Source organism: Meles meles, chromosome 17, assembly GCF_922984935.1.
Source record: "Meles meles chromosome 17, mMelMel3.1 paternal haplotype, whole genome shotgun sequence".
Classification (NCBI taxonomy): Eukaryota; Metazoa; Chordata; class Mammalia; order Carnivora; family Mustelidae; genus Meles; species Meles meles.
In genome coordinates this window covers 56,997,957-57,065,071 of record NC_060082.1, presented here as the reverse complement: position 1 = coordinate 57,065,071, position 67,115 = coordinate 56,997,957, and the positions used below count along the sequence as shown (strand labels likewise).

The 67,115-nt window shown below is 47.7% G+C and overlaps 1 protein-coding gene across 7 annotated transcripts; it reads left to right on the top strand.

The window, feature by feature from the left end:
• Window positions 1–6,582: 6,582 nt before the first annotated feature.
• On the top strand, window positions 6,583–52,695 carry TRAF5 (TNF receptor associated factor 5). Of its 7 annotated transcripts, none has more exons than XM_045982090.1 (12): window positions 6,611–6,693; window positions 17,577–17,719; window positions 32,533–32,751; window positions 33,921–33,978; window positions 36,819–36,920; window positions 39,175–39,339; window positions 40,011–40,088; window positions 40,403–40,477; window positions 43,894–43,986; window positions 48,250–48,390; window positions 50,017–50,185; window positions 50,998–52,695. In XM_045982090.1, exons 3-12 carry the CDS (start codon window positions 32,534–32,536, stop codon window positions 51,573–51,575), a joined length of 1,677 nt encoding a protein of 558 aa, XP_045838046.1. In that variant the 5' UTR covers window positions 6,611–6,693; window positions 17,577–17,719; window position 32,533; the 3' UTR covers window positions 51,576–52,695. The 7 variants fall into 7 exon arrangements, with proteins under 7 accessions (XP_045838040.1, XP_045838046.1, XP_045838041.1 ...); XM_045982085.1 differs by having other exon boundaries at window positions 17,577–17,748; XM_045982086.1 differs by having other exon boundaries at window positions 17,577–17,764.
• The last annotated feature ends 14,420 nt before the right edge of the window (window positions 52,696–67,115 follow it).

Sequence of the window (67,115 nt, the reverse complement as noted above, 5' to 3'; positions counted from 1 at the left end):
GGAGCTGGAGAAAGAACAGCAAAGAAAGCCTAAACCCAGCAGAAGAGACATGATAAAGATCAGAGCAGAAATCAATGAAATACAAATCAAAAGAACAGCAGAACAAATCAACAAAACTAGGAGCTGGTTCTTTGAAAGAATTAATAAGACTGATAAACCCCTGGCCAGACTTATCAAAAAGAAAAGAGAAAGGACCTAAATTAATAAAATCATGAATGAAAGAGGAGAAGTCACAACCAACACCAAAGAAATACAAACAATTATAAGAACATATGAACAACTATACGCCAGCAAATTTGACAATCTGGAAGAAACGGATGCATTCCTAGAGACATACAAACTACCAAAACTGAACCAGGAAGAAATAGAAAACCTGAACAGACCTTACTGACCTTACTTAAGGAGATTGAAGCAGTCATCAAAAATCTCCCAACAAACAAGAGCCCAGGGCCAGATGGCTTCCCAGGGGAATTCTACCAAACATTTAAAGAAGAAGTAATACCTGTTCTCCTGAAACTGTTTTAAAAAATAGAAATGGAAGGAAAACTTCCAAACTCATTTTATGAGTCCAGCATTGTCTTGATCCCAAAACCAGACAAAGACCCCATCAAAAAGGAGAATTACAGTCAATATCCTTGATGAACATGGATACAAAAGTTCTCACCAAAATACTAGCCAATAGGATCCAACAGTACATTAAAAAGATTATTCACCACGACCAAGTGAGATTTATTCCTGGGCTGTAAGGGTGGTTCAACATCCACAAATCAATCAATGTGATACAATAAATTAATAAAAGAAAGAACAAGCACCATATGATACTCTCAATAGATGCTGAAAAAACATTTGACAAAGTATAGCATCCTTTCTTGATCAAAACTCTTCAAACTGTAAGGATAGAGGGTACATACCTCAATATCATCAAAGTCATCTCTGAAAAGCCCACAGGGAATATCATTTTCAATGGGGAAAAACTGAGAGCTTTTTCCCTGAGGTCAGGAACATGGCAGGGATGTCCACTATCACCACTGCTATTCAACAGAGTACTAGAAGTCCAAGCCTTGGCAATCAGACAACAAAAAGAAATAAAAGGCCTCTGAATTGGTAAAGAAGTCAAACTGTCACCCTTTGCAGATGATGTGATACTTTATGTGGAAAACCCAAAAGACTCCACTCCCAAACTGCTAGAACTCATACAAGAATTCAGGAAAGTGTCAGTATATAAAATCAGTGCTCAGAAATCCATTGCATTTCTATACAATGAATACTGCTAGAACTCATACAAGAATTCAGGAAAGTGTCAGTATATAAAATCAGTGCTCAGAAATCCATTGCATTTCTATACACCAACAGACAGAAGAAAGAGAAATTAAGAAGTTGATCCAATTTACAGTTGCACCCAAAACCATAAGATACCTAGGAATAAAACTAGCCAAAGAGGCAGAGAATCTGTACTCAGAAAACTATGAAGTACTCATGAAAGAAATTGAGGAAGACACAAAGAAATGGAAAAACGCTCCATGTTCATGGATTGGAAGAACAAATATTGTGAAAATGTCTATGCTACCTAAAGCAATCTACACATTTAATGCAAAATCCCTATCAAAATCCCATCCTTTTTTTTCAAAGAAATGGAACAAATAATCCTAAAATTTATATGGAACCAGAAAAGACCCCAAATAGCCAGATGAATGTTGAAAAAGAAAGCCAAAGTTGGTGGCATCACAATTTCAGACTTCAAGCTCTTTAACAAAAATTTAATAATCAAGAGAGTATGGTACTTTCACAAAAACAGACACATAGATCAATGAAACAGAATAGAGAGCCCAGAAATAGACCCTCAACACCAATCTTTGACAAAGCAGGAAAGAATCTTCAATGGAAAAAAGACAGTCTCTTCAACAAATGGTGTTGGGAAAACTGGACAGCCACATGCAGAAAAATTAAACTGGACAATTTCCTTATACCACACACAAAAATAGACTCAAATGAATGAAAGACCTCAATGTGATACAGGAATCCATCAAAATCCTTGAGGAGAACACAGGCAGCAACCTCTTCGACCTCAGCCATAGGAACTTCTTCCTAGAAACATTGCCAAAGGCAAGGGAAGCAAGGACAAAAATGAACTATTGCGACTCCATCAAGATCAAAAGCTTTTGCACAGCAAAGGGAAGAGTCCACAAAACCAAAAGACAACTGACAGAATGGGAGAAGATATTTGCAAATGACATATCAGATGAAGGGCAGTATTCAAAATACATAAAGAACTTATCAAACTCAACATCCAAAGAACAAATAATCTAATCAAGAAGTGGGCAGAAGACATGAACAGACATTTCTGCAAAGAAGACATCCACATGGCCAACAGACACATGATGAAAAAGTGCTCAACATCACTTGGCATCAGGGAAATACAAATCAAAACCCCAATGAGAGACCACCTCACACCAGTCAGAATGGCTAAAATTAACAAGTCAGGAGATGACAGATGCTGGTGTGGATGCAGAGAAAGGGGAACCCTCCTACACTGTTGATGGGAATGCAAGCTGGGTGCAGCCACTCTGGAAAACAGCATGGAGGTTCCTCAAAAGTTGAAAATAGAGCTACCCTACGACCCAGAAATTGCACTACTGGGTATTTATCCTAAAGATACAAATCTAGTGATCCAAAGGAGCACATGCACCCAAATATTTATAGCAGCAATGTCCACAATAGCCAAACTATGGAAAGAACCTAGATGTCCATCAACAGATGAATGGATAAAGAAGATGTAGTATATATACACAATGGAATACTGTGCAGCCATCAAAAGAAATGAAATCTTTCCATTTGCAATGACATGGATGGAGCTAGAGGGTATTATGCTGAGTGAAATAAGTCAATCAGAGAAAGACAATTATCATATGATATGATACGGTGGTTGGGTTATGGATCTTGGGGACGGTATGGGCTATGGTGAGTTCTGTGAAATGTGTAAGCCTGATGATTCACAGACCTGTACCCCTGGGGCAAATAATACATTATATGTTAATAAACATAATTTTTAAAAAGATTTTATAAAGTTGAAAAAAAAATAATGATAAAGGTGTCAAGTCATCAAGAGGATCCCATGAGAACTTCAAGAATAGGCAAAGCCACCATTAAAGTCAATGATTTCAATACCCATGTCTCAAAAGTTAATAGAACGTGAAAACCAAAAATGAATAAGATAGAAGACTTGAACACTATCGATCACCTTTACCTCCAAATGAAATTCATAGATGATGCCACCCAACAAGTGATACACATGAAATGTTTCCAAGATAGACCATATTCTGTGCCATAAACAAACTTTAATAAGTAGAAAAGGATTAAAATCTTCTAGAGTTATGTCCTATGAATACAATGGAATTAGAAATCGGTTAACAGAAATCCGGATTGTGCCAATCAAGCCCATGATCTTATTTCATGGTTCCTAAAACTAAATAATAACCTTAAAAAATATTTTTAATGCCTTAAAGTGACTATGCAGAGTTAACACGTTAAAATGTTTTTTCCAAGCATTGATGGGAATCGCACGTGTGAACCTTAATAAAGAAACTGTCAAACTGGACAAAACCCACATCTAGCTAAGCATACAGTGAAGACAGCAGGCCTAATTTTAAAACAATAAAAATCAAATTTCTCCAACAAAAAGGCTGATGATCACACAAACCATGAACAGAGAAGAGGAGGAAGGAACATGCATATTGAGTGACGGTTCCTCTGGAACAAATACAGACTATATGGAGATGTATATCACTCCAAAACCTGCATTCGGATTAATAGCAGCCTTATTCATAATTGCCAATTAATTCCAATTCATAATTAGAACAAACAACCAAGATGTCCTTCATCCCGTGAATGGACAAATAAACCATGGTACTTCCAGACTATGGATATTCCTTTAGAAAATGAGTCTTTTTTTTTTTTTTAAATTACACCTGTCCTGGGAAAAGCTCCTGCCTCCAGCACTCCCTTCCTCTCTTCTTGTGGTGGTCACCCCACTGACAGGCAGAGCAGGATTAAAGGTTATTCGATGAAAGCAAAGGGACCACATATCCCTGGGTCAGGAATTTTAAATATGGAAAACCCACAGATATTCATTCATTTATTGCAGAAATGCAGGACACACTTAGTGAGCAAGTAAGCATTCTACGTGGTCAGAACCCGGAGGTTTTGTTGCTCTATCATACTTTCCGTGTGTGGCTCCGTTACAGACAAAGACTTTCCATTGTGACTTATAGTGGAAGTTAAAGGTGCCATCTAAGTCCCAAGTAGAATATTTTTGCTTTCTGTGTGATCTCCCTGATCTCTAGGTGATGGAAGCATTGACCTTTTACTGTGCTCTACCTGCCTATAATTGCTCAGTCTTGTCACAGAAGGGCGGCATGGTAATACATCCATCTACTTTTCCAGTAGGTGGCGCCCTCCCTGCTCCATCCGCACAATCTTTCCATTGCCAGCCTGCCTGCAAACTCTTACCCAATTAATTTCTCTGGCAAATGAAACAGCTGAAAACCATGTCTTTTTGAAGTTTGGGGGTAACCTTAGGGTGTCTGTAAGAGAGAGATAAAAAGTTGACCCTGTTTCTTTTGTGTCAAAATTTAGTGTATACTCTAATCTTGCCAATATTTTTTATACATGAATTTAATATGAAGACTGGATTCTGTTCATAACATTGCAAATATTTTCAGAACACTAAAATTGCTAAAGTTTGTCTCCTTCTTAAAATTATTTTATTTGAACTTACACCAACCGTTTCTCTGAGGGGCATGGTGGCGTGATGGCTGATAGTGCTAGAAGCCGACTTCCCAGGGTGAAAATCCCATCCTTCCCAAACTAAGAATTTTGAAATTTGGGGCAAATTGTTCAAGAGACAACTTTTCTCATCTATAAAATAGGGCTGATGATTAAATGGATTAATATGAATAAATGGATTAATATGAATAAAGCACCGAACATAGTACCTGGCATATAATAAGATAATAAAAGTTATTATAAATAACATTAATAATAATAAATAATAACAATAAATGTTAGCTATCATCGGCAAGTATTTAATATTGGTTTTATATGTACATTTACATCCGATCCTTCCCACCCAACTTCAAGATCCACAAGGTAAGGGATCATATCTCTTCCATCAGACTGGCTTATTCCCAGACTGTCTTCTCTATTCTCCCGGACACCTTGCCCAGGATTCTGCAATCGACACGAAGAGCTGGGAACATGTCCTTTCATTCCAACTAATACCTGTCAAAATTCTTCTACCTCCTGACTTAGATTCCTAGCCCTGAAGTCCTACAGCTCCCACTTTCCACAATTAAAGATTCACTATCTGTCCCAGAATCTGATTTCATTATATTTAAAACTCTGACATGATTCTTGGGATAGTTTGCTTTATTCAGTTGATGGGGAGGAAGAGCGGGGAGAAACCATTGAATCACGGTCAGTGACAGTACCAGGAGCCCAGAGCATGTCTGTTTCCTGCCTGGCTCCTTGTGCGTTTCACTAATTGTGCGTTTCACTAATTCTGCCCTTTTACTGATGAGTAATTACAGCTCAGGGTGGTCAAATTAGGCCCAAGTTTGCTTAACTGAAAGTGAGGAATCTAGGACTGGAGCTCTGGTCTATTTCATTCCGAAGTCATGCCCTTCATGCTCCATCAACCTTCACAGAGGAGATTTATATATTTTTTAAAACTATTTTATTTATTTATTTATTTATTTGTCAGAGAGAGAGAGAGAGAGAGACAGCACAAGCAGCAGGCAGAGGGAGAAGCAGGCTCTCGGCTAAGCAAGGAACCCAATGTGGAGTTTCTGGGACTCCATCCCAGAGCCCTGGGATCACGACCTGAGCCAAGGCAGATGCTTAACAGACTGAGCCCCCCAGGCGTCCCCACAGAGGAGGTTTATACAGACTACAAATATCATTCAGAACAGATGCTCGTGGAGAGAGGTATCATAAAAAGTCCCGGGTTTAGGAGTCTGGTGCTAGAGCCCTTGCTGAGGGTCCAGCTGCCCGCATACACTTCAGGTCCCTTTTCTGGACCTCAAATAGCTCATAGGTAAAATGAGGAGGTGCTGGCCTCCTTTGCAAGGTTATTTAGAAGATCCGAAGAGATGTTTGGGAACCCCTTGGTCCTCGACCTCTCTAAGGGATTGCTAGCCCAGCAGCAAGGAAGAGGTCTGGCAAATTTGAGCTACTGCTAAAGGAAGATCAAGAAGGACTAATTGGAACCAGACCTGAGAACTTGAGCTACTGGGGTCAAAGCATGAAGAAGCGTTGGCTGAGCTGGGTCGTCCCAGGTTGAAGGTACGGTGTGCACAGTTCGAAGGCACTTGAGGAAAATCGGAAATGCTTTTTATTTCTAAGTGCTTGGGATTCTAGCGAGGGCTGGTTGGATCTCGCTGCTCGGCGCTCTACCCAGCACCTTCCTGCGCCTCCGCCCTTCCCCCCGGCCTGCGCCCCTAGCCCCGACCGCTCGCGGGCCCCGCCCCAGGCCCCTCCCGTCCCGGGTCCCGGGACCGCCTCCTCCTTCCCCCGGCCGGGCTCGGCGCGCAGGGCTCTGGGGCTGAGAGCCTCGCCCCCGCCTCGCCGCCGGCCGCTGCCCGGGATAGCCGCGCGCCTGCGGACCGGCGCCGGCGGACGCCCCGCGCGGAGCCACACGTGAGTCGCGGCCGGTCGCCGCCCCGGCGGTGGCAGCGGCGACCAGCCCCGCGGCTGTAGGGCTGGGGTGAGGGGGCCGAGGAGCGCTCGTCGGCTCGTCCGGTTTGCTTTGAAACCGAAAGCGCCGCAGCGGCACGAGCCCCGCAGCCTTCTCCCCGCGCCCGACGCCGGACTGCTGGGGCCCCGGGCCCTCCCGCCCCTCCCGCCCCTCCCGCCCCGCTCGCGTTAGCGAGTCCCGCGACCGGCGCTCAGACTCGTGCGGGGAGGGCGCGGGCGGTGGGCGCGAGGCGGACGGGCCGGGGCGGCCCGCGGGGCAGGTGGCCGCCGCCGCGGGCGAGGGGGTGCGGAGGCGGGTGTGGGAGACAGCTGGGCTCGGCGGCTCGGAGCGGGTTTTCTAAGCAGGGGAAGGCTGTGGTGTGGATGCAACTGGGGGCCCCGAGCTGGGGAGCTGCTCCAGGGCGCGGCTGTGGATTGGAGGGACCGGGTTCAGGTTGGGGGACGCAGGGCGGGTTTCAGGTGAGCCCGGGGCGCACGCTCTGCAAATCCCGGGCGCTCCCTGCGTGCCCTTGGGCACCCCCTCCACCTCTGCAGGGCTTCTCCAACCCGAGCCCTCCGGAATGGAACCGGAATATGGGAATGAATGGAAACCTCCGCAGACTGTTGGGTTGGGTGTGCTCAGTTGGGAACACAGCACAGCACGAGACGAGCACGACCCTGCACACGCAGACCCTCGCTGAGCTCGGAGGGGTCTTGGAGGAAACCAAGGTTCGGGAAGGTGAAGTGAGTTGCCCAGGGACACCCAGAGAATTGGTGGAATCTGGGTTTTCCAGATCAGATTGCCTCCGCCTTGGTCCTGCCCTGCAGCGTTTTGGCAGTTGTGAGACTTTTCAGTGAATCCTGGGGCCACAGTCTTGTGGTTCACCCTGCTGCGCAGCTCTGCCGCTGCCTGCTTTCTCGGCGGGTTCTGCCCCTCCTGCAGAGTTTCCATATTTGGCTATTTCAGATTTACTTTCTCCGGACTCAAGTTATCTCGCTGAGGCTGCAGGGCGGCTCTGGGCGAGCGGTGCTGTAGGTGGAGGGAGGCGTGGCTCCCCGCCCAGGCGGTCCCTGCAGCCACACCCTGGGCTCTGACCAGTCTGCTTGTGAGGACGCGGATCTAGTAACCAATTTAATTCAGTAAATATTTATTGGGCACAGGTGCTGTGTGGCTGGGGACCGTGGAATACGGTTTCTTCCTCCAGGGGCGTTTGCATCTGGAAAGGGCTCTGGAAGACAAAATGCAAACACAGTGAAGAGTAGAAAGGGCATGGTCAGTGCCTGTGAGGGAGTTTTAGGCGGGAAAGGCCAGGTCGGACCTCCCAGATCCGCAGTGCTGCTGGCCGCTGTGCCTTTCTCACTTGGCGGATGGGAGGGCGTTAGCGCTGTGGCTGGTTTGGGTGAAAACCACACCTGAACTCTCCTCCCCCAGTTCTCCAGTTTGCACAGGACAGACATTGCGGCAGGAAAGATGGATGTGAGATGCAAGCAGAAAGGAGCCAGCCCCTGTAGACTCTTTCTTGGTTTTGTTGTTGTTTTGTTTTGAACTCTGCGGAATGGGTTGGAACTCATCCTGGAACCTCCCTCCCCTGGTCCTAGACAGAAGCAGAAGAAAGTCTCCTATCTGAGCCAGCCTCTGGGTGTCCTTCCTGCTGGAGGGGTGGTGATGGAGGAGGCGATGTTCTCAAGTCCTCTGGGCTGAGGGCTGAGGCAAGGGGAGTAAGATGGACAGTGTGTCCGTCTGTCAGCAAGCCATCCCCTGAGTGCCCATTGGCCGTGGGTGGCAGGGCAGTGGGAAGAAGAGGGAAAGGAGAGGAGGCCCCGTCCACTGAAAGTAGCAAGTGCAGTAAGTGGGCTATTTCAGTGGGGGGTGGGGGGGTGATGTGCAGAGCGAGGGAGCTGGGTGCCTCTGAGTCAGTCCTGTCAGGCTGGCCGTGGGAAAGGCTCGTCGGCGTTTAGACAAGCAGACCTTCTGTGATTATCTCAGCTTCACTGCAGAGGACCCTGAAGAAAAGTAAGTCCCTTTTTATGAAACTCTTTGCTTTTTAAAGCATTTTCTCATCACTGTTCTCGTTTGTCCTCCATGCTATCCTAGCCAGCCAGGCCAAAGCAGGATTATTGTCTACATCTCCCAGATGGTGAGGATAAAGCACGGCGTGTAGTAGCCCTTGAGGCTCCCGTGTTGGGCCTGGTGTCTGGCTCCAGGCCCCCGCCCCGGTTTCTCAGAGAGCAAGACCTGCCTGCCTCCTCCTCGGCCAGGCTTTGATGATGCACGTCTGGTCTGTTCCCACCGACGTGGAGCAGGTTCTGGAGACTCTGCCCTGGCCAGCGTGTGAACAGACGCCTGCTCTGCCCAGTGGAGTGGACTGGGGGCAAGACCTGTGTCCCTTCTTGTTTGTATTCTGGAGTCTGGCATACGAGAGACCTAAACAGATGTCTGTGTTGAATGCATCTGAGATATGTCTCTCTTGGGCTCGGAGCTGGTAGGGGCTGATGGCTGGGGAGCAGGTGCCAGGTGGGGCCCTAGAGAGGACGCGCTGCCAGCGGCACTCGCTTAGATCCCAGAAATCAGAAGAGCCCTGGGCAATTTGAAAATAGCCTCTCTTACTGGTTAACCTCTTCCTGCTTCCCTGAGAGAAGGGAGAGGCCGGGGCTGTTCCTTCCACTTAGGGGCCTGCAGGCTGGGGTCAGAAGGGACTGGAACGATCTCACAGAATGTAGGCACCAGCCAGGACCCAGCCCAAGTCCTTGAACTCTAAGTGCTGTGCTCTCCGGTTATTTCAGCTAGGGGAAGTCAGGATTCTGGATGGGAGGAGCGGCAGGGAACCTGAAAGGCATTCATCAAAGGCGGCCTGATGCCTTACTCCCTGTACCGCGGTCTTTAAGAGCTACCAGACCAAGGGAAGGGGAAGCAGTGGCAGACGCTGTCTCTCAAGAGCTTTGTCACTGAGGGCTCTCTGGAGCAGAAGTCATCATCGCAGCCAAGGTGTGTGTGTGTGTGTGTGTGTGTGTGTGTTGGGCTCTCTGGGGCAGAAGTCATCATCGCAGCCAAGGTGTGTGTGTGTGTGTGTGTGTGTGTGTGTGTGTGTGTGTGTTGGGGGAGAGAACATGTCCCAGGGGCAGAAGTGATCCCCAGGGTGGGAGGCTTCCTGCCCTGGCTGAGGCCAGGGTTAGGCTCCACAGACTTTGTTGCTTTGCCCCGAGGGAAGCTTTATTTGGAGGGTCAGACAGCCCTGGATCCATGTGGCCCCCGGCAGGCCCTGTCTTGTGAGGAAGTGGACTAGAGGACCAGAGAGGAAATAAAAGTGAAAATACTCATTAGTCCTGACAGAACAATTCAAAATCCATTTGTAGGGACAGCGATGAGTCTGCTCGTTGTTAGCAGGAGGCAGGGGAGGGTGTGTGCCAGGGTAGGGCAGTAGCAAGAGCGGGGGACATGGGTGTGTACCTGCAGGGTCCGTGGGGAGCGCCCCTCCCAGGGGGTGTGAGCAGGAAAGGGGGACCCGTCTCACTTTCAGCAATTCCCTGCGCCTCATGGCTGGACCCGTGCTCCACCAGCTTCTCTGCTCACCAGTTCAGAACATTCCTGGGATTTCCCCCATGACCTGTTTTCTCTCAGGGAAAAGGTACTCTCCTGACCCACGGGAGAACACCTTCTCCACCTACACCGCCGATGCCAGGTTCCCTCCCTTGTTCCCTGACCACTGACTCCTTCCTCTGCCCCACTAGCTTAGCCTCTGTTAAACGGGAAAACCCTGTGTTTCTGCAACCCCTGTTCTCTCCCTTTCACTGAGAAGCTTCTGGAAAGGGCAGCCAGCCTTTGCACTTAGGCTGTATTCCTCACTTAGCGCCATGCACCTGCCGTGCCGCTCAGATTGCTCGAGGGGTTCTGGGGCTGGTAATCCTCAGTCGCCAGCCTGCTCTGCAGCTGTTGCCCATCTTCTCGGAGGGTCCCCCCTGTCCCCACGGATGCCTCTGTCCTTCACTCTGAGCTTCTCATCTTCCTCCGGCCCTGCAGATGCTGGTATGAGTCCCCGGCTGTGCCCTCAGGCTGAGCCTCTATCCTCCTCTCCCTAGAGCCCTCCTGGCCTCCCAAGGCTGAAACCAACACCCTTAAGGAGAGCTTTCTGTCTCTACCCCACCTCTTTTCCTGGCGGTTTGATTTGTGACACACAAAATCTTCACCATGATGTTTCGGGAGCCCCTCTCCCACCTGCTGCGTAGTGGAGATAGTGTGGACTTTCAAAAGCTGGGAACTCTGAGTTCAAATCTGCATTTATGGCTTGCTGGTTGTGGTTGTGTGTGCTGGGCAAGTTGGTGAACTTCCAGGAACCTCCGTGTTTCCACAGAGAGATTGTAGCGTCGCTCGCTTGAGGTTGGTGAAAGGATTAAATGAGCCAATATGTACACAGAGCCTGGTGTCTGGCTGGGTACTCAGTAAAGCTGGTTTTCTACTTCCATGTATGGGATAACAGTAGGGAGTTGTGGGGTCTCTGGGGAAGCGCAAAATGTGTGTCTAGCCTAAAGGCATTCAGATTTAAATTAAAAACAGACAAACAGAAGAACTGCCAAGCACCAGGGCAGACCGTCATTTAAACTAGCCTGGTGCTGTCGCTTTGCAAGTTCTACACCCCGCAGACCTCAGTCTCTGGGGACAGGTGAGCTGGGACAGGGCAGGGCACGGTGGGGAGAAGCCGGGACAAGCCGTTGGCAGGCAGAGGGCAGAGAGGAGGGCAGGTAACAGCAGATAGTGGAGACCCGGCCCCAGGGAGTAGGTTTCAGGGGCAGGGTGCCAGTCTCTAGACTAATCTTCGGGCAGAGCAGCTGCCACCCCGGAGGGAAACTAGTGCTAGGTAGGGAGGTGACTCAAGGACCCAGCAGACGACATAGAAGGGGTTTGGAAAGAAAAAAAAAAAAAAAAGCCACTGGCTTGATTACCAGGAGTAGAGCTGTTCCTGCAGTGGGGTCTAGCTACGCAGTCAGAGCGGCGTGTGGAGTGAAGTTGACGGGGTGCAAGCTGTCAGTCCGAGCCCGCCCCAACCCCCCAATTGGGAGGGGGTTGGAACAATCAATCTGTGTGCTGAGCCTTCCTTTAGAGGAACCCTTGATGCCAAGGTAAAGCCAAACACTCATGAAAGTGCCGCTTCTGCCTTCCTGACATGAAGATTCTGAGGAAGAGGCCGGACAGACACCTGTGATGTGCCCCGGGAAAACTCACCATGCTTCCCTGGGTTCCAGGCAAATAAGTTAACAAAGACGGAAGACGTCAGTGTTACAGAAAGTTGCAGAATCGAAGAAGTGATTCAACAGCTGGGTGGGGTTATGCCAGGAAGCCCTCCAAAGGCGTGAGGAGAAGCGGACAGGAAGGACGGGAGGGGGTATTGGACTGTGGGCAAAGGCATTTCACATGGGAATAGAGGAAGGAGGGAACAGTTGCCCTTCGTGGATGGGAAATAGATTATTCTGGAGCAGACCGACTTCCTCATATTGAGGTTTTATTTGAAAAGCCGATAATTTGGGATGTTGCTTCAACGGCCCAGTGGCGCTTCTGGAGGCCTTTTTGAGAATGTCCGACCCCGTGGGTATTAGCTGTGGACAGCCAGACACTAAATTCTTTCAATCCTTCCTTGACAGTAATTCCAGATGTGTGACTTCAAGCGTTCCCTTCCCTGATGCCGGATCCTTCCAACAAGTGTGACTTCTCTGGCGCCGGTGTCTTCCGCCCTGCAGCCGAAATGCTTGGTCCTCTCAATGTCAGTTCTGCTTGGCTTTGTTAAAGGGCTCGATTTCTATCTGATCTGACGTATCTGTTCCTCTCTTCACCTCCTTTCTTCTGCCTAGAGTGCCTCCTGTTTTACTCTGCTAATTCATGCCCTTCACCCTTTTCAAAGAAAATGCAAATACATCTCTTGGTAGGAATGCTTCCCCAAGACCACACCCAGGTTCCGTGATAGTCTCTGAGGACTCGCAGGAGCCAGCATAGAGTCACACAGCTACGATTCGTTACAGTGGAAGGATGTAAAGCAAAATCGGCAAAGGAAAAAGGCGCATGGGGAGAAGTCCGGAGGAAGCTGGGCGCAGGCTCCAAGAGTCCCTCCCACCAGCGACATCATACAGGATCCCGTAGACTTGTGACCATGCGTCCGATGTTGTCTACCAGAGAGGCTCATTAGACACTCAGTGCCCAGGGTTTTTACTGAGGTCTGGTCATGTAGGCATCCCCTGCCTAACTTATACCAAAATTCCAGACTCCCAGAAGACAAACAGGTGGTCAGCAACAACCACATTGTTTGCAAAAAGAGTGTGGGCACAGTGCACCGCCCGAATCAGTTAGGAGAACCTGCCACAAATCTGCCCTCCAAGATGTTAACCAAGGCCCATCCTTAGAAGCAGAATTTCCTAAGGATGGCAGTCTCAAGCCTGTTATGTTACCTCTTTTCTGCACGGCTTCCCTGCCTGATTCCACGCATCCGTGCCTTGCTGCGGAGAAAACCACTCTAGATACAAGCCAAGAGACCTAGGACCGGCCCAGCACGGCCACCTCCCACTCATGACCCTTTGAACCCCGAGACTCCATTTTCCCCTCATTCGGAAGACGGAAATTATCATTCTTTGTAGGCCTCAAGGGTGACTGTGAGGACCAAAGAGATGCCATGGTGGGTACGCCTCTTGTCCCTCTTGGTTGCGCTCCTACCGTGTGTCAGCCGCTGAGTGGGCCTGTGGGAGCCCAGAGCGAAGCGTGGTGTCATGGCTTTGAGACGAGAGCAGCCCGAGTTAAGCCAGCACTTACCACCCGTGTTGCCTTGAACCCGTTTCTATAACCCTAAGCGGTAGAATGGGAACGTGAATAATAAGACGAGTGCCCACACCTCCCTGGGTTGCTGTGCCAAGTGGGAACATCCCACATAAGCTTCTCGCACGTCGTAGGCACCCGAAGGGGCAGCTCTCCATTCACCCAGATAGCTGAGCGCTTGCTCTGTGCCAGCGCCTTGAGAAACACCCGACCCCAGCCCTGCCTTCCGTTTGCGGGTGCGGATTCATATTGAACCGATAATTACCAAAAAAAACCGAATTGCAGGCGGCGTCAGTGCTGTGAAGGAGAAGCACAGTGTGGTCAATGACACGCGAGGAGGAGGAGGGGACCTAACCTGGCTGGGGAGGCAAGTGAAGGCCTCCCTGAGTCTGAGATGCTTACGCTGGGCCTCAGGCGGGGTCCGCTGTGTGAGAGGGAGGCGAGGGGAGGACAGGCTGTTTCCAGCAGAGACCGCAGCTTGCGCCGAGCGAGGGCAGCCTTGCCGGGTGGAGGCTGTGTGGGGGGCAGGTTTGCGGCTTGTGTGAAGAATGGCAAGGAGGCGGCCAGGGGGGGTGGAGAATGAGGGGTGGGACAGGAAGGGGCTCTCAGGTGACCCTGGGGGTGTGGCAGGACCGCTGCCGCAGGTGTCAGGGCTTGGGGACATGCAGAGGATTGGGAGGCGGTGAAAAGATTGTGCAAGTGACGCACTTGGTGTTCTCAGAAGCTCAGTTAGGCTCGCTGTGAAAAATGCTCTGGAGGGGCGAGTGGGTGAGGGAGAGCGGTTGTAGGAGGCTGTGTGGCGGGCCCAGTCCGCGGGGGCGCCGGCTTGAATCCGGGTGTTGGTCGCGGGGCGGGGGGGGTGCAGAGAAGGAGGTGGCATGTACCCATGTGCCCGTCAGGTGCACCGAGGGGGCGTCCGTGATTGACAGGGTGGGGGGGCGGGGGAAGGCATTGACCGGATGATGCCCGTTGTCTGGCGACAGCAGGAAGATGGAGAGGGGGTCTTCGCAACGAGGGAGCTCTGGAGAGAGAGCAGCTTAGGGGAGGGAAGGCGTTGGTTTCGGAGCCTGCAAGACGGGCGGAAGAAGGCACAGGGTAGGCAGCCTGAGCGCGAGTCTAGACGGCAGGGGAGGTCCAGGGTGGCGAGAGAGACACGGTTGGGAGCTGTTAGTTCATACGTGCTGGACAGTGTGGTTTCAGGGAACGTAAAGGGAGAGTGTGTGTTGGGAGGAGGGCTTGGGGGGTAACAGTGTCAGATGTTGCTGAGAAGCCAGGTAAGATGAAGACTGAAAATGGACCATTGGCCTTAGTGACGCAGCTGTCACTGCTTTGGGTGGCTTGGTGAGGATGTGAGCCGGGTGCGCTGGGGATCCGATTGAAGCGAGGCCAGTGGAGACGTCCCTCCACTGGGTCCGGGTGAGGGTGAATGAAGACGTTTGGCCGTGAGAGGAAGGAGAGAGCGCGAACTTGCGAGAAACATGAGAGTGAGGGGTTTTAGTGTTGCTTTGATCTCTGGAGAGACCTGTGTGAGAGCTGATGGAAGGAGCCCGCTGACAGGGAGAGGTTGGCGATGGAGAAGCCGGGGTGGGAGACAAGTGGATGTCAAGTCCAGTCCCCCCGAGAAGGCAGGAGTTCAGGACCGGTGGAGAGGTTGGCCTAATTCAGAGGTCGCTTCTAATACACCCTGGAAGGGGGAGGGCAGAGCAGGGCACCCCCCCCCCTCCCTTCCCCATGCAGGGAGACGTGCAGGTCTGGTGGCAGGAAGTGGAGGTCGTTCTGGTCGGAAGACTTCTGGTTTTTTCTGTGCAGTAGGAAGTGAAGTTTCTGGGGGGAGGGGGAGGGGTGGGCGGTGGGGGGCATGGTCAAGGTTCGTGGAGAAGAGAAAGGTTTGAAATAGATACTGAAAACAGGAGAATGAGCTGAAAAGGAAGGACTGGCCTCAAACTCTGTTACCTGTCAGCATGGTGAAGCTTCCAGAAAAAGACCCTGGCAGATATGATGTCCGCTCTCTAGCACCTCATGAGGCACTTGGGTGAGGGCCCCATACGTGTCTATTGATCGAGAGGTTGGCCTGCCTACCTTTAAAAATCCTTTCCGGCATCTTCCCCCGCTTGCCTCGGTGCCACCTCCCCAGGGGCTGTGGCTCCTATTACAAGGGGTGAGGAGTGAGGCTCAAACTCGGCTTTTCCGGCCCCATCTGGCGGAACCCTCCCCTCCTGACCCTGACTCCCCCTCCCCAAGTCAGCCAGCACTGGCCCGAGTTGCCCTGTCTAACAGGAACTGGTGGGACGTCAGGACTCAGAGCTGAGATGAGATGGTTCAGGCACCTGAAAGCAGGGTGGGTGGGCCATGAAGCTTTCCGTAAGGCAGCCGTTCCGTCTTTCCGTCAGTGTCTGTGGTGTACCTGTCACTGCACCGTTCCAAGTGTCAGGGCCTCAGCAAACCAAAGAAGCCCCTCCGTCCCCGCGGGGTGTGTGTTCCGGCCGGGGAGGCTCGGCGGTAAAGAAGTGAGCCCATACCACGCCTGACTGGTGAAGGCTTTGGAGAAAAATCCCTCGGGGGAGGGGGTGTGTAGTCAGGGCGGTGGTGTTTCCAGGTGGGGCGCTCTGCGAAGGCCTCCCTTGTGAGGCAGCGTTTGAGCAGACAGCTGAAGTGTGGGAACGAGCCATTGCGGCATCAGGGGGACAGACAGCAAGTCAGGGCTCTCGCGGCAGTCAGGAAGAAGCATGACCAGTGTGGCTAGAAAGTGTGGGCAGGAGGAGAGCGCTAGAAAATGAGGACAGGCCAGATCGGGCGGGCCTCGAGGAACACTGGCTGTGCCCCTGAGGGCAGAGGGGTGGCACATCTGACTTCTGTTTTTCAGCAGATGGTTTGGCTGCTGGCCTGTGACTGGGCTCCACAGGGAAGGGCAGAGGCAGGAGGCCAGCTGAGAGATCCGTGCTGCTTCCGGTGCGGAGATGAGGCCGGCCTGGAGCAGAGGAGTTGTGCCAAAAGGAGGGAGCAGCAGTTTGAGATGTTTGGGAGGAAGAGGAGCTCTGTTGTGGGGTGCAGAAGGAAGAGCCAAGGGTGATCCCAGTGTTGGGTCCAAGCAGTAGGGTGATGGGTGGCGCCCTTTCCCTGGGGTGGAGGAAGGCCGGGGAGGAGCAGGTCGGGGTGGGGCTGGCTGTGTTACCAGTGAGGGGTCTGGTGAGTGAACAGGGAGGTGTGGGCCGGGCGGCTGGCATGGGGAGAGGCCCAGATTGCAGATGGACATCGGGGCGCTACCAGCCTGAGACGGCAGCCAGGGCAGGAGCCAAGATGAGCTCCGCTGGAGAAGGAGTGTGGAGAGAAGAACACCAGCCTGGGTCCTCGGAGCTGTGGGGACATGAGGAGCGGCCAGTGGGGAGGAGGGGAATGGTCTAGAAGCTGGCCCAGCCGTCCAGCTCCGTGCGTCTCACGTGACGACCTGCTGTAGACTGTACCCAGAAACTTGATTCACAAGCCGACTGCTAGCTACTACTGAGAGATCCCATTCTGAAGTACATTACAGGCGAGGCTAAAGTATTGCAACAAGTAGGCTCCCCAAACAGGTCTGTTTCTCTGGGGGAAGGCTTCCAGGCGGGCATCTCTAGCATGTTCTCTTCACTCACACTCTTCAGGCAAACGCTTGTTGGACTTGGTATGGAGGCATGGTCCCCACCGGGACTGACCTGTCTGGGGGACCGGAACTGTCTGGTCACTTGGGGTCCTCCCCCACTGTAGAGTGAGGCAGGGGCCTCTGCACACAGCAGGTGCTATATTAATGCTGACCAGGCGTGAAGCATGGACACGCGTGGATATTAAGTAGCTCCTTTATGCGTGGGGCACTGTGTGCTAGTAATTTACGTGATTCAACACATTTAATCCCAACTCCAAGCCTTAGAGGCAGGTACTATGATTGTCCCATTTGCTAGATGGGGAAGAGAGGACCCAGGTAAGTGGGTGGCAGAAGGCATTGAATCCCACGGTCTGATTCCAGAGCTGGTCTCTAGGCTGTGCTGCCTCTCACCCAGATCTCGCTCCGTCTTGGTGTCAGGTGGAATGGGGTGAATTTCCCTCTGGCCATGACACAGAGCCGAGAGCACTGGACTCGGCGTCAGGGAGCCTAGACTGACATCCTGCTCCGCGGCGTGCTAGCTGTGCGGTGTGCGGCAAGTGGATTGACAGCTTGGGCCCCAGGTTCGGACTCCATCAGCACGGTGACGCTGGTAATGTCGCCACAGGGTTAGTGCAAGGACTGGGTGTGATGTTGTGTGTGAACCTACAAAGTGCTAAGTACTAGTGTGTGTGAGTGTTAGTGTTAGTGTTATTATCTTGAAAAATCAAACCGTGGAACCTCCAAGATTATCCGAAAAAGTTGCCAGAGGGGTATAGATCATAGAAAACCCAAACAGACCTGTTTCCCACCAAAATAATTCCTCGGTACACTTTTTAATTTACTGATTTTTTTTTCTTTTTCTTTTCTAAAAAGATTTTATTTCTTTATTTGACACACAGAAAGAGAGGTTGCAAGCGGGGGTGCGGGGGCACAGAGGGAGGGGGAGAAGCAGGCTCCCAGCCAAGCAGGGAGCCAGATGCGGGGCTCCATCCCAGGACCCTGGGAGCATGACCTGAGCTGAAGGCAGACGCTTAACTGACTGAACCGCAGGCACCCAAATTACTGATGTTTCTGCCTGAGATTTGGTTGATGAGTGTCACGGTGTTTCCAAAGCTGTGACACCTTAGCTTGCTGATCTCTTAAGCCCTTGTACAACTGACTGGGGGGAATCCATTCTTTCACATTCTTTCTCTTTCTCTTGCCCCTCCCCAGCTCCCCACTGGGCTCCCTTCTGTCTCTCCCTCTTCTGCTGTCCTGACCCCAAAAACCCAATGTCCAGGGTTGTGTGAGGGGCTTAGAACGTTCCATGAGCAGGACTCAAGGACGCCTGTCCATGTGCGGGCTGGGCATCTGGGCTACACTTGGAGTAGCGGACCTCAGGAAGCTTCTAGGCTATATTGCCATAGTACAGAGGGGGCATGAGAGGGCCTCCTCTGGTCCCATCCGCTTTCTCCCTGGGCCCGGGCGGGAGCTGGTCTCCCACTGGTTGGAAGGGGGTAGCTCCGTCTGCCCCTTGCAGAACATCGACTCCTGCCCCAGCCCCGGCCTCTCTGGGCTCTGAGGCAGCCAGCAGTGTTTCACACGTCTGTGGTCCGCTTTGGAGATGTGGCCTGGCCCAGAGGAACCTGTGCATGAGCTCGTGTGAGAGATGAGGCATGGCTAGAGTGATGTTGGCCTTTGGTAGCTAAAAGTCGCCAAAAGGTCAAGCCAAGTCTTCTGAATCCACCTTGGCGTGTCTGTTGTGTATCCTGTCTAGGGAGCTCTCGGGTCTCTCCCCTTTCTGCAGAGCACCCATAGCCTATGAATGATGGGGCCGGGCAAAGGCCCAGAATCAGAAAATTACAAGCCGGATCTCAACGTCTCAGACATTGTCTGTTGACTGTGTCTCCAAACTGCCATGCGGCTCTGCTTGCCGGGCCCCTGGAGTCGCATGTATGTGTCCCCCCATGTATGTGAGGAGATAGGATTGTCCCTATCTCCACGACCATGGAGAGAGCGAGAAAATCCCAAGGCTCAGATGACGCCCCAGGCTGTGATGAAGTAGGGATCCTCACCCACATTTGGAAAGAAGTCCGGTTGGGATGAGGCGGCCTTTCCCATGAGGAGAGGTGGGAATTTGGCAAGGATGGGGGACAGATGGCTGACCCAACCTCCGGGGAGTCCCACAGGGAGCCCTGCAGAAGTGTGGCCAGGGGTGGGAGAAGGCCACACAGCACAGTGTCCCCAGGGCCAAGGGATCAGGGGGTTTCAAGGAGGAAGTACCAAATGCCACATAAAGGGCAGCAGGGTGCAATTTAGGACAGATTAATTGGTGAGTCTGATTGTGTGATTACAGTTTAGGTCATTGAATTAATATAATATGCATTTCCCAAGCCCTTGGGCACCCCCCCAGCCACCGCACACCCATCACCCAGATGATTCAGGGCCCCGGCTTGTTCAAGGGCAGGGTTCAGAGACCTGGGAGAACAGGCGGGGCTGCAGGGGAATCCTAGGAGGGACCCAGGTCTGCAGGCCCCGCTCTGGAGCAGGCAATGGAAGGCTGGGGGAGGGGGGAAGTGGCGGGAGCAGGTCTGCTGGGTCGAAGTCCACTGCCCCCGCCAGGGTGGGGTGCGGGTGGTGGTGTGAGGAGTCTGGGCTGTCCATGCTGCCTTCCTGTTTCCCCATCGGTGTCTGCGTACAGTAGGTCCTCAGCAAAGGAACGATTGACAAAAAGTGATTGAAGGAATAAACCTTTAGTGGGAGAGAGTCCCGTGGAACCATGAATTCAGAATAACGCATTGGGTGGAGTGAGGAGGAGACCGTGTGGAGGACGGATAGCGACACGGGAAAGGTGGCTCCGGGCGGAGGAAGAGCACTTCGCTGAGCCAAGGGTCCCCGATGGGGTGGGGGGTGGCACCTGTGCGGGGGAGGTGCGGCTTCTGCACGTGAGTGAGGAGCCGGGCACACCCACAGGGTGTGATGTGACTCGAGCCTTCACGGGGTGCCGGCTGTCGGGGAGGGGACCGTGGGTGGGCTCTCGGGACTCAACTCCGCGATCCGATCTGCCGCTCGTCACTATCACAGGGGCCGGGGGAGGAACATGGGGACGCAGAGAAAGCCAGAGTGTGGGCCGCAGAGCGGTGAGCCAGGGAGCACAGGAGCATGAAGAGACCGGAGGAAAGAAGGGGGAGTATTTAGGCAAGTCGCCCTGGGGTGGGGAGGGGTCTGAGGTCATCGTCTCGGAAGGGAAGGGGTGTCTTCAGGAAAGGGGATGGCTCTCTCCCCTGCTTCCAGATGACTCCTGACCTCCCTCCCTCTGCCTTCATGCTTCCCCATCTCAGCAGGCACCACCTCCTCCCAGGTGTTGAGGCCCAGTCCTGGAGTCGGCCTCCGGTGCTCCCAGCTCCCCGGCCCCCCAGTCTCGCGTAGGGTCACTGGGACAGACAGCTCCATTTCCCCGCCACCACCAGCGTCCAGGTCTGTGCTCTCTGCCCCACCACGGCAGCGTCTCCACTCCATCAGTCTCCTCACCCCTGTCCCCCTGCCCCCTGCCCCCGGCCCTCCCAGGCCGTTCTCCACGAGGCACCCGCCCTGGTCTTCGTAGGCTCCGGAGCAGACACTACCATTAGTTCCTTAAAATACTCCTGCTGTTTCCCGTGGCTTTGTTCTTAGAATGAACCCAGATTCCTTCCTGCGGGCAGCCCGGCCCATGCGATTTGGCCTTGGCCACCGTCTCCTGCTCTTCCTCTGGTCCCCTGCATTAGGCCATGCAGGACTCCTCTGTGTTTCCCAAGCATGGCAAAGCCTTTCCCAGAAGCAGTCGTTATCCTTGCTGTCCCTCCTCCTGCGGGGTCTGTTCCGCGGGTGCTCACACTCGCTCCTTCTCATCCTCCCCGGGCTGTTCCTGTGTTACCTCCTCCAGAAGGCCTTCCTGTCTGCAGTGGCTGCGGTTTCTTTATCTCAACATCCTGTTGTTCTTCAGAGGACTTAGCACAGTTTGTTAACTACCTCCTTTGTTGTTACTCCCTTGTCTCCTCCGTTGTAAGCCCCACTGGAGCTGACTTGGACCCTCTCTCTTGTTCTTCCCTGCCCCGCAGAGCCTGATACAGTGCCCCACCGGTCAGACAGTCAGGGTGTCACCAGAGTGGGGGGACCTTGGTGGAGGGGCTCTAGGCAAATGCTTAGTCATCCTCCTCCTCCTCCTCATTCCTGTGTACCACCATTATAAGCTCTTCATGCATACCGGAGTCAGCAAACTTCTTCTGTAAAGGACCAGAAAGTAAATACTTTAGGCTTTGGGCCATATGGTCTGTGGCACAGCTGCTCAAATCAGCTATGGTAGCAAAAACAACAACCAACAACAACAACAAAACCAACCCTAGAGGATAGGTAAACAAATTAACATGGCTGTGTTCCAATAAAACTTTATTGACAAAAACAAGTGGTGGGCCGGCTGACCCTTGATGTGCAGTATTAACTTAGTCAATCTTCAAAGATTCTCTGAGGTAACAACTATTATCATTATCACTATTTTCTAGATGAAGAAACTGAGACGCATAGAGACTGAATAACTTGCCTGAGATCATACAGCTGTTCAGGGATGAAATGGGGATTTGTGCCCGGGCAGGTCGACTCCAGAGCCCACGCCAGTGGCCAGCATCCCACACTGCCTCTTGGCAGGCTTTGGAGAAACAGAGAGGAAGCCCAGCACCTCTTTATCCCCTAAGGGCCTCCCCTGCTACCTGGCCATGGGAAATCTCCCAAGTTTCCTCATTAAGCAACCTGGGGACGCTAATGAAGTATCCGTCATCCAGTTGCTGTCAGGATTAAAACGAGACCCTGCATGTAAATCAGCTGACTCTGAGCCTAGACAGGCTGGCTGAGTGTAAGCCTGACCCTTATCCACTTCCAACCCTCACTTCCATTCTCATCTTTTCTTTTCTTTTTTCTCCATTTGCATCTTCTCATTTTGCCCCTCGCCGTCTTTCTGCCTCATTCAGATTTGCCCTAGGTTGTCTTCGTGGCCCTCCTTTCAACAGCCCCTTTGCAGGAAGGTCTCGCATTAATCCGAGAGTTCCCCTATTTAGTGAACACTGACTGAGCGCTCTGGACCGGGCATGGGGCTGGCTCTGAGGGTCTGGAGACCAAGAAGGACAGCCCCTCCCTGAGGAGCTCACCAAGGAGCTGAGCCCAGACAGCAGGGAGGACTGGGAAGGGGTTGGACCTGAGGCTGGCGGCTGAGAGACTAGAGTCGAAACTTCCCAAAGAGGAAGCTTTTGTCTGGGAAGATCAGTAGTGTTTTCTCTCTCTTCTTCTCTTTTTTTTCCCCTCTTGGTCTTGAGTTCTGAGAGCCAAGCTAAAAAGTCTGCTCCAGCATCACTTGGAGCCAAGTGGACTTGAGATGGGCTCCGAGGCTTCCTCGTAGGGGAGATTGATGTTAAGGGCACATGGGGGTGGGCACCCCGGGAGGGGCGCAGGGATGCCCATCAGCCCTAGAACCCCCTTCTCTTCACCAGCAGCGCTTTGCTGCACTCCCAGGAAAATGGGGAAACAGGAGTGTCCTGACAGTTCGGAGAGAAATCACACTTCTCTTCAAAGGAATTAAAATCTTACCCACACCATTCATCCTGTATCCAAGAAAACCCCCTCCTGGGAAAGTGTAAGGAAAAGAAAACACACCCGTACCTCTGCAACACTAAAGCCGCCGACCAGTGGACAGGCTGTGGGTCATCCGTAGGCTGTCGTCACACGTTGTCTGGCTGTCACGGAATGACCTGGTCTCTGTATGGTCTCCGTCCCACATTCCGCCTGATGGAAGATGGCCTCATTACTTCTGCATTTCTCCAAGGCCCTTCCTCTTTGTCTGACCTACATGGCTAAAGGTTAATGAAAATAAAACCAGTTTCTCCCACAGTTCACACGGTAGTCGTACCATTGTTGTGTTGAAAGCTATGGAGACGGTAGGCAGGAAGAGAAGGTCGAGGGTTGGAGCAGAGGCCTAGCAGTTGTCTTGAGGGGTTTCGTCTTCCGAGGAAATATCTTCCTACACCGTTGAAGACCGAGGCTTTGGTACCACGTTTAATGCATCTCACTTCTCCCTCATGCCGTGCGGATGACATACGAAATAAAGTGTCGGCTTCCCCTTCTCCTCCCCTGCCCCCTCCTCCTCCTCTCGTTCCCCTTCCCTCCTCCTCCTCCTCCTCCTCCTCCTTCTTCTCCTTCTCCTTCTTCTTTTTCACTTTCCTGGTAGTAACTGTTCTTCCTGGAAGAGCAGAATCTCAGAATTCAAGGGCCAGATGCCTGAGAGTGGGAACTGCTTGTCCTCCCAGACAGGCACAGAGTCCAGAGTCTCCTTGGGTCAGTGCGTCAGGGATTTGACATTTTAACTTTTCCTCGTCACTAACCCCATCTCTCCTCCTTTAATTTCAGCCCAGGACCCTTGGTTGGTTCTCGGCTGGGTCTGGGGAAGAACATATTTGCACCTGTGCCCTGTTGCCATATGCGAGCCTCAGGGAGTCGGTTCCTTATGCTTCTGGTGAGGACTGAACAGGGCTGAGAAAGGAGGAGCTTGTCTTCTAGCTGCCCATCCTGGATTGGTGGCTTTCATTGGCCAGTGTGGGGTGGCCCCTCCATTGCCCACAGTTCAAGGGCCATCCTGGCGCTCCCGGTCAGACTCCGTGCTTCCTCCTTGTCCCCTAGCCCTGTCAGTCCCACCTGTCAGAGAAAGCAGCCTCTCTTGACTCTGCAGCTCTCAGGACCCTCCCTTACAAAGGAGTCTTGGGGGGAGACTATAAGCCTCTCAAACCCTTCCCAGGCACCTCTGTACACTCACCAACAGCCCCTGGACCCTAGAAGTCATTAGCAGGAGGGATCTTAGACCTAGTAAGGGGTGGAGGGTCACACAAGACTGAATGGCGGTTGCTTTGGGGGAAGAAGCACCAGTTAAATCCCAAGTAGGGAGTAAAGAAGGGCTGCGCTGTAGCCATAGGTGTGAGCGGGAAGGACAGACTTCAGTACGGCTCAAGGAATTTTCCCATTGCTGTCTCTCCGGGATGTCTTCTGTCTCCAGATCTGATTTTCCTGACATAGATCTAATAAACCTATTATGTCAAATGCCATCACTAAAACGATAACTGAAATTTTTGTAAAGTAAAAAAAAAAATTTTTTTTGATGCCTTGGGCAATTTTAAAACAATTATTGGTGCCGCAAAGGAAATGTGGCCATTCCTAGAAATCCTGTCATTTTTTCGGGAAGAGATGTTAGATATCAGCTCGTCTGACTCACCTCCATTCCCTTAAGACTGTCCCCAAGGGACCCCAACTTCCGTATGTCCCCGCCTACATCCTTGCTTCTTTCCTTCTCTCCTTCGTCCTCTCCCACTGGTGCCATCAATTACCCAGTCTTCCAAACGAACCTGGGATCCATCCTCCGCTGTCCTTTACCTTAAGCCCTTCCACTGAAGCCATTTCTAAATCCCTGGATTTTACCTCAGAGATGCCTCACAAACATGGCTTCTCTTTGCCTCTGCCTTAGGTCAGGCCATTGTCATCCTCGTTCAGTCTGTTGTGTTAGCGTCTTCCCTAAACTCCGTGGTGGGCCTGTCCTATATGTTCAGCATCCCTAAAATCATTGAAACCATGAGGTAAAACTTGGAATTCGTGGCTATGGCATTCATCCAGGCTCTTCCCATGATGCTCCTCCCCTCTCTCTCCACACTTATATCTCACAGAGACCGTTTTAGTGGTTTCTGACAGGAATTCAGTTACACAGGAATCCGCTTACGCAGGTGATGGCAAAGCTAGGAAGCCGAACAGAAGACTCAGGGTGAGGCAACTCAGAGATGAGTCCTGGCGGGAGGCTGTCCATACCCTCCAGAGCTTAGTCGCTGAGGACCACCCTCGGCCGGCCTAGCGGGAGCTAGTCCACAGAGCCAGAGGCCACGGAGGAGACCCAGTCACTGTGGAGATGCTGCCCAACACCAAGGGATGGGAGAGAGATACTCTGGCTTCTCCCTTCCTCCCAGTCTCCCTCCCTCGATAGTGTTTCTTATTGGCTGAACCTAGCCAGAAGCCGGGGAGCCCGGGAAACAGTTTGTGGGGGTCCACGTCACCCCACCTCCATGATGCAGACCCGGGCCGGAGAGCAGAGAGTGGATCTGAGAACAAACAGGCAAATGACGGGTGTGTTCCCTTCGTTTCACTTGAGCCACAGTTAATTATTAACCACTCCAGAATTTGTAGGACATCCTCTGCGAAGTTCTTGTATCTCCTTCATCTAGAAAGGAGAAGGGATACCTTCTTCATGACTAGCTGAGATGTTTTCTTCTCTGTGAGATCCACACAGACACCTCAGAAAGCACTAGCTACCCCTCACCTGGGCTCGGACAGTTTTTTTGTGTGTGGTCCTTGCCACCAGGACAGTGTAACGCGTCGTTCTTGTGTCTGATTGCCTCTCCTTGCCCTGGAGACCCTCCACAGCAGATGTAATATCACAGATCTTTGCACTCTTGGGACCCAGTCCATGACCTGCCATGCTGAGTCTATGGGGGAGGTGTGGGGGGTGTCATGTTCAAGTTGCATAGCTGGTGAGCGGCAGAGCAGGGATGGAGCCCAGGTCTCCGGCCTTGAGCCATTTCCACTCTGGAATTTTACCGGTAGTAACCAGAAGCTCCCAAGAATCAGATCTTGAAAGCTCTGGAGGCCTAGTTCCTAGGCTTATGTCTTACAAAGTATAAAATGGTTGGGGCGCCTGGGTGGCTCAGTCAGTTGAGCTTCTAACTTGGTTTTCGGCTCAGGTCATGATCTCAGGATTGTAGGATCGGACTCCGCGCTGGGCAGGGAGTCTGCCTGAGATTCTCTCTTTCCCCCTGCCCACACCCCACCCCCAATCCTGCGCTCACTCTTGCTCTCTCAAATAAATAAATATTTCCAAAACAAACAAACAAACAAACAAACCCCACAAAGTATAAAATGATTTATAAAAACATTCCGCAGGGGCGCCTGGGTGGCTCAGTGGGTTAAAGTCTCTCTGCCTTCGGCTCAGGTCATGATCCCAGGGTCCTGGGATCGAGCCCCGAATGGGGCTCTCTGCTCAGCAGGGAGCCTGCTTCCTCCTCTCTCTCTGCCTGCCTCTCTGCCTACTTGTGATCTGTCTGTCAAATAAAAATAAAATCTTTAAAAAAAAAATTCCGCGGTTTTCCAAACCTTCATTAATCTAAACAAAATGTTTGGGATCCTACGGAAGTAGTGCGGACAGACAGACAAGGATGTACCTTTCTTTTTTAAACTGGAGGCTGGATTCTGCTAGATGTGTGTCTTTTTTATGATAACTAAAACCTAAACTCTTGTTGCTTCACAGTGTTAGACTGTTCATTGTGTGTTCCCCAAAAGTGAATCAGCAGCGCCTTGTAAGTAAAGAATTTAAATCCTGACATCCACAGCTTTCCTTTGGAATTCCTAGAAAATTCTCAACGAAAAGTGGCAGCAATTTATGAAGCTAAAAAATGGTGTTTATAAGAAACTCAATGAGAGTCCTTGGGGAGCATATTGTATGTGATTTTCCCTTGTCTTTTCAGGCTTAAGTCAATAACTTTTCAGCAGGAGGACCACACTGCGGGCGCCATCAATGCAGGAATAAGGCACCATTCACTGCAGTGGGCTCTGGTAGATACGGAAATACTCAGGCTCTGCTAGTAATTTCCATGACTTTCTTTTATTTGCAAGAACGGAACTCTTTTTACCTTTCCTGTTACATACGCAATTATACCCAAAGGGAAGAGATTTTAATAAAATGGAGCTCTTATTTATTTCCACTAAATAGCTGCCTGGGAATGACAGAGTCCTAGCTGGAAACGTTCAATTAATTAGAGAAATGTGTTTGTAGACAAGGGAACAGCGGCCTTTATGGTCGTATTATTGGGACTCTCCCGTGTCCATGAGCACATTGAATCGATTACATTTTGGGGGGCCGGGCATGGGCCCAAGGAAGCTTCAGAGGGAGGAGACAGACCCTGCCACGGTCTGAAACATCTGTCCTGAAACATCAAAAGTGCATATTATGTAGCAGAACGTACTTGCTTATTTTTTTTTTAAAAAACACCTAATGAAATAAAAACTCAGTTTCATCAAAAGAAGTACTGGGCAAGACCACAGAGGAGAGCGTGAACCGGGTCAGTAGATGACTCCCGTGTGCCGCCTCTAGCTGAGCTAGTCACAAAGGTGGGAAGACGGAGGATGGGGCATGGGGGTCCCCAGGCCTCTGCGGGCCATGCAGCAGGAACGAGGAGACTGTGAGGGTCACACGCGTGCTGGGCGCCACCAGCACAAAAACTGACAAGGCCCAGGCCCGCCCAGCAGCCTGATAGGACTGTGGTTCCCAAAGTGTGCTTCGCGAGCCCTGCGGGTGCTGGAGAATGTCTTACCAGGAGAGCAGCTGATGGGCTCTTACTTAGTTCAGGTATGTTCAGGCACAGAAATTGGCAAATTGTACATATTGGCCTCCCTGAAGCCCTTTCAGGGGATGTGTATGGGCAAGACTATTTTCATGCTACTACTAAGATATCATTTGCCATTTTTACTCTCTTTTCCCTGAGCATACAGTGCTGCTTTCCAAAAGCTACCTGACGCTTGATACTGCGACACCCTGAATGCAGGAGTATCACACATGAGAACCCGGCTGTCTGCTGTTAAGCCCAAACAGAAGTGCAAAAATGTAAAATAGTGACACTCTTCTCACTCAGTTTTGTCTTTTGGAAAATGGCTATTTTTCATAAAAATGCTACGTGTGCTACCATACAGTTGGCTCATTATTATCTTCAAGTAAATTAATAAAGAAATGCATTTTTTAAAAAAAATATTTATTTATTTATTTATTTAATTAGAGAGAGAGAGAGAGAGAGCATGAGTGGGAGGAGCGAAGGGAGAGGGAATCCCAAGTAGACTCTCTGCTGAGCATAGAGCCTGACACGGGGCTCGATCCCACAACCCTGAGATCATGACCTACGCCAAAACCAAGAGTCAGACGTTTAACCAACTGCACTACCCAGGCACCCTTAAACTCCTCCCTCCTCAGTGTTCATCTCAAATTGGTAAATATTGATAGTTATAACCCACATAAGCAACTCAGGTGTCCTCAATTTTTTTTGAGACTTTATTTTTTAGAGTGGTTTTAGACTCACAGCAAAATTGAGCAGAAAGTACAGAGATTTCCCACAGACCCCTTGCCCCCACACATGCATAGCCTCCCCCACCATCAGCGTCCCCCAACAGAGGTACCTTTGTCACAGCTGATGAACCTACATTGGGTAGGGGAGGAAAACTAACTTCGCCTCTACTCTTCTGAATTCTTAGCCGGACCTCTGTGATCACAGGCAGATTAGCAAGAGAAAGACAACCGGAAGTTTAACAACACGTATAACTCACGTATGTGTGGGAGATACCCAGGGATAAACGGGTAGCTCTCTCAGGTGACTTGGGATTCAGGCTTGAATACCATCCTAAGAGGGAAAGGGGAGGAGAAGTAGGCCTCTTAGGGGACAGCAAATAATTTTTAGGAGAGATAAATGGGCTCTTGGAAGACCGGGGGGAGATGTGATTGTTTATGGCCAAGTTTGTCTGAGTATCACCTTCTAGTTTCTTCTCCTGTGACGAGCTGCTCTTTCCTGGTTGGTGAGACTCCTGGAGAGGTGGTTTGCAGGATCTGTCTTTAGGCAGTAAGATGTTGTTTTAGGACAAATGTATGATGACATGTCTCTACCGCTACAGTCTCGTACTGAGTATTTTCACTGCCCCGCAATTCCTCTCTGCACCTCGTATTCATCTCTCCCTACCTCCATCCTAACCACCCATCTTTTCACTGCCTCCATTATTTTGCCATTTCTAGAATGTTCTATAGTTGGAAGTGTACATTACACAGGCTCTTCAGAGTGGCTTCTTTCACTAAGCAATACACACTTAAGATTCCTCCACATCTTTTCACGGCTTGATAGCTCATTTCTTAGTAGCGCTGAGGAATATTCCGTTGTCTGGATGTACCAGTGTATCCATTCACCTACTGTTGGACATCTCATTTGCTTCTAAGTTTTGGCAGTTATGAATAAGCTCCTGTAAACATCCGTGTGTAGGGTCTTATGTGGACGTTGGTTTCCACGTCCCGTGGGTAAATACCAAGGAGGGATTCCTGGGTGGTAAGACACGCTTCGTAAGAAACTGCCAGGCTGTCTTCCCAAGTGTTGCTTCCCACCCGCCGTGAGTGAGGTTCCTGTCCCTCCACATCCTCTCCAATATTTGGAATCATCAGTGGTGGGGATTGGGCCATCCTAGTAGGTGAATAATGGTATCTCATTGTTGTTTTTGTTTTTATTTTCTTAACAACATTTGATGTTGTTTTGCCGATGCTGATTTGCCACATGCCTATCTTCTCTGGTGAGGTATATTTTGGATAACAGTCCTTTATCTGATGTGTCTTGAAAATATTTCCCCCCCAGTCTGTGCCGTGTCTTCCCATTCTCTTGACAGTGTCTTAGGTAGAACAGAAATTTTTAATTTTAATGAAGTCCAGTTTACAAATTCCTTCTTTCATGGTTTGTGCCTTTGATATTGTCTCTAAAAAGTCATTGCCATACCCCAGTCATCTAATTGTTCTCTTGTGTTGTCTTCTGGGCGTTTAATAACTTCGCACTTAGGTCTGTGATTCATTTTGAGTTCATTTCTGTGAAATGTGGAAAGTCTACGTCTAGATTCACCCTTTTTTTTTTTTTTTTTTTTTTTTTTGGGCATGTGGATGTCCAGTTGTTCTGGCACCATGTCTGAAAAAACAACCAAAAACAAAACTGTCTTTGTCCATTGTATTGCCTTTGGTCTGTGAGAGGCCAGTCGTCTATATTTATGTGGGTCTATTTTGGGGTTCACTCTTCTGTTCCGTTTATCTATCCATCTCTCCTTTCACCACTAATACACTATCTTGATTATTGTTGCTTCGTAGGAAGTCTTGAAGTAGGGCTGTGTCAATCCTCCAATTTTGTTCTACTCCTTCAGTATTGTGGTGTCTGTTCTGGGTCTTTGGGTCCTCAGTTTAAAGAGTCTAAAGGGTGGGAGGGAGGGTCCTGAGACCAAAAAGTTTGGGAACTGCTGTTGTAGAGAAAGATGGGCACACCGATGAGTGTATTGAATTCCTCTGTTGGGAAAGAGGATGGAATGCAGTGGGAGGGAAGCAATCGGAGTCTTGTCCATCTTACTGCCCTGTTTTAGGAGCTGAGCCAGCCTGTTGTATTAGGGCACATCTCTGAGCGTCCAAATTTAGATGCTGTGTGACAGAGACATGAGACAATCCTAGAGGGGTGTGGGACATGAATTGTTGTCTTCCCTCGGGACCAGAGAATGCCAGGCAGATGAGGGAGGTTTGGAATTGGTGTTTTCATTTCTCTGGAGAAAGGGGAGTCTTGGGTATTGGGGTTGTACACCTGAGTCAAGTCCTGGGCCTCTTCATCTTCACAGTTAAAAGACTTGTTAACTCTCAAGAGTAAAGCAGGTTAAAAGGGGAGCAATCGCATCTTGTTTCTCTAACCCCCTTGAAGTGCTGCAGGAAACATACGCAGAGAAGAAAAGGTGGGGCTTTGGTCTCAAACCCCAGGATTTAAAAAAAATCCCCTGTTCTGTGGGTCTTCTCCAGAGAGAAAGCTTTATCTGCTGATCTAAGAGGCCAGTTGCTTTCTCTGCTCCAGTCTTGTGGCCTCAGACCAGTCCCGCACTGGGCGGGGCTGGCAGCTGACTCAAGCCAGGCCCGGTGCTGGATGGCGCCCATTCCTGCCTGGACTGTCTGGCCACGCAGCTGTTCTCAGGCCCAGCTGACCTCATGAGCTGCAGGAGATTCTTGAGGGATCCCGAGAGCAAGCCAAAGCAAGCAAGCCTGAAGGCCAAGCCTTCCTGTTCCCGAACCACGTGGAAGGATGTCACTCCCAGGGACCACCCTCGATGGCCTCCCAGCCTTTAGCCACATGCCGGACTCTGTGAAAACACCACTCCTGGCCCCGGGCCCAAAGTAATAGCATTCCTACTGGGAAGGCAGGCCTGTGGTTAACTGGGGAAACCGGTGGGTTCAGAGGGTCTGCAGAGGTCCAGAGATCAGGTGTCTGTGCTGTTTTATGGGAAGAAGGTCCAGACTTTTCATCAGATTTCAAAGACGTGGAAAGTCATTCCTTATAAAAAGTTAAAGGGTCACCGTGGTAGTGGGCAACACTAGCTAGAGCTGGCCTATTGCGGATTTGTCAGAGTCCATTCAGTCACATGAATTCAACAAACAGTTGATTCGTTCTCCATACCCGGCTCAGGGCTGAGGGCTGGAGACACGACCATGAGTAACACCAGGGGTATTCTCTGTGTCATTGAAGAGCACAGATATAAATCAAATACTTACACAAATGCATGTCTAATTTAAAATCAAATGTTGCTCTGGAGGCCCACCTACCATCATCCCTCAGCCACTCCCTGGAGGCCACACATGCTTCCTAAACATGTGTGGGTGTTCTGCTGCTCAACGAGGGTGGAGGAAGGGGAGTGGAGAAGAGAAAGCTTACCTGAGGTTATGACACTCGCAATCTGAATCATGAATGTGAAGCGAAGAAGACTGGAAGGGGAAAGGGGAAGCATTCTAGGTAGAGCTGATAGCTTATGCAAAGGCCCTGTGGCAGGAGACAGCTTGATGTATTAGAAGAATGAAAAGAAAGACTGTATGGCTCAAGTGCAGAAAGCAAGCATGGGAGAGGTCCAGGATGCTGCTGGGTGGAGAGGATGCCGTCTTATAGCTCTCTTAGCATTGTGGACTTTCCCCTAAGAGCCTGGGAAGCCACTGAACAATGAGAGGAAGTAACTTTCAATCACATTTGCATTTTGAAAATGTTGCCCTGGCTATAGTATAGAGAATGGATGGGAGGGGAAAGCAATTACTGGGCTTGTTTAGTTCACGTGAGAAATGATGTGGTTTGGTGGTGGCGATATATATTACAAGAAACGTACTGGTACACAAGGTTCTTCTGAAAAATACGAGCAAAATCTTTGTTTCCATTCTCTCAGCTGAGTGGAAGAAAATCCCATAACAAGAGTCTGCTCGAATGTAGTTAACACCTGGCTATATTTGGTCCAAGCGTGTGGCCAGACTGACAGGATAATTTAGCATCCTGTAAGAGGCTGATGGGCAAAGGTCTGAAGTCTCATAAAATCTCGCTAGAAGTCTGGTCCGGCCTCCTGCCTGAGCACCCCAAAGCCATCTCCCCTGTGCAGGAGCCCCCCAGTGGCCGGAGGTTGTTACTGTTCAACAGAATGCCCATGGGGGTGATGTGCACTAAGTAGGAAACAGTTGTTTTAGTCTCTACACACTCAGTTTTCCTCCTCTTCTCCTGCCCCCCCCCCCCACCCGCAGAATGGCTTACTCTGAGGAGCAAGGAGGTGTCCCCTGTGGTTTCATCCGCCAGAATTCCGGCAACTCCATTTCCTTGGACTTCGAGCCCAACACAGAGTACTGGTTTGTGGAGCAATTAGAAGAACGCTACAAATGTGCCTTCTGCCACTCCGTGCTGCACAACCCCCACCAGACGGGCTGTGGGCACCGCTTCTGTCAACACTGCATCCTGTCCCTGAGGTGAATGTGGGGGGGCCTGCCCCTCTGGGTGCAACTGGTCGGGTGGGGGAGGGGCGATCCTGGGACCCCAGTGTCCAGCGCAGCCACTGAACTGGAATAGTAGCTTTGGGAATTGCTGCGGTTGACCACAGAACCATGAACACAAGGAGGGGCTCTCCCTGAGCCCTTCTCTGAAAACCCGAGGAATCATGTTTTGGTTTTTGGTTTTGGGTTTTTTTTTTTGTTTTTTGTTTTTGCCACTCACTTATTAATAGTCAACTTTCCCACCCTTTCTAAAAGGAAATCAAGTGTAATGAACACGCAGGGTTCTGTTAGTTTCAGGCGTACAACATAATGATTCAAGAATTCTGTACATGACTTGGGGCTCCTGACGGTCACCTTTTCTTAAAAGGTAGACCATACCTGTTTTGCATGGGAGGGCAGACCCGGAGGCACTGTCTGTGTTGGGAAGAGCCTGCATTTCACAGGGAAAGTCTTCCTGGTGGTGGCTCTGACTTTTCCTTGCCTAAGGGAAGAGGTGGTGTCCCATCCAGAAAGTGTGCCTTAGTGGGCGCGCTGTCTGCTTCGGGGCAGCGGTAAAAGCTGGGTCCTGCCATTTTGAGGGAGGAGACCAAGAGAGATGTGGAAGCAGGCTCTGGGGGCTTATTTAGGGCTCTAAGTAAACTGTCTTCTGCCAGGCTTGGAAAGGGGATTATCATAGCCCATTCTTGTCCCCTCATGGGGTTGTCCATTCAGCACTTGTGTGTTCCAGGCTCCTTACTAAACTAAGCTCTAGGGCACAGAAAGGAAGAGCTGGAGGTCCAGGGTGCACAGGACCCGGTCTCTGCCCCCTGGAATGCTCCCGTCTAGGGAAGGAGACAGGTTGGGGTACAGGGTGAGAAGCATGGCAGAGGACATTGAGCTCTGTCTGGGGGACTTACTCTTTAACCTGCATTGTGGGGAATGGATGGGAATTTTTCAGCAGACTGGGGAGCTGCTGAAGATGCAATGGGCAGATGGGAGAGAGATACAACCCGTCCTGGGGTAGGGAGCAGAATGGAGGGAAGATGAGGCCTGGCCTGTTCAGGGGGAGCTCCAAGGGGTCAAGCATGGCTCGAGTGCTGGGCTGCTCTTGGAAGAGCTGTTGAGGTCAACTCTTAATTTGGCTCTATTTTTATGTTTCTCTCCAGAGAATTAAATGCAGTCCCACTCTGTCCTGTAGATAAGGAGGTTATCAGATCTCAGGAGGTAAGAAAATCCCATCCCCGCTTTGGTTTAGCAGTTGGCTGGGTGATGGAGAAGCCAGTGTCCTGGGTTGAACTGGACGTAGAGGTTGGAGCAGTGGAGCGGGAGAGGGAGGGGCCCTTTCTTAGAGTCCATGTTCCTCTGCTGTGCGGTCAAGTCAAGCCCCACTCCTGCCACTGTTTCAGAGCTTTATTGCCCACCCCCCAAACCAAATTCTCCTCTGCTCTCTCCTTACCCCCTTCCTACACCAGCTCCAGCTGTACTGAGTTGCTTGGAGAAATGAAACATCCATCCTGTTTCTTGGAATTCACTTTCTCCTCTGGTCAATTTCTAAAACTTCCTTCCGTTATTATTATCTTTGACAATAACTTTATTGAGATATAATTCATATGCCATAAAATTTACCTTTAAAGTGTATGTGTTTCTTGGGTATACACCCAGGGGTGGAATTACTGGGTCATGTGGTGGTTCTGTTTAGGGTCCAATGGTCACTCTATGTGTAACATTCGGAGGAACTGTCAGACTGTTCTCAAAGCAGCTGCACCATTTTACATTCCGTCCAGTAGGTTGTGAGAGTTTAAACATCTCTAGATCCTTGCCAAAAGTTGTGACTGTCTGTCTTTTTGATTATAGTCTTTCTAGGGGATACCTCTTTTGATTTTCATTTCTCTGATGATTAATGATATGGAGCATCTTTTCAGGTGTTTGTCCATTTGTGTATCTTCTGGTAGAAATGCTTATTCAATTTCTTTGCCCATTTTTAAAAAGATTTTATTTACTTATTTGACAGACAGAGAGATCACAAGTAGGCAGAGAGGCAGGTGGGGTGGGGGTGGGGGAAAGCAGGCTCCCTGCTGAGCAGAGAGCCCAATGCAGGGCTCGATCCCAGGACCCTGAGGTCAGAACCTGAGCTGAAGGCAGAGGCTTAACCCACTGAGCCACCCAGGTGCCTCATCTTTGCCCATTTTGAAGTGGATTATTGGTCTCTTATTGATGAGTTCTAAGAGTTCTTTATATATAGATACAAGGCTCTTAACAGATACATGATTTGCAAATATTTTTCTCCCATTCTGTGGTCCATCTTTTCACTCTCTTGGTGGTGTCCTTTGAAACGTGGAAGCTTTCCGTGTTGATGAGGTTTACTTGTCTGTTGTCTGTTTTGGTTGCTCGTTCTTTTAGTGTTGCATCTAAGGAACTTTTTCCTAACCTGAAGATTTTCCCCCTGAAAACTTCCTTTTTCTTAGGGGTGGAGGGGAAGAGGGAGAGAGGGAAGATCTTAAGCAGGCCCCACGTTCAGTGCAGAGCCCCACCCGGGACTTAGTCTCACAACCCTGAGATCGTGACCTGAGCTGAAATCAAGAGTTGGATGCTTAACCCACTGGGCCACCCAGGCATCCCTCCCTTAAAACTTCCATTTAAGTTCAATTTTCTTCCTTTACAATTCTGTTAGAGGGCGTTCAAGCATCACCCCCTCCGGAAGCTCCCTGAACACCTGATCTCTTGTACATGCTCTTTCTCTATGTTCCTTTTTTTTTTTTTTTTTAAAGATTATTTATTTATTTGTCAGAGAGAGAGAGAGAGAGAAAACAGAAGCAGGAGGACTGGTAGAGGGAGAAGCAGGCTCCCTGCTGAGCAGGGAACCTTATGGGGGACTCCATCCCAGGACCCTGGGATCATGGCCGGAGCTGAAGGCAGACGCAAAACTGACTGAGCCACCCAGGCATCCCGCCTTCTCTAAGCTCTTATGTTGTGTTTTGCAAATGCCTAGCAGAGGACGGTGCTCTGTTTGTGTGTGCCTCCCCCACTAGATCAGGGATTGGCATGGTTGGCATATACAACATGAGATCTGCTGGGACAAATCCAGCCTGCCACCTGTTTTTATATGGCCTGTGAGCCAAGAAGGGTTTCTCTATAAATCATTGAAAAAAAATCCAAAGAAGGGCACACAGGAACTCTGCACTATGTTTGCAACTTCTCTTAAGCCTTTGAGCTATTTCAAAACAAAAAACTTATTTTAAAAATCTAGAGAAGAAAAATGGTTTGTGACACATGAACATTACATGAAATTTACATTTCAGTGTCCATTAATAATGGCTTATTGGAGGGGCGCCTGGGTGGCTCAGTGGGTTCGGCTCAGGTCATGGTCTCAGGGTCCTGGGATCGAGCCCTATGTCGGGCTTTCTGCTCAGCGGGGAGCCTGCTTCTCTCTCTCTCTCTCTGCCTGCCTCTCTGCCTACTTGTGATCTCTCTCTGTCAAATAAATAAATAAAATCTTTAAAAAAAAAAAGGCTTATTGGAACACAGCCATGGATATCCATTTCAGTATTGTCTACAGTTGAGCTGAGTAGTTGCAAAAGAAAAGGTTGCATCGTGGCCTGCAAAGCTGAAAATAGTTACTATCTGACCTTTTATGGAGAACGTTACAACGTTTGCTAACTCCTGCTGTGCACTGGAATAGCAGTGAGCACAGCCTCAATGACACTACCTGATGACTAATACAAACTTACACACTATGACAGGAAGCTGCTGAAAGCGTCACCCTCCTTCACAGCCCACCTTCTGACCTTTGAGCATACAAGGTCAAGTGCATCATGAGATTCTCCTGCAGCCTACTGCACGGAGCACTGATTTTCCCGACTCTGTGTGTTCAGTGGCCTGTTGGAAATATGTATCTGAGAAAGCCTCCTCTTTGATGGTGCCGAATCTGATATTTCCATTCCAACCATTGTCTGGAAGTTTCTACCTGACGATTGAGATGTATTTGAAGATCGCATTAATAATAGTTTCATTCACATTGCTCTGAAGCTTTGGAGTGTATGAGACCTATTATGTTTCCTTCTTAGGTGTTCAAAGACAATTGCTGCAAAAGGGAAGTCCTCAATTTATACGTGTATTGCAAGAATGCTCCTGGATGTAATGCCAAGATTATTCTGGGACGCTACCAGGTCGGTATTACTCATGACCAATAAATCTGCCTTTGTCATTTTTCCCAGTGGTATGTGTTGAACACCTTTATGTGACGGCTCCTGGGCTAAGCATGGTATGGGATTCATTAGGTTGCTCTCAGAGAATTCCTGTCTAGCAATACATTCGGCTGCCGGACAGCCCACCACGGGCTAAGGTGCGAGTGAAGAGGTCCATTTCGTTTGGAATGCATGGCGGGCACACTGTCAGCGCTAGACCTAAATTGTGGGTTAGGGGGTCATTGATCCAAAAGACAAGATGTGGGACATGCAGGGCCAAAGGACACGTCATTTGTGGGGAACTGTGAAGAATTTGGGGTCCTCAGGGGGGAGCCACGGCAGTCTGCAGAAAGACACGACTGCAAGGGTCCCTGCCCGAAAGTACTGGCAGGTGGTGGGTGGGTGGTTCCCGGCAGCTATGGGCCGTGGCGTGTTAGTTTATGATCCGAGGCACGTAACGCAGACCAGATCAGAGCTAGGATGTGGTTTAAAGGTGAAGCGTTGGTATGAGCTGCAAACACACGAGGCGTGGGGGGGAGCGTGGGGGAGTTAAACTTTCACACGAAGCTGCCTACCTGGTTCTTCCATCCAGCTGGGGAAGCGGGAAGCTTGGTAAATGCCAAACTGGAAATGGGGCCACAGGGCTCTGCCATGGCAGGCCCATATCAGGTTTGATCACACTGTGCAGGAAGGAGAACCAGGCATCTCTAGCTTCCAGAGAATGGCTTGGAGGCAGCTGAAATTTTCTTCTCCCACCCACACATTTTTGGAACACATTTCAGGTGATTCAGCCTTTTCTCCACCTTGCCTCCAAACCCCCTAGGCACTGAGCTTCTAAATGTGTAGATGCTTTCCTCGTTAACCCCAGGATTTTTCTGGAAGTTCACCAAACTTTCTAGAACTTTCTCATGTTTTCTCATGTTTGATAGCCAAGCCCTCGAGCAGGACCTCTTTTCCAACTTTGTGGTCACAAAGCCTGAGCAGGAAAAGAGGCTCAAATGGACCATCCAGCCATCGGCTTTTGTGACCCGATCACCCGCTTCCAGAGAACAGTGGCTGGTTTCTTTTTACCTGTTTTCTCCTGTGTTTCTGCGCATTCCTGCCCCCAACCTGCACCCCTGCTTGCACGGTGAGGTGTAGGTTGTCCCGGTATCGGAACTATGTCAGCGAGGTTGGAAGGGTAGTAGCAGCGAATTTCAGAGAAGATATGGATTTCAGTAGTCACTCTTCGTTTCTTATTACTAGAGGCAAAGGAGAGTAGCTATAATATTTATTTCCCTCCTGCAGAAAAACTGGTTGCTTTTTCTTTCTTTCAGGAAAGGGGTCTGCAAACTCCTCTGTCAAGAGCTAGTTAATAAAATGTTTAGACTTTGCGGGCTGTACAGTCGCTGTATCCACCACTCAACTCAGCTCTTCCCTTTCAGGGGAAAAGCAGTCCCCCCCTCCCCCGCCCCGTCCCCCACAGTATGTAAACAAGGAGATGGGTGGCTGTTCTCCAGAGAAACCTTATTTACAAAAACAAGTAACGGGCCAGCTGTGTTTTAGGGGATCTCACAGGGGTCAGACTCACTAGGGATTTGATGACTTGTTAGCATCACAGTAACTCGCAAAGGTCCAAAGTTTTTATTAAAGTATACCTCTTGCTTTTCAAAGTCTGTACCAGGAGGGATATTAGAATGAGCCGTGTTCATGTCATTGTCTCGTACGCTGGTGAAACACATTTTCTGAACACAGCCGCACCATTCCCAGCTTCTCTTGGGCCTAGGATCCTGTATTTCTTCCGTCCGCTTTTCTTGACCCCTTCTAGAACAGCTGCCCTTCCTCTCTGCAGTCCTTTCCCTTCCTTTCCGCACTGAGGACATTCCGTGCTCTTCTTCCCTCTTCCCCCTCCGTCCTGGCTTTTGCCATCTGCTGTGCAGAGATTCGTACTTGGTGCCGGGGGCGCGGAAAGAAATTAAGAGTGTCCTTGCAGAACGGGTAGTTCCCTCAGCAAGCCCAAGGAAAATATTCAGGAATTAATCTGAGACTCTGAGCTAATGGGTAATCTAAACTGGACTCAACATGCTTCCTCCTCCAGCCATCTTCCCTGTCCTCCCAACTCCTGTCGCACACGGCCGGCATGGCCTCTGCCTGCCCAGCTGCCCCCAGCGTCCTCCCTCCCTCTCCAGGCGTCCAGCTGGCTCCCCGTCCCCTGCCCCCGTCAGTGGGGCCCACTGGCCTGTCTGTTCTGTCGCAGGATCACCTCCAGCACTGCGTGTTTCAAGCTGTGCAGTGTTCTAATGAGAACTGCCAGGAGCAAGTCCTTCGGAAAGATCTGAAAGAACATTTGAGCGCACGCTGCCATTTTCGAGAGGAAAAGTGCCTTTACTGCAAAAAAGATGTGGTGGTAATCAATCTGCAGGTAAAAAAAAAAGAAAAAGAAAGAAAGAAAGAAAGAAAGAAAGAAAGAAAGAAAGAAAGAAAGAAAGAAAGAAAGGGGAATCATCTTTATGGGACTAAATTCTGCCTGAGCGGTCACAGTGAATCAGGACATCACTGAATTTACTTTTGTACAGAAATAGATCTAAAGAATTATCTGAGAGTTCTGCAAAAAACAAAACACCTTCTTGTTGGTAGGACCCCACTCCTTTATCATGGGCAGAAGCATTGTTTGAGCACCTACTGCGTGTGAGTGTGCAAGGAGCGATGCTGGGTGCTGGGTCACAAGGAAGTGAAGATACCGCGTCCTCAGGCCACTGTGATCTGACTGGAGTGGCGGGATGGAGGCGGAGGAAGAAGGCATGAGGTCCCTTTTACATGTGCCAAAGGAGCCATATTGATGACTCCCATAGTCTGCCCTCCGGAAGGCCTGTGCCCTCTGACCTTCTTTTGGAATACTTGGAAAACCGAATTGAATTTCCAGGAAGGAAGCAGTCATCTGTAGTCCTTTCTGGAAGTAGGCTGTACCTTCCTGGGGAGGGTAAGCCACATAACATACCTTCCCAGAGACACAAGCATAAACACTCTGAGGCCATAGAAAGGAACCCTGGAAGCAAGGACTGGCTCTGTTTCATCACCCTTTCTCTGTTTCAGTATCATGAGGAAAACCTGTGTCCCGAGTACCCAGTATCTTGTCCCAACAAGTGTTTGCAGATAATTCCAAGAACTGAGGTAACTGTAAATGATTCTCTTAGTAGATTTTATGTAAGATAACATTTTAGTAACCGCTGTGATGTGTGTTTGATCAGATCCCACAGGCTGAGGCCCAAGGTTTAGAGAACACCCACGATAACCACGTCTCTGTGTCCCCTTCCCTTTTTCCGGAGAGTTCTTCTCCGTTTTTACCGTAGCTGTCCCTCCGCCAGGCCTCAGCGTGGCTTTCCCCGTTCTGTTCCCTCCCTCCTTCCCGAGCCACCCTGGGGCTCTCTCAGGCACCCGGAGAATTGGTGATGAGTTTTGGTGGCAAGAGGCTGTCCCTTTCGTAGGTGGATGAGCACCTCGCTGTGTGTCCTGAAGCTGAGCAAGACTGTCCTTTCAAGCACTACGGCTGTACTGTGAAGGTAGGGGAAGCCTTTTTGTTTCTGCCTCTACATTCTACCGTGGAATTTGTTGGGCAGGTTTATTTTACTCTTTGATCCCATTCAGGACGCAGAAGGACATTCACTATGGAGGAACTTTAAGACTGGCCGTGTTACTAGTCAGGGTTCTCCAGAGAAGCAGAATCTGTAGGAGATAACGTATCTACATGTACACACATACATAGAAATTTATTTTAGGAAATTAGCTTATGCAATTGAGGGCGCTGGGGAATTGGATTATTTGCAGGGCAGACCAGCAGGCTGGAGTTTCTATGTGATAGTTTGTTCTTTTTTTTTAAGATTTTGTTTATTTATTTGACAGAGATCACAAGTAGGCAGAGGGGCAGGCAGAAAGAGACGGGGAAGCAGGCTCCCCACTGAGCAGAGGGAGCCTGATTTGGGGCTCGATCCCAGGACCCTGGGATCATGACCTGAGCTGAAGGCAGAGGCTTTAACCCACTGAGCCACCCAGGCGCCCCTCCAAGTGATAGTCTTGAGAAGCGCTTCTTCTTCAGGAAACCTTATTCTTGGCGCTCAAGGCCTTCAGCTGGTTGAATGAGGCCCTACCGAACTGTGGGGAGAAATCCGCTTTACTTAGAGTCAGCTGATCGTAAATGTTTATCACATCTGCAAAATACCTTCACGGCAACATCTAGATTAGTCTTGACTGAACAAGTGGGCACCATGGCCCAGCCAAGCGGACGCATAAAATTAACCATCCGGGTAATATTTCTAATTTGGATTCCACGGTCTCCACCAGATTTTGAGACTTTCTGGAGTCATTCTTCTGACGATTATAGATCTTGGTTTTCTGGTACCCCTGGTCTATCACCAAGTATGCTGAAACAGAATTGATTTGAGATCATGTTTTAAAGTGTATTTTATTGCCTTAAAAACCCATTAAAAATATTTTTCAATAATTGTATAAAATAAATGAAAAAGAAAAGAAAGTTTTTTTTATTTAATATTTTATTTATTTGACAGAGAGAAATCACAACTAGGCAGAGAGGCAGGCAGAGAGAAAGGAGGAAGCAGGCTCCCCGCAGAGCAGAGAGTCCGATGTGGGGCTCGATCCCAGGACCCTGGGATCATGACCCGAGCCAAAGGCAGAGGCTTTAACCCACTGAGCCACCCAGGCGCCCCAAGAAAAGAAAGTTTGATTCCTACCTCCCTTTAATACATGCCAGATGGATCAGAGTTTTAGGCATTCAGAGATATCATGCACTGTATTATTTCATACTTTGTGTGCATCTAAAATTACTCCAAATAAAAAGTTTTTTTAAAAAAATCAAAAATACTAGAAGTAAAGGTGAGCAAATTTTTTTTATTGTTAAAATAAAGGTCTTTCTTAGGTGACCAACACAAAACCAGAACTATAATTTTGATGCTTAACCACAAATACTTGAAACTTTAATGTGATTTCTGAAAAATGCCGTAAATAAAGTCAAATGGCAGACCACAAACTAGAGGTGAATATCTCCAACATCTGACCAAAGACAAAAAGGGCATTTTCCTTATATGCAAACATTCTTACATGTAAATAGCTTATCTAACTTAATAGAAAAATAGGCAAAGGAATATATGAGTAGTTCCAGAAAAAATCCAACTGATTAATAGATGTAAAAAAAGACACCCCATCTCACTCCTAAATAAATATAGATTATAACAAGAAATATAACTTTCACCATCAAATTGACAAAGATTAATACAATTTATAATATCCAACTCTTTTTGAGGGCAGTTTGATTACATATCTATAAAGAGTGAGGGGTGCGTGGCTGGCTGTCAGTGGGGCATACTGCTCTTGATCTCAGGGTCGTGACTTCAAGCCCCATGTTGGGCATACAGATTACTTAAAAAAAAAAAGTAGGGGCGCCTGGGTGGCTCAGTGGATTAAGCCGCTGCCTTCGGCTCAGGTCATGATCTCAGGGTCCTGGGATCGAGCCCCGCATCGGGCTCTCTGCTCCGCGGGGAGCCTGCTTCCTCCTCTCTCTCTGCCTGCCTCTCTGCCTACTTGTGCTCTCTGTCTGTCAAATAAATAAATAAAATCTTTAAAAAAAAAAAAGTAAATAAAAATGTCTAAAAATAAAAAAAAGTGAATCCACACATTGACTTTATAATTCTATTGCTAGGAATTTTCACAGATACTCTAAATATACAATGATTACATATATACAAACACCCTCACACAGAGAAATTTTTATAGCAAAAAACCACCAAAAACTAAAACCTGTAAGCCCACCATTGAAGTGCTGACTATATAATTCTATATATTTATATTTTGGAATGCCATGCATCTGATAAAAAGAATAAAGTACATATTTTTTAAAAACTGAATATGCTTATGATCTCATTGAGTTAAAAGTGTTTACATATCGTTGCTGACTCTGGTGAATGAGAGACTAGGGAATTGGGGGTGGTGTTGGGGAGAAGAAGACTTTTGCTTCTCATTCTATATCTTGGTGTCTTGTTTGACATAAGCATACATTTCTCTTATTTTAAAAACCTATATGAAAAAAGTGTATTTGTGAGAAGCCTTTTAAAGAAATCAGTGAAGAGTCCATACCTTTTCACATATCAAACCAGTGATTATCTTGGCTGCAAAAAGGATAGGGTTTACCTTTTTAGTGCACAATTTACAGAATTGCTTTCCAACTCTAGAGAGATCTTCTTGACAGTTAGTTCTAAACTCCCAGTTGGGCTGTCCTCTAGAACTCACCTCAGTAGCAAAGCTGAGGATGAGATTTGTTCTGTGGACGAGGAGCCAATCGAAAACTGAAGGGAAATTGACGGTAAATGTATGCTTAGGTCCACGGAATCACCCGGAACACCTAACATTTGCTTTTACTAGTAATATAGGCAGTTTGCAACTCAGTATTTTAATGATTAGGGAAGAAGTCACCCTTTATTCTAGCAAACAGATCCTTGGATTTTTGAGGGCCACAAATTTGCGTGGGCTAAACTAGCATCGGGTTGCGTACCTTTGGCCTTTCGTAGAAGGCAGCATGGAAATGCGTGCTCTGTAGGAGATAAAACTCACTTAGGCTTGACACTGATCTGAAGCTAACCACCCTGGAGATCAGTTTTATGGGGGACTCGTTGAGAGATGACAACCACACGTAACGCACAGTCCTAGATTCCCAGCGCACAGAAAGTGATCTGCTTTGAGAATTTTGACCGTGGCCCGATTCTCTGTTTCTGTAAGTTTAAAACCGTCTCTCAGACACCTTAGAATCCTAGAGCTGGAAAAGGGACCGGGAGGGGCTACTTTTCCCCGCAACCCACCTTTAGACAAGTAAGCAGAGTTCTCACGGTTCCGTGTTAGTGGAATATTCCTCCACTACCTTGATTTTCGGAGTCTTCCAACAACCTGACTTCCTTTCCTCTTCTTCCTGAAGGATAAACGGGGGGTCCTGCAGGAGCACGAGCATTCAGCCTTACGGGATCACATGCTTCTTGTTTTAGAAAAGAACTTCCAGTTAGAAGAACAGGTAACTATTCAAGGGTTCGCATGGAAAGGGAGGCAGTGCGATTGTTGGGGTTGGTAACTGTCGGTATTTTTATATTCTCCTAGGTTTCAGTACAAGTCACCTGGAGGTAGATGTTTTTCTACTCAGTGGCCAGGCAGACTCGTAGGGGTATAGAACACTAGAACTGGAAGGTGCCTTTGAGATCTTTGGGTCCAACCCTCTCATTCAACAGATGAAGTGACTAAGCTCAAAGAAATTTTGATGTGTTTGTAACTTGTAAGTGTTTGTAACAAGTCTGTAACTTATAAGTGACTTGCAGAATTGAATCGCAAACCCATGTCCCCTGATTCTCAGTCCAGTGCTCCACACGAAATACCGTATTTCTTCTCTGCAGCCTAACCGCATGCCTTGTGGTTAATGTTTAGCACCTGGTAGGTGACGAGTAGGTGTTTGATGTTTTGGAATTAGACCAGTGTCACTCTGAAACAACAGTTGACAATGTGTTCTAGGCATTATGGGTTTTATATATTCTGCAGTAAGTCTTAACTCCTGCCTCTGAGAAGCTCTGCGGCCCGATGATGCCCACAGAGCTCTTTATTCACTGAGTTGGGATTATCAAGTGAAATTGTGCGTGCACATGCCTGCCACAGTCGCTGGAATATTCATAATGGACCTCAATAAATGCTGATTCGGTTGAGTAATTATTATAAAAGTTAATTGTTTTGTTAGAACATCTCAGAGGATCAGACTTCTCAAGCCCATGTCAGGAAGAGAGGGAGCTGAATTCTACTCTTGCCAGTCATTTTCTGATGTCTGGTTCCGTATTAAAGGAAGTGTGTGAGTTTCAAGGCCAGATATTGGAGAAAATTGGGAAGACCAGTTAAACTGTGACTTTGGTACAGGGCCCACTGCCTGGTAACCATTCCCAATTTTTTCTGTACCACTCGCCCCATGCATCCATCATCATTCATTCATTCTATAGACACCTGCCGTATGTCAGGCATGAGGTTAATTGCTAGAGGTTCTGACTGGAGGAGGACACAGCTTGCACAACAGTGCAAATAGATAAGACGCTGTGCCCTAGGACACGCTGTGGCTCAGTCTGGGATACGGAGGCTGCAGCACTTTCCTCTGTGGGAGTTAGGGAAGGCTCTTCAAGGGAGCACATCGGAGTTTCACTTTGAAGGAAGAGAAGATTTGTCAGCCTCAGTTGTTGTGGAAAGAGGGCATTTCAGAAGAGGAAAGACAGGGAGGCATGAGGCTGATGGTTCGAGGAACGGGGGTTTTGGGGTGGCGAGGCTCCTGAGTGTAAGCCGGGGGAGCTGGAGACTGGTATGCTGGGTCCACATTGCAGTGGCCTTCTGTGTGAGCTAAGAAGTTGCAGATACTATGCCTTCGATTATTATTTTTTTAAAAGATTTTATTTATTTATTTGACAGAGATCACAAGTAGGCAGAGAGGCAGGCAGAGAGAGAGAGAGAGGAGGAGGCAGGCTCCCCGCTGAGCAGAGAGCCCGATGTGGGGCTCGATCCCAGGACTCTGGGATCATGACCTGAGCCTAAGGCAGAGGCTTTAACCCACTGAGCCACCCAGGAGCCCCCATTCGATTATTTTTTTATTCATTCATACTCTGCCTTGTTTCAGAAAGGATTTAGGGGCCAAATGTTTGTCAATAAGAGGAAGCTAATAATGGAGGTTGAAAATGGGAAAGTACAGATTTTCCCCACTATGGAAAAGCAGAGCCATCCTGTGAAACCGTTCATAAGCCGAAGGGGTGTAAAGCAATGAAGCAGTTACCAGTTCTTAAAAGTGGAAATCCTTTTTGACTTTTGGTTAGTGAGAGCAGGTGCTAACATTCATCTTTCATAAAAGCCAAGTGGCATTATGTGAACTTTTGGATAGTTGGGGTAGATAAGGACCAGTACGTAGCCAACTAATTATTTGTTTGGCTTTAAAAAGTAAGCTAGCTGTGGGGCGCCTGGGTGGCTCAGTCTGTTAAGCGTCTGCCTTCGGCTAAGGACACGATCTCCGGGTCCAAGGATCGAGCCCCACATTGGGCTCCCCGCTCAGTGGGGAGTCTGCTTCTTCCTCTCCCTCTGCCTCTCCCCTTACTCATGCTCCCTTGCTCTCTCCCAAATAAATAAATAAATAAATAAAATCTCAAAGCACAAAAAAGAAAAGTAAGACAGCTGGTCATAGCATAGAAGATGGATAGAGGGAGAGAAGAGCGTGAGGACAGAGGGGCCAGGCCGCGGGATGTCGTCCTAACCTAGGCAGTGCAGCGGGGGAGCCCGGCAGTGGATGGGTGGGGACTCCAGAGCCAGGACACCTGCTTTCAAGACCCGGCTCCTCACTCATGCATGTGGGTTTGGACCAGCTGCTCAACCTCTCTCTCCCTGTGTCCTCATTCATACAACGGGGTCGTGGTGAGGGTTAAGTGAGCCAATATAGTTAGACTCTTAGTTCAGTGCCAAGATGATGAGCAGCTCAATATTAGGCGAAGGCAAGCTCCTGCAGCCGGCGGTGCGGGCGGTGCGGGCGACAGTCAGCCAAGGCAGTGTCTGTGGGGATGGAGAGGGCACGGGGAGAGGTCGGAGTGGCAAGCTGTAAGTCTGGAAGGCAGAGGACACGGTAGTTATTACCTGAAATGGGCACTACAGGAATAGGAGGAAGAGCAGAGGAGAGGAGAAGGTGGGGAGAGGAGACACCGAGGCTTGCTTTCCCTCAGGGGGATGGGTCTGCCGTGGAGGCGGAAGTCAGCTCTCAGGGTCGAACTGGAAGATTCCGGGGCCAGAGATCACATGGTTGTTGCGGCCATTTGTGTATTCTCTTATAAAACGTGTATCAAATGCCCTCTGGGTGCCAGGCACTGTGCTAGACTTTGGGGAGGAAGAATCGAGTGAGATGTAGCCTCAACAGTTTAGTGGAGGAAAAAGAGCGAAACAACCCCAGAAAGCAATAAGGGCAATGAGGGTAAGTTACCTGCTAGAGTGTGGCCAGGGGGGCTTGGATTTTGAGAGAGGATCTAGCTTGGTGGTACTGGTGAAATATTTCTGAGAGAAAGTGCCCTTGCGTGGAGACTGAAAACTTGGTGGTCTCTAGATGGAGAAAGAAGCCTCTGAGAAAGCAGGACCCAATGGACAATGGACGTGTGGGGCCTTGCTGGGCAGGGCACATGTGGGATGTGGATGGGCAGGAGGCTGAGAAGGTAGCCGGGGCAGATCATGTAGGGTGTGTGAGAGAAGGCCACTGAGGATAGTTAAGGAAGAGGGGGCGGTGACAAGATCAGATTCGTCTCTTCATGTTACTCTGGTTACGGCATGGAGCATGAATTCGAGGAAAACAAGACCAAAGAAATTCATAGAGTCACTCAACAAATATTTATCAAACACTTGCTGATGCCAGACACCAGACCAGTTCCTAGGGTTACAGTGAATTCTGGGACCTGCGTCCCAGTTCCCACAGAGCTTTCCTTCTGGAAGGACTGTGAGGGATGGTGTAGGACCAGTTGGGAATCTGTGGTCACAGCCCAGATGAGAAATAACAAAGGCTAAACCAGGCGTTGAAATAAGTTGAAACAAGAAGTGGGTATAAGAGTCGTGTTCGTTTTGTTGCGTGTCGGAAGTCGAAGTTGGTAAGTATGGATGACTGAAAGGATTAGGGTATATCGGCTCACACTAAGGCTCTGGTTATTTCCCTCCAGTACGTTACAGATTCTAAGAGCGGAACATGTTTTGCCTACCACTTGCTAAGCTAGCTGTGTGCTGTACAGGTTACTTAAACTCTCTGCCTCTGTTTCCTTGTCTGTAAAATGGGACTGATAGTCATACCCCACTATGGGGTTCTTTGAGTATTAAAAGAGCTAATGAATGTAAGGTAGGACAGACACTCAGCACATTTCAGCTGTTACTACTGATACTGTGCAGAGAACATCTATTGTGATGTGGTGATTGGTACTCTGTGGTTGTTACAAGTGCGTGCTGAGTGAATGAAGAGAACTAATTCCGAAAATTTAGTCAAGTGATGTCACTGTTGTTAGATGAACCGTCAGAGCGGGTTAAGTATAGAAAAAGCTGATGAGAAATCTGCATCTGGTCTTTTTTTTTTAAGTACCTGAAGATATTATATAGGAACCTACTGACAAATATTTTCCTAAAAATGTATATATGTATATATTTTTCTAGAAACACTTTCTTACCTGCAATATTTTCCTAGACATGTATTTACATTATTTTAATTTGTATCCATGCATCTAAATGATCTCATTCACATTCCTGTTACTAGATTTCTGATTTATATAAGAGCCTAGAGCAGAAAGAAAGTAAAATCCAGCAGCTAGCAGAAACTGTAAAGAAATTCGAAAAGGAGTTCAAGCAGTTTGCACAGCTGTTTGGCAGAAATGGAAGCTTCCTCTCAAACATCCAGGTAAGAAATGGCCTCTCTACTCAGAGCCAAGATTTAGCCTTCAACCGGCAGTCCAGGTTTTTCTTACAACATCTTAAATGGAGATAATTTCAAATGTAAAGAAAATCGACAAGGATAAGATCGTGCTTAAAAATAACTGTGTGGGGGCACCTGGGTGGCTCAGTGGATTTAAGCCGCTGCCTTCGGCTCAGGTCATGATCTCAGGGTCCTGGGATCGAGCCCCGCATCAGGCTCTCTGCTCCGCGGGGAGCCTGCTTCCTCCTCTCTCTCTGCCTGCCTCTCTGCCTACTTGTGATCTCTCTCTCTGTCAAATAAATAAATAAAATCTTTAAAAAAAAAATAAATAACTGTGTGTTCTCTCAGATTCACCCACTGTCAATATTGTGTCCCATTTCTCTGTCCGTCTCTCTGTTGCTCTGTGTGTGTTCATTCTGAACCATTTGAGAGTAAGCTGTACATATCGGGGCCCTTTATCCCTACAAACTTCAGTGTGTATTTCGTAAGAATAAAGATCTTCTTTCACATAACCCCAACATTTAACAATGTCAGTATATATAATATTGATATAATACTTTTCTATAATTTATGGCAATTGGGGTTGTAATTAATACTGGGCCAATATTAGTCTTTTGATGGCAAATTCTTTGAGAGAATCCATCGTTCTGCATTTTGCGGTCAACAAAGTGAAACTATTCATTCCCTTGGGAAGAAGATGCTTTACGTAACACTAAAATATAGCAAAAATGATTTTGCAAATCATGAATGTTAAATAAACATAAACACATTTCTGATGAGTAATGTCTCTGTTGTAATTACAAAATTTATAGTGAAAAAGATTTTAAGACATGGGTATGGGTTGTATTTTTGAAATGTAGACTCTCCCAGAAAAATGCAGCCCATGTGTTTTCTATACTTGGGGTTTGTGTGTGTGTGTGTGTGTGTGTGTGTGTGTGTGTATAGAAAAAAAAGGAAATCCCCGCCCACCCAAAAAAAAAGAAAAAAAAAAAAAAGGAAATACTTCCTGTGTTACTATCTCAATTCTGACCTTTTTCTAACCCAGAAACCCTTCAGAGGTAAGGAACTGAGGGGCAGGGGTGCAGGGGTAGTACAAGTCTAGTTCTGTTCAATCTCTTCCATCCACGGAGAACAGTCACAAGTCCAAGCCCTCCCTCAGGGCACTTCCTACCCCTTCTAGTGCTCAGGCCCGAACGGGTGGGTCTCCTTGCAGCTCATTCTCTGCCTTCTAGCAGCCGGGGAATGGATCAGGAGAGTAGCCTCCGAGAAGGAAGTTGTAAGGCAAGAGGAGAGACAATAGGAGAACAGAGATATAAACATAGGTTAGAGAACCAAATGGCGAGAAATTGAGGGAGGCATAAAAGTCAGAGGAAGAGAAGTTCAATGATTTGGAACAGGAGCTGGGACCGGGTCGGAGAGGAAGATATTAAGTGGTTCATCTCTCTGTGATCCTCCCTGAACTTTTCTCTTCTGGACTGTGCCTTTTTCGTGTCATTAATGGATTGATTAAATTTGAAATGTTTGAGTTGAAAACATTTAATCTCAGTGAATTAATGACTAAGATAGTAACAATATTTTTTTTTGACATTATGATCCGTGTTGTGCTGAAAGGCCCTCGCCAGTCACATTGACAAGTCGGCTTGGCTAGAAGCTCAAGTACGCCAGCTGCTGCAGACGGCCAACCAGCAACAGAGTCAATTCGATCTGAGGGCTTTGGTGGAAGCGATTGATACAGTGAAACAGAAAGTTACTCTGCTAGAAACCAATGATCAAAGACTAGGTATGTGTCATATTTTACTTCTCTTTGGATGTTTCTGTCGTCTGCATCTAGCCAGATGGAGAGTCCCAGCTGTCCAGGATAAACAATGGCCAAATCTGGTACTTGTGAAACAGAACAGCATGAGACTCTGGCCACTCTGGGGGGGGGGGGGGGGAGGGAGTGATGGAGGGCGATGGGGTGGGGGGGCGCTGGAACAGGCAGGGGGTGGAAATGGGCCAGGAAATTCCAGAAACAGGGAGTGGTGGTTTTTTAGGAGAGTGGCAAATAACGAGAAAGCTAAGAGAGAGATATGGTGAAAACTTTGTTTTAAGTATAGAAAAATATAAAAGGGTTTGGCTCTTTAAAAGCCTTCCAGTGAGGGGCGCCTGGGTGGCTCAGTGGGTTAAAGCCTCTGCCTTCGGCTCAGGTCATGATCCCAGGGTCCGGGGAGCCTGCTTCCTCCTCTCTCTGCCTGCCTCTCTGCCTAGTTGTGATTTCTCTCTGTCAAATAAATAAAATATTCAAAAAAAAAAAGCCTTCCAGTGATTAAATAATGAGGCTCACCTTGCTAATGCACGCTAGTTCAATGCTGGGCATTTCCTCTACACTTTGGTGAGCTTCCGTTCAAGAGTATGAATTTCTCTACTCTTGCCAAGACACGAAATTGATTGAGCTAATTATTAATACAAAGGGTCCATTGGTGGACAATGAATTCGATTCATCTTTAGGTTGTCAGAATTTTATCGGTCCTCTTCAGATACTAGAATTCCACTTTGGGCAAATTCTAAAGACAGCTTTGAAGCCTGTGACATCTTTTTTCCCCCCCTTTGCAGTTGTTCTGGAAGGGGAGACTAGCAAACACGATGCCCACATTAATATCCACAAAGCCCAACTGAATAAAAATGAAGAGCGATTTAAGCTGCTGGAAGGGGCCTGCTATAATGGCAAGCTCATCTGGAAGGTGTCAGACTATAAGATGAAGAAGAGGGAGGCGCTGGATGGGCACACGGTGTCCATCTTCAGCCAGCCCTTCTACACCAGCCGGTGCGGCTACCGGCTCTGCGCTAGAGCCTACCTGAACGGGGACGGCTCCGGGAAGGGCACACACCTGTCGCTGTACTTCGTGGTGATGCGAGGGGAGTTTGACTCCCTGTTGCAGTGGCCATTCAGGCAGAGGGTGACCCTGATGCTTTTGGACCAGAGCGGCAAAAAGAACCACATTATGGAGACCTTCAAGGCCGACCCCAGCAGCAGTAGCTTTAAAAGACCTGACGGGGAAATGAACATTGCGTCTGGCTGTCCCCGCTTCGTGGCGCACTCCACTTTGGAGAATGCCAAGAACACCTACATCAAAGACGACACCATGTTCCTGAAAGTGGCTGTGGATTTAACCGACCTGGAGGACCTCTAGTCCCTGTGTGGGGTGATGAAGGGCGTGCCGGGCCAGAACCACGGAGGAGGACACCTGTGATTATCATATGGACGGACCTGAGCTCAATACACATTTGTAGGGGCTTGTCACCCCTGATGTTTGAAGTTAGTTTAAAATCTTCTCAAGTGCTCTCTGCTTTTTACATTTTACTCTGTCCCGGTTTGAAACTTAGAACACTTAGACTATCCTCTCATTATTTATATTTTTAATCTCTCTTAAAGATGTCAAGTTTCTTGAAAGCAGGGTCTGGGGCCTCTCTCTTTTACTGGTGCTTGGCATGGTGTCTCAGAGTAGGCGCTGTGTGGAATGTTACCGAGGACACAGAGGAAGAATTGAAAATGCTCCAGCATTTCATTATTTGGCCTGCTGATTCGAGACCTGACCATAAGCCTGCAAAAGCCATCTTTCAGGATAGGCTGTCCCTATTACACAGTTGGGTGGTGTGCTTTCAAAGACAGTAGGCCTGGTTTGGACCAGACTTTATTTGGTCCAGTGCTAAACTTGTGGAAATTACTATACCTCTAAACATTTTCATTAAAAATCACCAGTAGTCAGCAAGTACAGTTTTGCAAGGCTGCATTAGAACTGGTGAATAGAGAGATTTTCATTCTTCCCGTTGATTGTGTAGTGTGTGTGTGTGTGTGTGTGTGTGTGTGTGTGTAGAGATAGAGTACATACATATATAAATGGATATATAACCATCCAACTAAAGGTCATATTTTATTAGGTTCAATCATGTGAAAAAACTATTTTCATACATCAGAAAAGGTCAAGTATTAACAGTTTCATGAGGATCAGTTCAGTAAATATATATGTACCTGTATATATATATACGCCTAGTTTGAAGGTATTTTGTAATAATACTAAGTTAATGTGAGGATGGGCAGAATTTAGCAAATGACAGAGAAAATGTCATAAATGAATAAGGGAAATCTAAAACCTAGGGAGAACACCATTATTATGCCGATGGTATCAAAAGTATTCTCACCCCAAACTGATTGCGAAAAGCAGTATCTCCTGTTCTTTTTGAGAGAACTTTTGAATTCACAAATTGGTATAAAAATGGGCATTTATATAAACTTGTGACTTTTCTTGTTGAGTTGTGAGTACTTTGTGAAAACAGAGATGATTATTATATTCTTACACATCTGTCTGTGTGGGTCTCTCTACCAGGATGTATATGTAAGTCAAAATGAGTCCTTCTGTCTGTTGTTAACCGTAAGCTGATCAAAAAAGTACCCAGTTTTCCTGAGCCGCGTCATTGTTACGCAACCCAGTGTTCACTCACACTCAAGCTGGCTCCCTCGAGTGCGTGAGGGCAAAGTGCCATGGGCTGAGAGCTTCTTAATGCAGCTCACTCAGGTGATGACCACACACCTTACACCTTCTGAACAGTTGAATCTGATAGAAGAAACGTGATTTTTATACCAGTAGCTTCTGGAATAATTGGAACTTTCTGAATCTCTTCTGTGAAATTTTTTAAGATGCTCAAGACTCATAATTGCACAAATCATGCCAAAGGCTTAAATTCAAAGAAGTTCGTTCACAATGGAAGCATGCTAAAGAACCACACTGTAGCCTTTGAACTTGGGTACTACTGATGCTCAACGGACTGACCTCACACAAGCACCGCTCACTAAGCCTAACCCACGGGTTCTGCTTGTTTGTTTTCAGTGTTTTTAATCCAACTCCTTGGGACCAGAAGGGCATATAGTTATCACTAGTTTGAAGTAGCTGGTACGGAAAACATTTTAAAACGAATTTAGCACTTTGGTTTTGTGTTCTAACCAGCTTCTCCACATAAATAGCTTAAGTCATGGCATGGTTTGCTTACGAGCTCAGAGTCCCTTCATCATTGGACCAGTGATGATGGAACAACGTTCCAGAGGAAAAAGTGCCCCTTTCTCAAAAACAAGAGTCGTGATTTTTGTTTTAAAGAAGTGGATCCATGTAAACTCTTTTCCTCTTTTATGATCGGAGCAGTTATTTTTATTCTATATCAGAAATATTTTAAGATTTTATTTTTTAAGTAATCTCTACACCCAACATGGGGCTCAAACTCACAACCCCAAGATCAAGAGTCGTGTGCTCTACAACTAAGCCAGCCAGCCACCCCTCTATCAGAAACACTTAAATTTTTATGTCTATCTTGGTCTGATTTAAATTCATAATGAGGAGAAAACAATATACTAGGCATAAAAGGGAAGTGAAGAGCCTTGAGAAAGGTATGTACAGGATTGAAGTAGAGTGGAGAGGTGGGGGCATATCATTGCATATGAACAGACCTGAGTTCTGACCCCTGATGTCCAAGTTTGATTTTTCAGGGAAACAAGAGATAGTCCCAGGCAGTGTCCGTTCACAGTGCCGGTCTCGAATGCAGAGAAACAGAACGGAGAGCCACACCCTCCTTGCGTGGTCCTTTGGACAATCAGTCCAACTACCACTTTTCTCTTTGAAAGTGGTTGGAGACATGGGTCTTTGCCCTACATAAGAATTCTGGACTGGAGATAAAGCTCTGACAGACACACAGTCGGGACCCAGGTGGTGAAATCACCTGAAAACCCCCCATTTTAGGGAAGGAGGAGCCGGCAAAGCATTTGGAGAAGGAACGGTCAGAGGGAAGAGCAGTACTGAGGTGGGAAGGCGAAAGAATGTCAGCAGAACCAGATGCCGCTCTGACGACAGAAACCCCTCCCAGTGCACCCCGCAGCCAACTCTGAAACTCACGGTCCCCACCGTGCTGCTCCCCCTCAAGAGCGTCTCTGCCTCTAGCCTTTGCCTTAAGCTGCAGCCGCAAATATCCAATTTGCACATCTAATCTTTGAAGTCCCCAAGGTACTTTATCTTTTTAAAAAAATATTTTATATATTTATTTCACAGAGCAAGAGAGCGCAAGCAGGGTGAGGGGCAGAGGGGGAAGCAGGATCCCTCCTGAGCAGGGAGTCTCTGATGCAGGACTCGATCCCAGGACCCTGGGATCATGACCTGAGCCAAAGGCAGACACTTAACCAACTGAGCCACCCAGATGCCCTCCCAAAGCTACTTTAAAGTCCGCTTCAGAACTGGAGGTCTTCCGGCTCTCCCCACCACCGCCAGCCCATGATTCCTCCTCATCTTCCAAGCCAGAAGTCTGGACATTCTTCTAGATTCCTCTCTCCCTTTCCCCATCCAATCGCCTACCCAGTACTGCAAATCTGACCTCCAAGTCATTTCTTTAAACTTATCTCTACGACCTATCCCTACTGTCCGCTACTTCTCACCTACTGCCCTGTTTGAAGGCCTACATTTTTTTGCTACACAACTATTTTATTTTTTTCTTTGGCTTCTGTCGCATCTAACCTCACACTGCCACCCAATAATCTCTAAAATGAAAATCTGAGAGAGAGTCCTCACTCTACCTGCTGCGGCTGCATCACCCACAGGACAAAGCCAGGCCTCCTTGGCATGGCATGCAAGGCTCCCCATGCCTGCCTCGGCCCCTCCGCCTGCTTCTGCCAGGCCCCCTACCTCACCTTTAGCAATAGCACGCGCGCTGACTGGGATTTCTCTGTGCTGGTGCTGCACTTCTAACTGGAATCCTTCTCTAACCTTACCTTTTTCTTTGCACGGTGACTTCTTTCTGTTTATGATTGTGCTGTGGCCTCGTCTTCTCCAGGATGCCTTCCCAAGCTCCTCTCTCACCGCACCCCTGTAACTTCCCCCAGCCGACCCTTCACTAAGTCAAGAGCTCCTGCTTTGTGTTGTGTACTACATTCTCTATTCTTCAGTTGGTGGACTTCTCCTTTTTTCCAGAAAACAGATGTTAATTGGCTATGTGTTTGTCAGGTTTTTGCATTAGGCACAAATAGAACAGATAGTGTCCCTGTCTTCGTAAAATTTATAATCTGGATTTCAGACACACACAGTGAACCAAAATGCTTAATGTGTCTATGTTCTCAACTCAACTCTCCTGAGTCTCTCAACTTCTTCCCTCTGTGCCCTGAGAAAGGTGGATCTCTCAGACCCGTTCTGAATGTCTTTGATGCAAGAGAACAGGCAGAAAACATTTACAAATAAATGCTAAACCCAAGCACAGGAGGATTTGGGGGGAATGAACAAAGATAGAGAAGGGAATGCAAACCTGTGAGAATGGTTGAAAATTGTGACTGGAGCCCCTTTAATAATTTTTTTTTCTTCCAAGAAACCCATGTTAAAAATTGAAATACATTTAAAATTATTTTTGGCTGCCTGAGGGACACTTATTTGAATGAAACTCCACATGGAGACCAGACTCTGGCGCCAGCATTTATAAGGCATTTGAACCAACAGACAATAGAAGCTGTGGTAAATGCCTTGAAGAAGATCGCGGAGGACAGTGAAAGAATATGGGGCCGGGCTGGGGAGAGTATGTGTATACTGAGGGCTGTCAGGAAAGCCTGGCTTTGGCTGAGGTAACATGATATTTAGCGTGCATGTGACAGGTTCTCGGAATGTCCAGCACTTTTGAACATCCCTCTAATACCTGAAGAGTTTCCTGTGAGAAGACTTGCCCCCGGACCCCTTTTGCAACCCAAGCAGAGGTGACCTAGGCATAGTCACACAGAACTTCAACTTGAAAGATGAAGTCAGAAAGATTCAACTTTATTGTTGCAAGAAAGATTCGCAAGACAAAGAAGGAAATGTGCCAAAAAAAAAAAAACAAAAACAACTCTGCCTACCCGGTGGTGAGAGTGGGGAGCGTCCCAGAGGGAGAGCCCTGAGCTTCGAAGCCTGTGTTTGTGCAAGTTGGGTTGGTTCAAGCGCTGGCGGGAGCAGTGGACTGTCACTAGAGCCACTCTCGTGTCTGGCTGCTGGTCTTCCTGGGGACTCTGTGGGCTGCGCAATATTGATAAAGCCCCGCTCTCAGCTGGAGTGGATTCTGTTGTCTGTAACTAAGAACCTGACTGAGTCAAGCTGAGACCTGAAAGATGAGTCCGCCATGATGAGCCAGTGTAGGTGGGATGAAAATTTGGGGCAGAGGGCACCGAGGAATGAGAGGGTTGGTTTAAGGACCCAAGAGGAAGCCTGTGTGGTAAGAGTCTCCAGAAGAGGGGACAGTGGCACTTGATGAGATCAGAAGAGGAGGCAGGACCCAGAGTGTAGTGTTAAAGTCAGTGGAGACTGTGGTTTATGTAAAGTGTAACGGAAGTGGAAATAATTTTGGCAGGGGAATACATGATCCGAAAATGTGTTCTGAAACTTCTCTGTGTGGGACATAGATTAGAAGGGGACAGGAGAGGACATGGGAACAGTATTAAGGTTATGTCATACTCCAGTTGCATTTTTGTGTCTGGGTCCTTACTAAATCATGAATCCTTAGGTAATTCAAGTGCGTAGAAGGTGCTCATTTTATTAAATTGAATAATATATATACAATAATGTGTTATCTTTATAACAAATCTGTTAGGCAGGTATTATGCCCATTTCATAGATGAAAAAAACTGGTGAGTAGAGAGATCTACGTGCTGCGTGCTAGGCAGTGTCCCAAGAATTTTACATACTAATTGTACATTAACACACTAATCTGCACAATAATCTGATCAGGTATATGCTATTTTATCCCCGTTTTACAGATGAGGCAACTGAGGCTATAAGCTCGAGGCCACACAGCTAATAAGTGGAAAAGCCAGGATTTGCATCCGGGCGATCTGGTTTCAGTCTCTACTCTTAACCACTAGATAAGACGCCTCATAAAAATGCTGATAAACTCCATATGTTTATATAAAAATAGGAATTTAATGACCTAAAATATAATAAGAGAACCACTAGATAAAAATTGAACATATAACTTCCAAACTACTAATAAAAAAAAATCTGGAGAAAAAAAAACTTTATCAAGCCAAAGACAGAGAAGAGAGTAAAACAATAGGAAGTACAATGTATAGAAAAAACAAGTTAGAATTAAAGCACATATCTATGAAAGGGTTAAATTTTATTTTTAAAGGAGGAAATATGTCCAATGTGGGGGCACATAAATACACTTGTTAAACACATATCTGAAACAAAACAGAGGGACGCCTGGGTGACTCAGTCAGTTGAACGACCGCCTTTGGCTCAGGTCACCTCCCCAGAGTCCTGGGAGGGAATCCTGCATCAGGCTCCCCGCTCAGCAGGGACTCTGCTTCTCCCCCTCCCTCTGCCATTCCCTCTGCTGCTCATGCTCTCTCTCTGTCAAACAAGTAAGTAAAATCTTAAAAAAAAAAAAAGAAGAAGAAGGAATAAAAACAAATTAAAAGAAAAATAAATAAAATTTTAAAAAGTTGACAGCCTAAAAAAAATAAGGAAGAAATTAATGAAGGCATACATTAACGAAAGAGAAAAAATGTCTAGATAAAGGTTATCAATAATAAAATCAATCAAAATTAATAAAAAATCAAAAGGTGGTTCAATAAATCCGATCAAGAAAAAGGACTCCAACAGAACATATATGAATGTATAAGAACAAGGTGAGATTTTTTTCAAAAAGTTAATACCAGAGTATCGAGAGCAAGATGGAGTCTCCGATGTCTAGCAGGGCCCGGTATCAAGCAATGGGCAGCCATTAAGGGCACTGCAGCCACGAGATATCACTGAGACCAGCACCAGCTGCCGACACCCCAGGGCTCATCGCAAGCACAGGCACAGGAGGTCTGCAGGGGCCCCTGACCGATTCAGTCCTTTTAAAAAGGGGAGGGTTTTTGCAGCAAACTGTCAGGCTTTCCAGACCCTGAGCCCTCTATGTCCGACCACTTTAAAAAGGCAGCTGCGGGGGCACCTGGGTGGCTCAGTGGGTTAAAGCTTCTGCCTTTGGCTCAGGTCATGATCTCTGGGTCCTGGGATCTAACCCTGGTCATGATCTCCGGGTCCTGGGATCAAGCCCCGCATCGGGCTCTCTCAGCAGGGAGCCTGCTTCCTCCTCCCTCTCTGCCTGCCTCTCTGCCTACTTGTGATCTCCACCTGTCAAATAAATAAGTAAAATCTTTAAAAAAAAAAAAAAAAAGGCAGCAGCTGCTGAAGGCTCTGCCCCATTGATCTCAGAACAGACCCGGAATCCTTCACTGTTTGCACACAGTAAGATGCCAGTGCCTAGAGCCGACCCGGACCTGACCGAGGCCTTCTCTCAACTGCGCGCCCACAGATGGAGCGCGTGTTTGGTTTACTAACTTCCTGCCCCCTGTGTTATCTTATTTTCTGGGTGACTTGGGTTCTGCTTTGTGTGCCATGGAAGAAGCCAAGTTAACCACTGGTAGAATGTCACTGAGTTTGGAATCCTGAGCCTGCTTTATAATTATGTTAACCTTGGTTTATGATGGAATAAAGCTTATGGACAGACACCACTCCTGCGTGTGCCTTCACAGCATGTTCATGACACAGAGACAACTTAATACACAAAATCTGAAAATGTAAATGAAAGGGATCCTTTTCTAGGAAAAAACATATATTTAATCTCTTAAAAAAGTCACCACATCCAGATGGCTTTAAAGGTGAGTTTTTTAAACCTAAGCAATAGATCACTCATACGCTAGGTCTATTCCAGGTCATACAAAAAGAAATAAATCTTGAGTCATTTTGAGATCCACCATAAACTAATAGCAAAACTGGACAAGGGCAACTAAAGAAAACCATAAGCCAGTTTCGCTTATGAACTTATTTTACAGGATTGCAGGGTTCTTGTCTCACCGAGTCGGAGAATGACTCTCGGGGACACAAAAAGGTGAAGAGAAGTGAAAGTTCATTAAGTGAAGGGGAGAACAGAAAGGAAAGCAGCAGCTCTCTAGAGTGAGGGGGTCCCAAATGGGTTGCCACTGAGGGCTTTTAATGGCAGTCTTTTAGTGCGAACTGAGTGGGAAGCTTGTGGCCTTGAGATTCTTGTGCCATCTTGGTTTGAGTAAGGACTACTGACAACACCCTTACTGACTTAATTCTTTGAAGATTGGTCATTTTCTGTGATACACTGTAGCCGCCAAAGGAAAAAAGACTCCCAGCCATCCGAGGCCAGGCTGTCTGTTCCCTTATCTTTTGTTCGCTCTGTCTTAAGGCTTCTGCCTGCCAGGAGCAGTCTCAGAGCCCAGCCAGGGGCTCCCTCTCTCTCCCTATCTATACCTTAACCCTTTCCTTATTGACTTAGACACAAAAATCCTGTATGCAACGCACAGCAATTTTCATCCAGCAATGTACTGGAAGAATACATAACAGGACTGTAAGGATGGTAGAGATGGTTCAACGTTAGAAAACCTATTATTGTAGTCCTATTGCTGCAGGGTAATGGAGAAAAGCTGGATGATCATCTGTGAGACTAGTACTGGAAGTATTTGGTTAAAAAAAAAATACCCACTTCTGATTTTAAGAAATAATAAATTGGTGGGGCGCCTGGGTGGCTCAGTGGTTAAAGCTGCTGCCTTCGGCTCAGGTCATGATCTCAGGGTCCTGGGATCGAGTCCCGCATCAGGCTCTCTGCTCAGCAGCAAGCCTGCTTCCCTCTCTCTCTGCCTGCCTCTCTGCCTACTTGTGATCTCTCTGTCAAATAAGTAAATAAAAAATCTTTAAAAAAATATTAAAAAAATATTAAAAGAAATAATAAATTGGTAAACTAGAAAAAGAACAGAGTGCAGTGTGTGTGTTTTTTTAATTTTCAAAAACCTTCAGAAAACATCATGAGGTATGACAAGGTAAGATGCAATCCGTGTAACTTCTGGGAAGAAGGAAGCGCGCCCCGAGGCTAGCTGGGTGTTGTGCTGGATTCTTGGGAAAAGACAAAATTGTTATTTACTGATGAATTCTTACCCAGAAAATCCAAGAGAATTATTAGAAAACAAAGGTTCAGCGAAGTGACCACAGAGATCCACACACTAAAACCCAAATGATCCCAGGGTACAATGAGAAGTCCATTAGGAAGAACAAACCAACCAAAACAGCAATAAAAACTGCCAGGAAAAGAAACTAGAAAGAAACGTGCAAACCACCAAGAAGACTACAGGACTTCAGCTGAAGCCCAAGGGAAGACTCGGATTAACGGGAGACACATCCGCAGGACAGGAAATCTCGGTATTGTACTGAGAGCAAAACTGGGCAAACAAATCTAAGGGAAAACAAATCCCAGGACACCTTTGCCATTTGGCGACAGTCCATTACAGAATCTGAAATGGAATCCCAAACAAATGCCGGAAAAACGCTGCCATCTAGCGACCATCTGTTACAGAACTCGGCCGTAGGGCCGCAGGTTCCCGGTGCCTGGAGCAAACGCCCTACGTGGACCGCGACACCCAGCGCCGAAGGCACCCTGCGCCGGAAGACCCCGCGGCCGGAAGAGGCCTCTGGCCCCGCCCCTCCTTGCGTCGTGGGCGGGGCGTTTCCGTCCGGCTGACGCCTCCCGCGCGTCTCAGCTGCGCGCCAGCGTGCGGTCCCACGTCCGGCGCTGCCGCTGGTTTCTGGGCAGCCGCGGGCAGGGCCTTGGAGCTTGTCCCAAGTGGTCGTTTTTCCCTTGGTTTCCAGTACGTGATGGCCGCAGTGGGAGCTGTGGCTGGAAAGGGGCCGCGTGGCGTTTGCTTCCCACCTTGCCCCTCGGCCGTGCTCCGTTAAAGTGTCTCCGCAGCCTCGGTCACCCTTCCCCCCCGTACCGCCCCCTCCCCCTCAAATGAGGCCGCTTCCGGGGCTCCAGGTTTCCCCAGACGGTGAGACCTTTCTCGTAAGCTCACTCATCCTGTCCGGTTGCTGGCCTCTCGTCCAGATCATGCGGAGGGGGTGTTCTTGGTCTGACGCTTCTGGCCGTGCTTGCCGCTGCGGCGGGTCCTGCAGGTGCGCACCGTGGAAATGTGACCCCCCCCCCAACTTTGAATGTACCTTATCTGTCTGCTGCAGAAAGTCTCTTCCGAGCACCATCCCCCGAATCTCCTCCCTTCCCAAAACCGCTCTTCTCATTAAATAATAGCAACAATTAACACTTAAAGAAGGAATGCCTGAAGTGTAGGACCCTGAACTGAGCCCTCCACAGGCATGCTTTATTTAAACATTGCAGCAATTTCTTAGGTAGAAACAAATGACAAAACTGAAGCGCAGAAAAGTTAAATAATTGGTTCAAGGTGTTGAGTGAGGCCCAGGTGAGGCCCGGTAGGGAGAGACAGGAAAGGGGCTACATAACCAGGCTCCCAGAAATTCCAGATGTGGAGATATTTTACAGACAAGATATTAGCCAGAGGGAAGGAAACAACAAATTCACCTTGCTTGCTGTAAATGTGGATGATATTTTCCTAATATTTACAAACCCACCTTGTTTGTCTTAAATGTTATAGATATGTACCGAGTTCTCTGGCCAGTTTTCTTCCACAAACCCTCTCGGTGGCCACCCATTCAGGACCCTTCTCACTCTAGAGAGCTCTTTCCTTTCGAACCTTCCCTTCATGGACTTTACTTCATGCCCTTTTCGTCCTTGAGATTCCGTCTTCTACTCTGGGAGACAAGAACCCTGTAACTGTGCAACAGTGACAATAGCCTTGATGCGGTGTTGATATTTGAATCCATTGTGTAGCTCACTGGAAAGCAGGTGCTAGTATCCTTTCTCTTTACCAAATACCTGGGCATCCTCCTTTTTGTTGCTTCTGAGGAGTTTTTCCTGAATGCTGTCTAGGAACCGTCAAAGCTCTCCTCACACAGACCCCTGAGTGTTACATTTTACAAGATACCTAAGCTCTGGGCTTAATATTTTGCATCCCCCAAATGTGCTTATGCTTCCTTAAAAATGTGCTCCTAACCCAGTACTCACTAACCAGCCCTTTTCCTTGCCTCAGTATAACTATCTCATTGTCATCACTGTTCTCAGCCAACGTTTGAGCAGCTAGTTTATGTAAGACAGTAAAGATAATTGGAGTTTTACAGAACTCTGAGGTTCCTGACCACAAGGAGAAATATGAAATTTATTCATAAAAGACCAACAACTGAGTGCTGGTACGCTCAGGTGCACAGGAAAGGTCTACTGGAGCCGCTTTGGACAAATTTGTTAAGTGCTAGATTGCGTCCTCATCTGTAAAATGTTAAGTTTAGGCTAGATCATTAAATTATGTGAATTTTATTTTGGAGAAAGGAGTGATCACTACTAATGTGGGAACTGTTGGAGAAGCTATAGTGTGTGTGTGTGTGTGTGTGTGTGTGTGTGTGTATGGTATTCTTGATACATTATAAAAATAAAGATTAGGTTGAAGGCTTTTGTTAGCACATTTTTTTTTCACTTTGAACATCTGATAATGGTTGTAGCCTTGCTCTGGAAATAAAGTTCCCTTTCATATAACACATTACTCAAATTTTAGGAGATTCGTGGCTCACCCTCCCTTCCCAAGCCTGCATGTGAAAGACCCTTGAGTTAGGAAAATAAACTGAACTGCAACTCAAAAGGCGAGACTAAATCAGGTGTGGAGGGTCCTTATCTTGCAGGCAGAGTGGAACCATTGGAAGTTAAGTAAAGTCTGGCAGGGGTGTGAAGGATGAATTACAGTGGACAATGGCACTGAAACTGGCTAGGCAGCCAATGCAATAATTTAGATAGACAGTTTAGGAGCTATTACAGGGTTATGCCAAAGAGTATAGAAAATGGGGTGGGGGGAACTGCAAGAAATATTGGCAAGGACAAATGAAAAGGATGGATATAGAATTGAAAGAGAGGAAGGAGTCAATGATAACAAGGTTTGAGGTCTGTACAGCTGCAGTTACATATCTTCTCTACTTTGTCTTCAGTTTTTTATTGCACTAGGTCATTCCTATAGCATGCATGCTCTCAGAGGAGGTGTCATTACTGGCCCAGTGGATATTGAAAGAGATACAGCTATATACTCATAAACGCAACGGCTCAGATGAACGAGACCACCGTCAAAGCTATCAAAATGTACCCAAGAAGAAACAGATAAGCTGAATGGTACTGTAAGTATTAAAAAATTGAATTTGTATTTAAAAATCTAGGAGTGCCTGGGTGGCTCAGTCAGTTAGGCATCCAACTCTTGATCTCGGTTCAGGTCTTAATCTCAGGGTCGTGAGTTCAAGCCCTACATCGGTCTCCATGCTGGGTGTGGAGTCTACTTTAAAAAATAAAATAAAAAGGCCCAGCTCTGACACGTTTTTCCATTTTTAAATTTCCTCTCCACCATTTTCTCTTCTTTCTGGAATTCTTATTATACTTGTAGGCCTCTTGGATTTATTCTCTGTAATTTCTCTTTTTTCCTCTCATTTTTCTTGGAAAAAAAAAAAGGCAACTTGGGATCTATCAGGTAGAAGCCAGAGATGTAGTTAAATATCCTACACGCATTTGAAAGCCCTTCACAACAAAGAATAATGTGGCCCCAAATGATAACAAGGATAAGGCAGAGAAACTCTGCCCTAAGCCAAACCACCAAAATCTCTTCTCAAAATACTGTAAGAACCATCTAAATGGGTTTCCTGCTTCTGCTTTTACCCGTATACAGTCTCTTCCCCACAAAACACAGCCGTATGATTTTTTAAAAACACAAATCAGATTTTAATCAGGTTTCGACACTTCCTGCTTAAAATTCTCCTGTTGCTTCTCACTGTACTTAGGGTGAAACCCCAAGTCCTTAAACATGAAGCTGATTTCATAGTTTTACATTGTCTGGTCCTTGCTTTCTTGTTACCTCGTTTCATATCATTCTCCCTCTGACTGTGCTTGAGGTTAACCTGTCTTCTTTCTGGACATCAAAAATGCTGAACTTCTACCTGTCTCAGGACCATTGAATTTGTGTTCCATCTGCCTGAAAGTTTTTTCCTACGAGTTTTCACATGGTTGGCTAATTTGGATCCTTTTTTTTTTTTTTTAAGATTTAATTTATTTATTTGAGAGAGAAGGGCATGCACAGGAGTGGGGGGTGGGGCAGAGGAAGAGAGAGAAGCAGGCTTCCCACGGAGCAGGGCTCTATCCCAGAACCCTGAGATCACAACCTAAGCCAAAGGCAGGTGCTTAATCCCTTAGCCGACTGAGCTACTCAGGTGCCCTTGACTCACATCTTTCAAATCTCAGGTCAAGCGTCACCTCCACGGAGGCAGGCCCTTCCTGTCCACCAGGGCATTATCAATGACATCACTTGTTTATTTTCTTCATAACACTTTTCACTAGAAATTGTTTTATGGTTTGTTGTTGTTTTTTTGTTTTTTTTTTACTTGTCCCCAAACTAGAATGTAAGCTCTGTGAATGTAGAAATATTGCCTGTTTTGTTCACCACTGCATTTTCAGCGCTGGATCAGAGACTGAAGTAAAGTTGCTGTATGACTGTGTGAACTAGGAAAAATACATTTTACCTACAGAAATGACTAAGCCTCCAGAAGAGCTTGGTTTTACTTTAAAATGCACATTGATCATGGATGATGCAAAGAAAGTGTTTATTAAACGATGAAGGATTGGAGATGGGCAAATAACAGGGCTGGAGGAGTGATATGTTCACTGAAGTTTTAGGACCGCGTAAGACTTCTCAAAGAGCAGTGTTTTGCCGAGTGTGGTCTCAAAGCTACTGGAATCATTACAGGTCTCCCTCCAGATCTAAATGGAGATTTCTGTGTGTGGAGCATAGGAATTTGCTTTTTAACAAGCTCCTTGGTGTTTCTTATGTGCACTAAAGGTCAGGAACCAATGGAATAGTGCATCGAGAGGAACAGTCAAAAGATTCAGGATTGAACCCAAAGACGGATGGGCTTTAGGTGTGGGAGGAGAAACTTGAAGCCTCAGATTGAGGTAAGGAATGATATTTGTTAGGTACCAAGGAGATGCTCTCAGCTGTGAAGGGGAGCCAAAACCGCGGCTCTCCTTGACTGGTCCATTGCTCCGCTCAGGCTGCCATAACAAAATACCACAGACTATGTGGCTTAAACAACAGGAATTTCTTTTCCCACGGTTCTAGAGGCTGGAAAGTCCAAGATCAAGGCTTCAGCAGTGTTAGGTTCCCAGCGAGAACTCTTTTCCTAGCTTCAGATGGCCGTCTTTTTGCTGCACCATCACACCCTCCCCTGGCCTTTTCTTTGGGGTGCATGGGGAGGAGAGAGATATCTCTCTTCTTGGAAGGTTACCAGTCCTATCAGATGAGGGCTCTACCCTTATGACTTCATTGAACTTTAATTGTCTCCTGAAGATACTGTCTCTAAATACAGTTACATTGAGGTCTGGACTCTCAGTGAATGAATTTTGGAGGGATACAATTCAGTCTGTAGCAATTGGTGTTTCCCTTTATCAGTGAAGAAAACCAGTTTCACGTACTGTGATCCAAGAGTATCACCACATCTCTACTGAATCTTGTTTTTTTTAGACCACAAAGCAAAGTTCAACTGAAACAGGTGCTTAGTTTGATTGAATCTGCATGAGAGTTTTACCAAGGTTATAGAAATACGTATTTGATTTTTGTTGTTAGGACAGACATTTCAAATTAGGTATATGAAAGTTTACCATTTAATAGAAATATAAAAGCATTAGTCATTAATATCTGATCCTCTTTCTATTCAAAATTTAAAGCACAGTTTTCATGTCTTTTCTCCCCCAAAACTTCATTTTGCTTTTTAAATTCTCTAATAATCTGTCAATATTTTGGTTTTATAGACAAGGCAGGCAGGTTGTGTAGACATGGATAAGAGGCCCACACAAAGGGGTGCCTGGGTGGCTCAGTTGGTTAAGCAGCTGCCTTGGGCTTGGGTTGTTATCCCAAGGCCCTGGGATCAAGCCCTGTGCCCAGCTCCCTGCTCAGTGGGAAGTTTGTTTCTCCCCCTCCCCCTCCTTGTGCTATCTCTCTCGCTCAAATAAATAAATAAAACCTTAAAAAAAAAAAAAAAAAGAAATCCACACAAGTCCCAAAAATGTCTGAACCTCCACAGAGGGAGGAATTTCACTTGGTTTAAGACCTTCTGGAGGCACTCCGCATCAGGCTCTCTGCTCAGCGGGGAGCCTGCTTCCCCCCCTCTCTCTGCCTGCCTCTCTGACTACTTGTGATTTCTGTCATATAAATAAACAAAATCTTAGGGGCGCCTGGGTGGCTCAGTGGATTAAGCCGCTGCCTTCAGCTCGGGTCATGATCTCAGGGGTCCTGGGATCGAGCCCCGCATCGGGCTCTCTGCTCCACAGGGAGCCTGCTTCCTCCTCTCTCTCTGCCTGCCTCTCTGCCTACTTGTGATCTCTCTCTCTCTGTCATAAATAAAAAAAAAATAAAATCTTTAAAAAAAAAATAAAAAATAAACAAAATCTTAAAAAAAAAAGACCTGATATTTTCATGTATGTTTAAAAAATTACTTTGTTTCTCTTTCACTGTATTAATAGTTGAGGGTAATTGTGTTACATTTTATATAAATCAAGATCAACACAAACAAAAGGAAAAAGGAAAGTAGAACCTGAGACACCGCTGACCCTTAAGTTCACCGAGGATACCCACTATGTACCAGGCATAATGGTAACCATGGTATAGTCCCTTCAGCTGAGCAACTTTTTTTTTTAATTTTTAATTTTTTAAATTAACATATAATGTATTATTAGCCCCAGGGGTACAGGTCTGT

Coding starts and splice junctions, on each gene's coding strand:
- TRAF5 (XM_045982083.1), top strand. CDS start 15,484: ATGGTGAAGCTTCCAGAAAAAGACCCTGGCAGATATGATGTCCGCTCT. Junction 15,555..32,532: donor GCACCTCATGAGGCACTTGG/GTGAGGGCCCCA, acceptor CCCCACCCGCAG/AATGGCTTACTCTGAGGAGC. Junction 40,089..40,402: donor AGATAATTCCAAGAACTGAG/GTAACTGTAAAT, acceptor TCCCTTTCGTAG/GTGGATGAGCACCTCGCTGT.